General features: G+C 39.5%; 2 protein-coding genes, 1 long non-coding RNA gene and 20 other non-coding genes across 24 annotated transcripts in view; 2 read left to right on the top strand and 21 right to left on the bottom strand.

Annotated features, from left to right (window-relative positions):
* Positions 1 to 3,157, bottom strand: part of LOC112264683 (proline-rich protein PRCC) — a 4,671-nt gene extending 1,514 nt beyond the window's left edge. Inside the window, exons 1-5 of the mRNA XM_024441455.2 lie at positions 1,952 to 3,157; positions 1,778 to 1,825; positions 836 to 1,315; positions 301 to 399; positions 1 to 44 (exon numbers count right to left, since the gene is read on the bottom strand). The exon at positions 1 to 44 is cut by the window's left edge and continues 103 nt beyond it. Of these exons, the coding sequence (XP_024297223.1) occupies positions 1 to 44; positions 301 to 399; positions 836 to 1,315; positions 1,778 to 1,825; positions 1,952 to 2,269 (989 nt within the window). The 5' untranslated portion in view covers positions 2,270 to 3,157. The remainder of the gene's footprint in view (positions 45 to 300; positions 400 to 835; positions 1,316 to 1,777; positions 1,826 to 1,951) is intronic.
* Positions 3,158 to 6,733: 3,576 nt separating this feature from the next.
* LOC112264682 (hepatoma-derived growth factor) lies at positions 6,734 to 22,149 on the top strand. 2 transcript variants are annotated; one of them, XM_024441453.2, is made up of 6 exons: positions 6,734 to 7,527; positions 12,413 to 12,489; positions 12,792 to 12,936; positions 13,219 to 13,374; positions 20,822 to 21,010; positions 21,438 to 22,148. In XM_024441453.2, exons 1-6 carry the CDS (start codon positions 7,441 to 7,443, stop codon positions 21,456 to 21,458), a joined length of 675 nt encoding a protein of 224 aa, XP_024297221.1. In that variant the 5' UTR covers positions 6,734 to 7,440; the 3' UTR covers positions 21,459 to 22,148. The 2 variants fall into 2 exon arrangements, with proteins under 2 accessions (XP_024297221.1, XP_024297222.1); XM_024441454.2 differs by lacking the exon at positions 6,734 to 7,527 and adding an exon at positions 7,690 to 8,162 and having other exon boundaries at positions 21,438 to 22,149.
* Positions 22,150 to 30,879: 8,730 nt separating this feature from the next.
* On the bottom strand, positions 30,880 to 30,962 carry trnal-uaa. The gene has a single exon. It is a non-coding gene; the product is annotated as a tRNA-Leu (tRNA).
* A 743-nt stretch (positions 30,963 to 31,705) lies between these two features.
* Positions 31,706 to 31,788, bottom strand: trnal-uaa. Its single transcript has one exon. It is a non-coding gene; the product is annotated as a tRNA-Leu (tRNA).
* Positions 31,789 to 32,532: 744 nt separating this feature from the next.
* trnal-uaa lies at positions 32,533 to 32,615 on the bottom strand. The gene has a single exon. It is a non-coding gene; the product is annotated as a tRNA-Leu (tRNA).
* A 1,570-nt stretch (positions 32,616 to 34,185) lies between these two features.
* On the bottom strand, positions 34,186 to 34,268 carry trnal-uaa. Its single transcript has one exon. It is a non-coding gene; the product is annotated as a tRNA-Leu (tRNA).
* Positions 34,269 to 36,666: 2,398 nt separating this feature from the next.
* trnal-uaa lies at positions 36,667 to 36,749 on the bottom strand. The gene has a single exon. It is a non-coding gene; the product is annotated as a tRNA-Leu (tRNA).
* A 2,396-nt stretch (positions 36,750 to 39,145) lies between these two features.
* On the bottom strand, positions 39,146 to 39,228 carry trnal-uaa. Its single transcript has one exon. It is a non-coding gene; the product is annotated as a tRNA-Leu (tRNA).
* A 667-nt stretch (positions 39,229 to 39,895) lies between these two features.
* trnal-uaa lies at positions 39,896 to 39,978 on the bottom strand. Its single transcript has one exon. It is a non-coding gene; the product is annotated as a tRNA-Leu (tRNA).
* Positions 39,979 to 41,558: 1,580 nt separating this feature from the next.
* Positions 41,559 to 41,641, bottom strand: trnal-uaa. The gene has a single exon. It is a non-coding gene; the product is annotated as a tRNA-Leu (tRNA).
* A 741-nt stretch (positions 41,642 to 42,382) lies between these two features.
* On the bottom strand, positions 42,383 to 42,465 carry trnal-uaa. Its single transcript has one exon. It is a non-coding gene; the product is annotated as a tRNA-Leu (tRNA).
* Positions 42,466 to 44,033: 1,568 nt separating this feature from the next.
* Positions 44,034 to 44,116, bottom strand: trnal-uaa. Its single transcript has one exon. It is a non-coding gene; the product is annotated as a tRNA-Leu (tRNA).
* A 744-nt stretch (positions 44,117 to 44,860) lies between these two features.
* On the bottom strand, positions 44,861 to 44,943 carry trnal-uaa. The gene has a single exon. It is a non-coding gene; the product is annotated as a tRNA-Leu (tRNA).
* A 1,571-nt stretch (positions 44,944 to 46,514) lies between these two features.
* On the bottom strand, positions 46,515 to 46,597 carry trnal-uaa. The gene has a single exon. It is a non-coding gene; the product is annotated as a tRNA-Leu (tRNA).
* Positions 46,598 to 47,341: 744 nt separating this feature from the next.
* On the bottom strand, positions 47,342 to 47,424 carry trnal-uaa. Its single transcript has one exon. It is a non-coding gene; the product is annotated as a tRNA-Leu (tRNA).
* A 743-nt stretch (positions 47,425 to 48,167) lies between these two features.
* Positions 48,168 to 48,250, bottom strand: trnal-uaa. The gene has a single exon. It is a non-coding gene; the product is annotated as a tRNA-Leu (tRNA).
* Positions 48,251 to 48,995: 745 nt separating this feature from the next.
* On the bottom strand, positions 48,996 to 49,078 carry trnal-uaa. Its single transcript has one exon. It is a non-coding gene; the product is annotated as a tRNA-Leu (tRNA).
* A 744-nt stretch (positions 49,079 to 49,822) lies between these two features.
* trnal-uaa lies at positions 49,823 to 49,905 on the bottom strand. The gene has a single exon. It is a non-coding gene; the product is annotated as a tRNA-Leu (tRNA).
* A 744-nt stretch (positions 49,906 to 50,649) lies between these two features.
* Positions 50,650 to 50,732, bottom strand: trnal-uaa. The gene has a single exon. It is a non-coding gene; the product is annotated as a tRNA-Leu (tRNA).
* A 744-nt stretch (positions 50,733 to 51,476) lies between these two features.
* Positions 51,477 to 51,559, bottom strand: trnal-uaa. The gene has a single exon. It is a non-coding gene; the product is annotated as a tRNA-Leu (tRNA).
* A 744-nt stretch (positions 51,560 to 52,303) lies between these two features.
* trnal-uaa lies at positions 52,304 to 52,386 on the bottom strand. Its single transcript has one exon. It is a non-coding gene; the product is annotated as a tRNA-Leu (tRNA).
* A 745-nt stretch (positions 52,387 to 53,131) lies between these two features.
* On the bottom strand, positions 53,132 to 53,214 carry trnal-uaa. Its single transcript has one exon. It is a non-coding gene; the product is annotated as a tRNA-Leu (tRNA).
* Positions 53,215 to 70,711: 17,497 nt separating this feature from the next.
* The window catches only part of LOC112264681, an 11,828-nt gene continuing 11,670 nt past the window's right edge, over positions 70,712 to 70,869 (top strand). The window contains exon 1 of the long non-coding RNA XR_002955663.1: positions 70,712 to 70,869. This exon is cut by the window's right edge and continues 58 nt beyond it. This is a non-coding gene — a long non-coding RNA (uncharacterized LOC112264681).

Here is a 70,869-nt window from a genome sequence, read left to right as displayed (position 1 = left end):
ACCTCTTCCTTGCCCCTGTTCCTCTTCCCCTGCAGCCTCATGAACTGCAGCCAGAAAACATTATATACTCTTCTATATCTTGAAGCAGTAACCTCTTTATACAATGTATGAACTATGCCGACAATTAAAGATATGATCAGGACAATATAAAACAAATCAATTTCAGTGATATACAGGATGATGTCAGACAAGCGGGACTTCCTGATTAATCGGGGGGGGAGAAGAAGAACATTGCTGATCAATAAACCAATAAACCAAACCAAGCCAATAAACCATTGTCAAGTCAGGAAACCTTCATACCGCTTCATCATCAAACAGGGCGGAGGAACCAGTTTGCTCTGGCTCAGGCAACGCTGGGTCAGACTCAGGATCCTGGTAGTAAGCCTCGTTGTAGTAGCCCTATCCAACAGGAGAATGTTTTTGTTAGCCTGTATCAACGCAACATGACAAAAGCATTACGCTATCCTGATGTGTCTCAATGGATGAAAACAAGAGATTTTACAGCGAACTGTTGTCTGCAAGAGCAACTCGTAGGGGTCAATAAGGATCCATTCTGGGCAGAGTATATCTGATGTTTGAACCTGTATATCAGCTAAGAGACTGATATAGATAATTTGCTCTCTTCTAAAATAAGTTGTAGTTGGAGATTTAAGTAGGTAATGCACAGCAGGTCTATTGTATTTGGTATATTGTGGAAGTTGAGTATTATTGTAGATAATTTTGGTGTATTGGCAACATTTTTTTATATAATGCTTGGCAAAGCAATAAAGTTTGTGTGTCCATCCATATAGAGAGAAAGATAGCTATATCTATTAACACAGCATTTTCTCAGTACCTGAGGCTCTGCCGAGGGCTGTTGGTATGCCCCTAGCTGTTGACCTTCCCAAGCTCCCTCTTGGTTCGCACTAAAGTCCAGAGGAGCGTCTGACTGGAAGGTACCACGCTGTATGCTTGCAGGAGCGGGTAGTAGGCCTGAGGTGGGGACAGGCTCTGGGTTCAGGCTGGGGATCACAGCAGGGAGAGGTTTGGAGCTCTCTCCCAGGGAGAAGTAGTTCTCTGGGGCCAGTTCCTCGTCACTTTCCTCAGCAGCTATCTGCCTCGCTAGCTGCAGGGCAGCCGACTTGGCTGCTGCTTTGATGGCGGAGGGAGATGCGCTAGCACTGGCGTGGCCCTGGGAGGACCCTAAAGAGGGCTTTGTGGTTTTCTTTGGCTCCGGCCGCTTGGTGAGGGTGTGAGGCACTAGGGCCCTCTGCATCTCCTTCACAACCACATTTTTGGGCTGAGGCAGGAGGGAGGAAAGGCCAGTTCCAGGGCCCTAAGAGAGAGATAGGTTGAAAGACAATGAGAAAGCATGTCTTCGAATCAAAGTTTTTCGTACACAGATTTACAGATGTTGTCGCAGGTGCAGCGAAATGCTTATGTTTCCTGTTCCAACAGTGCAGTAATACCTACAGTAGCAATAAAAAAAAATGTTAGTTTATTTTATAGAATACAGTATATACATAAAGTGAGTGAACCAACATGCAAACATAATTAAAGTGACCATTGTTCATGACTATGTACATAGGGCAGTAGTCTCTAGGTTGCAGGGTAGAGTACCGGGTGGTAGCTGGCTAGAACAGTGACTTAGTTTCAGGGTTGTCTAGTGGGCGGAGGCCAGCTAGTGGTGACTTAGATCAGGGGTCAGATCATGATATGTATGGTTGGAAAGGCCTATGTCCACAAACTGAGAATTGACATTGAGAATGATCTAAAATGCAAGTGCAAGTCAGGTTACCTGGGGCAGGGATTTCTTTCTCCTTGGTTCATCTTCATCAGAGTCAGACTGTTGACAAGACATAGAATCATGTTGAAATATCCACTTTGAATCCATTTAAAAACAAGCAAACAAGGTCTGTAATTGAATGTTTAAAATGTAGCCTAGGTATGAACCTGTGGTCCTGTTACTTACATCCCCTCTTTTTATCTCAGGTATAGTGATTTTAACAGGCTCTGTTCGCTTCTTCGGCTTAGGTAAATCGAAAAGCAACCCTCCTTTAAATGCATGAGAACGGGTAACGGAGTCCTCGTCGCCATCGCTTGACACAGTGTTCCGTGATGATGCGTGTGTTGCCCCTTTGCTTGGTCGCACGTTTCCTAGTGCCTCTGAGGCAGATATTTTTGGGGCAGGAAGGCGTGCGAAAAGCCCCCCGGGTTTGCTCCCCGGGATGATGGAACTAGATGTTTCTGAATCACTGTCATCACTGCTAGCATACGCTACCAAAGACATTATCGATGTTTCTGCAGCAGCTTGTTCGCATAAGTAGCGGGTAAATACAGATATGGCTAACTAGCTACAGCTGCACCCACGATAGCTAGCTACAATTGTTTGGCCAGGAAAGTATATGAGACGTATTGCATGAGAGCCATTAAATTGTGGACAACCATTTAAAATTGGACCAACTTCATTGCTAGCTTTAAAATTGAATTTAAAAACAACTGGCTTGTCAAAGGCTAGCGAGGCTCAAGTCAAGTCGAGCCACACTGCAGGGTAATGTTTCAAACAGGCCGAGGATTGATTGACTCGTAGCTAACAAGGCCTCAGCAGGTCGTTTTAACAGAATTTTAATGTAAACGTTAAGCTAATTGTAGTTTACCGTTACATTTAATATCATGCAATCGATTTAGTCAATACCCCATGGTTTCTTTCCTTCACCAAAATAGCTATTTCTATCCAATAACATTAGCAATTGCTAGCATTTCCTTTTTGGGTCTCTAATGCCATTCATGGATAGATGCGTGCAAAACAGAAGTGTTCAAGCTGCTACTTATTGCGCAGCTTCGACGCAAATCTACCTTCTTCTTCTTGTGGTTTTCCGGCAGACGAGACGCTTTGTTACATATTGTCAATCTGTCTCACTCACACAGGACATTTCTGATCCCCAGCAAGACTACTCAGGGTTTTCAGGCACATAACATGCATTTTTTTCTCCTGTACTTGATCCAAAGGAGAAAGTACTCAGGCTTGTATTTCACAGTAGGTTGGGGTTTTCACCTTGCACCCTTCTTTCTGCCTCGCTTCTTCTCGCCATTCCAACCCCAGTCCTTTGACATTGATGACTTTCATCTCCGTGTGGGACTTCAGGAAATTCAGTTTCAAGCTGCCCTCTGCAACTTTTTCTTCAAGTTTTATTGGCGAATCACAACCAACTGACAGGTGCATTCTGGCCCTGTCAAAAAACTTTCCTTTCCACATCATACATTTCATAAAATAATAATACATATTCAACTGTTTCCTCTACCATACAGCCATTATACATTCAAAGATCAATTCAATTCTGTATGCCCTAATCTCATCCCACACAACATAACTTCCTCCCTTTTGTTCCTATTATATGCCACGATGTCCCGTACAGATATCCTTGTACTATAAAACTGTCTGCCATTACTACTTTCATCCCATTGTCTCTGCCAGCAATCAAACCCATTTTTCTGAATCAATGTTTTAATTTCCCCTTTACCGAACTGCACCTGTATATCCACAATATTATTTTTTACTGCTCTTTTTGCTATTATATCTACTAAACTTCTGTATGAGCCAGAATCCAACAGAACTGAATTTCAATACCATTTATTTGTAACCCCAACAACAGCATCATTCTTTCTAACTGTAAATCCTTACGTTCTGACTTTCCAGACCTTAAACTACACAAAACTCCAAACACATTACTACTCTTGGTTGCACCATTTCAATCCAACAATTATCGCAACCATTTTGGTTGCTGCCCGCTGCTGCCATGCGCCCTTTTTCTTTTTCATGGTATTATGGCGGTCCACAAACAAATGTTAGAGGTGTATGCCGCCACCTACTGGGTGGGTGGGGGGGGCGGGGTGAAAACTAGGTCACTTTAATGCAGAAAAAAACACAGGGAATGGGTGAAAAAAACCCATTTCGTCCTCATTTCCACTCGCTCCTTCAGTAATTTCCACTGTCTCTGAATAGGACACTTGCTGGACAGAGCCCTGATTCTTGCTACTTCGACCTCCTTCACTCTTACAGGGCACTCCTGAAACTCAGGAACATGGTTCCCACCACAATTGCACGACCATCTGACCACTGAGTGTAGCTCAGTGTTCATCACCATAATGCCCTCCAAGCTCATCACTAAGGACCCTGGGACTGAACACCTCCCTCTGCAACTGGATCTTGGACATCCTGATGGGCCGCACCCCAGGTGGCGAGTGTAGGCAACAACACATCCGCCACGCTGACCCTCAACACAGAGCCCCTCAGGGGTGCGTGATTAGTTCCCTCCAGTACTCCAAGTGCACCCAAGACTGCATGGTCGCGCACGACTCCAACACCATCTTTCAATTTGCAGACGACACAACAGTGGTAGGCCTGATCACCGACGACAGCCTATAGGGAGGAGGTCAGAGACCTGGCAGTGTGGTGCCAGGACAACAACATCAGCAAGACAAAGAATCTGATTGTGAACTACAGGAAACGGAGGGCCAAGCACACCCCCATTCCCATTGACAGGGCTGTAGTGGAGCGAGTTGAGAGCTTCAAGCTCCTCGGTGTCCACATCACTAAGGATCTATCATGGTCCACACACACCAACACAGTCGTGAAGAGGACACGACAATGACAACTCAGGAGGCTGAAAAGATTTGGTATGCACCCTCAGATCCTTCAAAAGTTCTACAGCTGCACCATTGAGAGCATATTGACTGGCTGGCATCACCGCTTGGTATGGCAACAGCTTGGCAATCCAAAAGCATGGCGCTACAGAGGGTAGTGCATATATCTGCATTGACCCTTTTTGCACTAACTTTTATATCAGACCAAAAAAAAGTACATGTACATAATTGTAGGTTGTAAAAGGATACAAACAATTAGATTGGACTCTGACATTAAGCTAGATTTGCACCTGATGGTCCAAAACAAAAACAAACAAAAATTCTAAATACTAACCCAAAAATCAAATCTACCCATTGAATGAGAACAGCAGCTACCTATTTCATATCAGATCCAGCAGGTCCAAATCTACCATTGCTATGGTGATTTGAAAAAAGGACCCATTAGTTCATGGTATCTTTAAAGTACATGGATATCCTTCAAACATGTCAGGGAAACAAACACCCTAAACATACACATACCAAGAGACGGATATAGATGCCTGGAGGACACTGTGGGAGTTGTTGCTTCACTTCCCAGCTGTTGAGCTTCAACTCCACCAGACACAGCATGCTGTGGCAGTTGTGGAGTGTCACAAGAGGGAGGCGGTTTGATCTGGCGGTGTAGCGACAGTGGCAGTGGCATCATTAGGTCTCACAATGGTGGAAACATTGTCCATCATTTGGAATTGTGGGAGGTATGTAGTGTATCCCATGAACAGTCAATTGACCTTAGAGCACCTGTTTGTTAGCACCTGATCATTCTAGCTTTTCTGCAGTATTCTGCATAATCGGACTAACCATAGTAGTAATATTCTGCATAGAATATCATAGTACTGATAATCCATCTTCTGCTTTTGGCTTGCTCATCTCCTTATGTCTGGGCCCATTTTTATAAAATGGCAATTGCTGGGTTTAAAACAAATATTGTTGAATGAAGTGTAAATGCTATGCTATGTTTCTGTCACAGACTGCCTCGTGGGACTGTTCGAAGGGGGTAGCAGCAGCTTTTCAGCGAGCCAATCACTCAAAGGTTTTATTTTTTACAAATGTAATGTTGCCATCATGTTGACCCAGAGTGTGTTTTAAAAACGTTTACTGTCTTTACTCAGCACACTGTTTTTGGTTTGAAATACTGAAAAACTGATTTCCAAACATCCTAAAATTGACTTTAATACTGCCAACAACAAAACGGTTCTCATTTCCTGTACTTTATTTGGAGCAGCAATATGATCTTAACAAATCTCCACAAATGAGTCATATGAGGAATTCAGACATTGGCAGCATGAACTCAATGCTAGTTGTTGGATTCCACCAGCCTCCTCAGATGGCATCAGAACCCCTCTATGTCCTCAGGTATACAACAAGAAACAACAACATGATGGATTTGACAGGTGGAGAGGTCAGGGGCTTCTTAAACAATATCATAAGGCAAATGGGACTCATTTATTTTAGGCAGATATGAGTCAAATTGTAGCTGCAGATGCCTTATTTGGTATATCAAGGAAGCTATCCTCAGGCACGACTGTGGAGGGACCCAAATCTGCTGAAAGGTTTTTCTGCAAACAGAAGGCTCACACATTTGTCTGTGCGGCTCAGAACCTGTCAAATTAGGTACTTTAGATGCTATACACTGAAGTGTCAAAAGTTTATATGTGAGACTAAGGCAATATAGTAAGTCTGGCATCACAGATCATGATAAAACACCCAACAGGTTTGATTGGAGATACTTTGGTTGGTCTTGGATTTTTACGAATATGTCAAAAGAAGACTGGACTCCTTTATAGCCCATTCATGCTAAAAAAAATAAATGTACTTGATATATCCAGTAATGTCAATCATCTTTACACAGGTTTTTACAGGTACCTTGGACTTCTCAATATTCCCACACGGTGTCTTGATCTGAGAATACCAGGAGCAACTCGGGGACATTTTAGAGTTGGACAATTCAGGATGAATTATCAGTTTGAGATACTTAGTGTACTACTCAACCCTTTTCACACTACTGAGTCCAGTGGGGCTGCGCCAAGCTGAATTTTGGCCTGGCCCGGTTATGCATTCATTCACCATAAGATTTCTGGAACTGTGCTGCAAAGGAAAGTGAGAAAGAAAATAGAGCCAGTACAGTACCCTTTTTTGGATCGGCACAATAGTGGAGAAAATGGTATTGGTTCTCCCTAGATAGGCTACCCAAATACACAAACAATCTTTTATCAGTAGAATATTATAGACAATTGACCTTTTAAAGCAAATCAAATACAAAACAGGCATTTTGTTGGTGTATTGGAAGGTTTCTGTTCCTTAGAATCCATGGAGGATATGTAATCTTGCAGAATTCCAATAGCTTTGTTACCTCGGTTTTGGCCTAGACCATACTAGTCAATCCCAGATAATGAATCTGCTCATGAGAGGGAAGCGGTTCCAAATTTCAAACAAAAACAAGGTCTGTAGATAGACTACAGAGGATTACGACGGCAGGAATAACGGAATGATTATATTTTTAAATAAGAAAATTACATTTAATAGCTGCAGCTTGTAACCACACTCTGCAAAGCTCTGGATCGCGCAAAGTTACCAATTCGATTGCGTCCATGTTCCAAATTTCTACGCATGATTTAATTTTGACGCGAAAACCTGAAGCCAACCAAAGTTGGAGCTCTTAACCTCACAAGTGCAATCCTCTGGGAGGCTATATCTCGTTGTTCTTACTTGCAACAGTAAACTGACATTATACATTTATATATATTTTTAAAATATATCTTATTCATCCGCTGAGAAGCTATGCCGAGGTCGAATAGGCAAAAAGAATACAAGCCTGGGGATCTCGTGTTTGCGAAAATGAAGGGTTATCCACATTGGCCCGCGAGGGTAAGCTCCATACTTTTCTTCTTGCTTAACCAAACGCTAATAGTAGGCTTACCTCTTCTTGTTTCTAGTCCACATGCATGTAGGCCTATCTGCTAGATCAGTTCAACGAGGCCTACCCCCTGGTCTTTGCAAAGTTTATTGGCGTATGACTACGTGGTGTGAAATAGGCTAGTGGCATTTTTTTGTACATTCGGTGTTTGATTTTGAGAAATGCGAAATCATCTATTTGTAGCAGTAAACATACTTTTACAGTAACCTAGCAAATGCCGTCCTTATTACTGTTCAGTTCGCAGAGGCACGGTTTAATTTAACCATTGATACGAGGCCTAGTATAGGCTGTTCGATAGATCCTGGCTTCATGTAAACAAACATGTATAACATCTTCAACTTCGGTAACAAATAGGCTCGAGTAGCCTACGTTTAAGAACAGTTACCACTCGGATATTAGGCTATTCCAAGTCCAACTAGTAGCATTTTACAATGTGAATGTGAGACAGTTGAGGCGAGTCGTGAAATGGATTCTTTGAAACACTGTAACCGAGTTTGCTACAATGTGGTAATTCCCGTATGGTTAATATTTGGCGGCAGCGGCGGCGTTTGATTGTCTGGAAGGAATGCATGAGCCTATTGTAACGGTAATGTAAATGTTGTATTTTAGCCTAGACTCCATTCCAAATTAGGGGAAAGTGGGTGATTTATTGTCATTAATGAGAATTGCCATTGTTTATATATATATATTATATAAACAATAAGTTATATCCTCGGGCAAAGGACAACACACATTGCTTGAATTGGTGCTCTCCCTTCCCGAGGCATTCCAAATCCATTGAAGTGTAATTAACTGTTTCGGCAACGTGTATTAGTTTCAAGTAAATATTCTACCAATTTATGCAACAACAACGTTTGGAAACTTCTAAAAGTTTCATTAATTTATTTTCGTCAAACGTCATGCCAAATGTACCTCTGTAATTTATACTTTTGCACAGTAGCCTCCCCAAAATAACATTGGGAAATGACCAGCTGAAGCAAAAAATAAATCAAATAAAGTAGTCTTCAGGACAATGTATTATTTGTTCATTTGTATTATTTGTGCATTGCTCATGATGGCAGTATACTGTACATGACAGAAATTCACAACCAGATGCCTAGAGGGCACTGTTACAAAAGTAAGATATAGAGCATGATATCAGAAAGCTCAGAATGGCTGTCAGCCTACGATGACCATAGATACAGGACATGGCTGGTCAGATCCCTGGAACAATGCATATACACCCCCCCCTCCCCTGTTTTCTGTCTGTCTCTCCTCCCTCCTTCCCCTTTAACAGACTGTCCACAGTCAATGCCCCTGTCCTAGCCCACCAAACACACACTCTGGTAAGACGCACAACGGGCACGCCTATAGGGCCTCTTTGGCATGACGCCCATCAGGAAGCAAGGTGGCACAGCGAGGCAGGCACGGCGACTCAGTGCCCAACCGTTGTCACAGGGCTTCCTGTACAACACACCATAGCTGTGTCCCACAGAGAAAGATAATGGGTACCTCTCAATTTTATGTAGTCTTAATCTGAAAACAAGGTAGCCTAGGTGTCCCGTATTGTGTCCCAATAATCTCCTTGCTTCCGAAGTGTGCACTTGTTCACTTCCCTTCACGGATTTTAAAGTGGCAATATGTAACTTTTTGGGCCACCCTGACCAAATTCTCATAGAAATGTGAGTTATAGATCTATCATTCTACTTGAAAGCAAGTCTAAGAAGTAGAGGTTGACCGATTAATTAGGGCCGATTTCAAGTTTTCATAACAACCGGTAATCGGCATTTTTGGACACCGATTACATTGCATTCCACGAGGAAATTGCGTGGCAGGCAGACCACCTGTTACGCGAGTGCAGCAAGGAGCCAAGGTAAGTTGCTAGCTAGCATTAAACTTATCTTATAAAAAACAATCAATCTTAACATAATCACTAGTTAACTACACATGGTTGATGATATTACTAGGTTAACTAGCTTGTCCTGCATTGCATATAATCAATGCGGTGCCTGTTCATTTTTCATGAATCACAGCCTACTTCGCCAAACGGGTAATGTTTTAACAAAAACGCATACGCGAAAAAAGCACAATCGTTGCATGAATGTACCTAACCATAAATATCAATGCCTTTCTTAAAATCAATACACAGAAGTATATTTTTTAAAACCTGCATATTTATTTAAAAGAGTCATGTTAGCAGGCAATATTAACTAGGGAAATTGTGTCACTTCTCTTGCGTTCATTGCATGCAGAGTCAGGGTATATGCAACAGTTTGGGCCGCCTGGCTCGTTGCGAACTAATTTGCCAGAATTTTATGTAATTATGACATAACATGGAAGGTTGTGCAATGTCACAGACATATTTAGACTTAGGGTTGCCTCCTGTTCGATAAAATACACAACGGTTCTGTATTTCACTGAAAGAATAAATGATAATTTCCGGATTTGACCATATTACTGACCTAAGGCTCATATTTCTGTGTTTATTATATTATTATTATTATTAAGTCTATGATATGATAGTTGATAGAGCAGTCTGACTGAGCGGTGGGAGACGGCAGCAGGCTCGTAAGCATTCATTCAAACTTTGCTGCGTTTGCCAGCAGCTCTTAGCAATGCTTGCTTCACAGCTCTGTTTATGACTTCAAGCCTATCAACTTCTGAGATTAGGCTGGCAATACTAAAGTGCCTATTAGAACATCCAATAGTCAAAGGTATTTGAAATACAAATGGTATAGAGAGAAATAGTTGACACGTCATAATTCCTATAATAACTACAACCTAAATGTTCTTAACTGGGAATATTGGAGAACTGGGAATATTGAACCACCAGCTTTCATATGTTCTGAACTTAAACTTTAGCTTTTTTACATAACACATATTGCCCTTTTCATTTCTTCTCCAACACTGTGTTTTTGCATGATTTAAATATGTTCTATGTGTGCTTTTTTCTATGCTTCCCGTTCTTAATTTATTTTTGCTACTTTTACTTACGTTTTTTTTTTACACCAGCCTCAAAGAGCTGAAACAATATTTTGGGTTATGGAAAATCTATTTCACAGCGGTTTAGATTGTACACTATCTTATTTTGTCACAAACTGAAATTAGTCCACTATTAGTTTTAGCAATCAGAAAATGGTGGCGCAAAAAAACCCAAAACATAAGCATGGGAAGCATAGAAATGTTCTATGTGCGCTATATCTACCTCTTCTTAGACTTGCTTTCCACGTGAATGACAGATCTATAAGTTTGGTCGGGTCACCCAAAAAGTTACACATTGCATCTGTAAGTAAAAAATACTTTAAAGTACTACTTAAGTAGTTTGTGGGGGTATCTGTACTTTACTATTCATATTATTGAATAAGAGAACATCCCTGACTCTGATCTGGCGGACTCACTAAACGCATGCTTTGTTGGAGTGTGCCCCTACTTAAGTATATTTAAAACCAAATACTTTTAGACTTTTACTCAAGTAGTATTTTAATGAGTGACTTACTTTAGTTATTTTCTATTAAGGTATCTAAAATTCTACTCAAGTTTGACAGTTGGACACTTTTCCCATCACTTCACGAGGATCAAGCTATAATGTGAAATTCATATGGCTCAGTAGGTTGGAGATTGGTGCTTAACTTTTGGGTTCAAGTCCTGCAGAATAACCTTGTCGAACATGCCAATCCAAATTTTCTTACTCTATGGCTAGTCTTGGCAAAGTAGCTATATTTGCTCTTACATGTTTGACATGACATCATTGTATCATCTGCTCATCAGAATTGTAGGTTGAGTTTGTGGATAAATGGAAATAGAAACAATTCTAATCCTTTGATCTTACATAGTTTTGAATAAGAAATGTAATTAGAGTACTAATTTAGGCCTACTGCTGAAATGTTCATTTTTAGAATGAGTCTTTCTATTTCTGTGTGTGTATGTTCATGTCGGACACCTCCAAATGTGCAACTACACCAAAGAATGTGGCAAATGAGCACGCAGAAAAGTATACACTCACATAAGTATTGGGTAATTAATACGTTTGTGCATGATCCCAGATGTGCATGCACATTCATAACACATTCACAGCACGCAAAACAAAAAATCATTACTATTCCATAAACTAGCCCATAATGCCAAACCTACACACACTGTGTTGTTTATTATTGTTCAGCACAAAGTGAGTCAGTGAAGAGACCATTTTCACAAAACTAAATGTCAGTCATTTACGCTGTGTTTGTATTTGAGTAACAAAACAAGTGTTGGTCAGTCATTAAAGAACCTGTCGACAACCAGGCCTGTCGAGTGTGAAGTACATTTTTAATTACCTTAATGGAGCACTGGCGTCTTTGTTTACACTGGTCTGTCTCTTCTCTTTGTTTCAGTAGCCAACATTTTTTTTTTATGTACTTGTTTGTGGTAGCTCCTGCAATTCATAAATCCATATCAGGTACTGGCACAGGTGATATTTAAGAATGGCTGTCCTAGTGCTCCAGTTGCCTTGAGAGATGTGGAGGGTTATCGCCATTAGTTGGTTCTCCCTATTTGATTTCTTAAAAAACAATCCTTTATCTTATATTTGTTTTTGTTTTGCTCCATTTTTTTTTGGTTTGCTTCATGTCTTTAAGTTTGGTGTGGGTTTAAATTGTGTTTGCCTCCTCTTGGGCATATTTAGACATGATTGGGGCCTTTAAGTCCCAGTTGGACACCCCATGATTGTCTTTCTGAAACCCTTTCTGAACCTGTTTAGTTTTGGTTGTTAGTGACTCTTTGTTAGTTCACCTTCTGTTTGAGCTACAGTTTTTGGTTTCTTTCTGGGGGATGTAACGGATGCACTCACTAAAAGATTGCACTCCCCGTTTCCTTCCGCAGATTAATGAGTTACCCGAAGGAGCAGTCAAGTCCCCCTCCAACAAGTACCAAGTGTTCTTCTTTGGGACACATGAGACGTAAGTGAATATGGTTTTTGATGCGACGAATCCTATCACAATTCCAAATGAGCCCCTACCTTCAATACACTTGTGGAGATCTGAGAGAAGTAATATGGTGAAAATACAGACTAGCTTATCAGAGAACAAGTTGGAGCTACCACCATATTGTTTCTTTCGCATATCAAATTCTCTCCAAATCTCCACAAGTGCATCAGGCGGTTCGTTTGGAATTAGAATTAGCTCTATAGAATAGTAATTTGAAGCTCTGTAGGTTGTTGCATGCGTCAACCTTTGAACTTTCTAAAATTTTGCCATCTCAGTGCATTCCTGGGTCCCAAGGACTTGTTCCCCTATGAGGAGGGCAAGGAGAAGTTTGGCAAGCCCACCAAGAGGAAAGGCTTCAGTGAGGGTCTATGGGAAATTGAGAACAATCCTACGGTGATACACGAACCCGCAGGTTATGAGGTGTGTGTGTGCTTAGATTACGACGGAAAGGGTCGTGTCTGTCTACCTGCCGACGTGCATGAGCCTTTGTTCCTGTGTGACACATGACATGATTTTAGCCAATATTAAGAAGCTCACCACACAATGTTTATTTTTCCTTTTCTGGTAACACAAAATCCCTATTACTTTATCATCCATGATGAAAAGTACTCCCAAATACAGATTTACCTATACTCAACCTCAGCAAATACAGGGAGTAATTCACCACATTTTCCTGACAAAATTATGTTATTTTTCCCTCAGCTGGCAAAGGAGACCCCAGCAGAGGGGGCGGTGGAGGCAGGTGTGCCGCGGAAGGGGAATGCAGAAGGAAGCAGTGATGAGGACGAAGGGACCCTCATCATCGATGAGAAGACCGACAGGGGAGGGGCCAAGAGGAAAGCTGGGGATTCCGTCGAGGTAAGTGTCAGTCACAAGCAATGTTCCCAATTTTTTTTTTTTTCGGCACAGAGCAAATTTCATGTCTGCTGAGCACCAACTTGAACGTTTATAGTGAACACTGAGGCTGTAACCCACTTTTTAAGTTAGTTTTAACAGTCTATTTTATCATAATGTAGACCTACCAGAGCTGCCTACCATGAAAAACAATGGCGAAAATGCATCCCATAACATTTTAATATGGAAATAGCTGTTCTATCATTCAGCCTACAGTAGCAGACAATGTGTGGTGTTCAATGAAGGCCTACATTCCATGAGACTTTTAACCTCTTTATCCGCTTGTCCTTCAGACAAGGTGACTGAACTTTACAAAATCAAATGTATTATTATTCCCATAACATTATGGGATGTTAAACCTGTTTCAAAATACAACACTGCCCCTTTAAGACAAAAAAGCCCTTTTACATGACTCGTTTTTTTAAGATGTCTAGAAATGTATACATTTTGTGCTCGTGTAGGAAGCAATCACTCCTGTATTGCTAACTACAAACAATCTATAACTGGGTTAATAACTCACTACCTAGCAAATGATATGAACAAAATGTGCACAAGTGGCTATATGAAGCTCTCGCTTTGATCCTAAACCAAGCTCATCTATTCACGACTGCTCATGTTGTAAACACAGTCCAGTTCAAAGTAAATGGCACAGATCCGTATATGGCAATGGTCTGTTATCATATAGGCCTACTGCAGCTCTGATTGTTTATGCCGCACTGGTCTGTATAGAGTATGGGATGAGACGTGCTCTTGCATAGTTTGTTTTGTTTCAGTATGTTGCATTGGAAGTGGCTAACATTGCATTGATTCGATCACAATTGCCACTGTAAAGGAAAATGCTCTAGAACAGTAGTCACCAACCTTTTCTGAGTCAAAATGCAGGCAGAGATCTACTGCTCAGATAATTTTTTACATTACTTAAAAAACAAGCGTATGCAACATTGACCAATTTAAAAACAGTACTGTAACAATGAGGTTTGCGCAGTAAGCTATAGGCCCGATACTTTATCAGCACATTGGTTTTGCTTGAATTGCCCTGCCAGTGCACTGTTGCTGGGGGCCATTTAAAAAAATTAAAAAAATACTAATAATTTAAAAAATAATTTAAAAAGGAAGTAGACTGTATGATCACACCGGTAATAGATCAGTTGTATTACTTGTGATGTGCAGCCGAGTGAGCATACATTTTAAATGTGCTTTTTATTTTTATTTTACTGGGCTGATGGCACCTGCATCTGATGGTCTTAGCGGAGGGAGAGAGCAGCAGACTGAGGGTGCGCCTCTCAACATCCCTCTGCTCTCCATTTCCTCCACTGACACTGACCAAAAAGGGACACCTTCGCACCGCATAATTTCTGCCTCATGCACAAATTCATGTTACTCTTATGAACAGAGAAAGTGAAATATTACTTGACATTAAATAAGACCCAAGCCGCTAATAATAACAACAATGCAAGCCTATAGATACCTTCCTACTCATTCATTACTGCTGGAGTGTTTGTTGTAGCGCAGAGTGGAAATAGTAGGAACGTGCATTTTATGGCCTTTTAAAAGTGTTGAATACAAAGTGTTGACAGTGCTTGTAAGAACTTAAACATGAACTCGCTCATAAAAACAACAGCTCTTTGCTGTGTTCGTTGACAGGTTCTACCGAGTCATGCTTTTAAAAGTTTTGAAATCTCACAGTATCAACTTTACTGCTGCTTTCTTTTATATGTGCTCCGTTACTGCAGACACTGTAATCTGAGCCATCTGATTGGCCAGCGGTAGGCCTACAGTGCTCTTGATATCAAATTGTACGTGCCCTTTATACAACAGGTGTAGAACATCCCGTGAAACACTTCCTTACAATGCAGTTAAGAAAATTGAGGTTAAAAAAAGATTTATTGAATAAACTAATGTAAAGAAAAGATAAAAGTAACACCCACTCGCCGACAAATTCTCACAAGGAACCCACATCTGCGAACCCTGTATCTCCGTCTCCTCTTCATGCGAATGACTGGCACTGGCCGGTATTGGCGAAGAACTTACTCACAGGCAATGATACCATTTTCTGCTTTAGGCTGCATTATACAGAGTGCATAAAACATTAGGAACACCTGCTCTTTCCATGACAGACTGTCCAGGTGAAAGCTGTGATTCCTTATTGATGTCACTTGTTAAATCCACTTCAGTCAGTGTAGAGGAAGGGGAGGAGACAGGTTAAAGGAGGTGCTTTAAGCCTTGACATGGATTGTGTGTGTGTGTGCCATTCAGAGGGTGAATGGGCAAGACGAAAGAAAGTTCCTTTGAACGGGATATGGTAGTAGGTGCCAGGTTCACCGGTTTGTGCCAAGAACTGCAACGCTGCAGGGTATTTCATGCTCAATAGTTTCCCATGTGTATCAAGAATGGTCTACCACACAATGGACATCCAGCTAACTTGACACAACTGTGGGAAGCATTGGAGTCAACATGGGCCAGCATCTCTGTGGAACGCTTTCCAATCTAATTGTATTTGTCTCATGCTCCGAATACAACAGGTGTAGGTAGACCTTACAGTGAAATGCTTACTTACAAGCCCTTAACCAACAATGCAGTTAAGAAAAATAAGTGTTAAGTAAAAAATAACATGAGTAAAGATCAGCAGTAAAATAACAGTAGTGAGGCTATATACCTAGGGTACCGGTACAGAGCCAATGTGCCGGGGCACAGGATAGTCTATGTAATTTAGGTAATATGTACATGTAGGTAGAAGTAAAGTGACTGCAGGAGCAGATTTCAGGAGGACAAGACACCGTTTTTTTCTTCTGATGACTGATATAAGGGCCTGTACAGTATGTGATAGGCCTATCTGACTTATATGATGGTCATAATGCTTCTTGACTGTGTTATAAAGTGTATTTTCTACAAGGTATTTAAAATATGATGAAAGAATTCATTACAACAAGAAGAACAAAGGATTTAAGAAACAGACTTTCAAACGAAAGGAAACATCTGGGTAGGGTAAAAAACTTATGTAATAATAAGATAATTCTTCAGATGTTTAATAAATCTAATCATAAATATTATACAATTATTTTAAATACCAATCATGAGTCTTTTTGCATAGCCTCATCTCAAGCGAGTGCTATTTATACTTTATAAATACTATATATAATGTTGAGTGACCAGTGTAATTTTGCAAAAAGATGGACATGCCATTGGTAGACATTCCAGCAGTACTCAATTCTCCTTTAAAGATGGTATCTGCAGTAGGGGAAACAGTGCCACTGTTAATATACTGTATATGTTTTTGTTTTTTGGGGAGACTAAGCTGAGGTGAGGAGTGTCGCACAGCACATATTCTGCTGTTTTATCGCGCATGTAGTGATGTCCGAGGGGAATTTCTTATGTTGTTGTTGTTTTGCAGTAACTTCTTTGTTATAATATTGCAAATGAACATGGCAGTTTCACCATTAAGCATTCCAGATTTAAGTTTTCAAAATGTCCTAGGACATATTGATGGTTAAACAATAATCACACTCTACAGAGGATGTTTAAGGAAATATAATAAACATTTTATTCCAGAACAGTGGTAGTACAGTAGGGGCCCGAGGGCAGTGTTGTGAAATCTGTTGATTGTATAGTTATTTTTTTAAATTGAATAACTGCCTTAATTTTACTGGACCCCAGGAAGAGTATCCCTTGGCCACAGCTAATGGGGATCCTTAATAAATACAAATACAAACAGTCACACTGTTGTAATAGTGTGGTGTATACCTTCGTCCGAAAATGCAAACACGACCCTTTTCATGGCAGTGGTTTTTCTACCAAAACCAAGTGTGGATTGCAGTTGCTCCTTAGAGAAGTCCAAAGACCTCTTATGTGGTAAGAAAACAAATACCTGAATACATAATTTCACTGAACTATCCCATTACTTTCAAATTTGATTGTATTACGTTTAAAGAATTAATGCCTTTAAAGGCTAGTCGGAATGCCGCCAAAACAAAGCAAAGTGTGAAAATAGTCTATCACATACAGTGCCTTTGGAAAGTATTCAAAACCCTTGACTTTTTCCACATTTTGTTAGCTTACAGCCTTATTCTAAAATGTATTAATCTACGCACAATACCTCATAATGACAAAGCAAAAACAGGTTTTTAGAAATGGTTGCTAATTTATACATTTAAAAAAAAAACTGAAATATTACATTTACATAAGTATTCAGACCCTTTACTCAGTACTTTGTTGAATCACCTTTTGTAGCGATTACAGCCTAGAGTCTTGGGTATAACACTACAATCTTGGCACACCTGTATTTGGGGAGTTTCTCCCATTCTTCTCTGCAGATCCTCTCAAGCGCCGTCAGGTTGGATGTGAAGTTTTGCTGCACGGCTTTTTCAGGTCTCTCCAGCAATGTTAGATCAGGTTTAAATCCGGGCTCTGGCAAGCCACTCGAGGACATTCAGAGACTTGTCCCAAAGCGCTCCTGGGTTGTCTTGGCTGTGTGCTTAGCGTCGTTGTCTTGTTGGAAGGTGAACCTTCGCCCCCAGTCTGAGGCCCTGAGCACTCTAGAGCAGGTTTTCATCAAGGATCTCTCTGTACTTTACTCCATTCATCTTTCCCTCGTTCCTGACTAGTATCCCAGTCCCTGCAGCTGAAAAACATCCCAACAGCATGATTCGGCCATCACCATGCTTCACCATAGGGAAGGTACCAGGTTTCCTCCAGATGTGACACTTGGCATTCAAGTCAAAGAGTTCAAACTTTGTTTCATTAGACCAGAGAATCTTGTTTTTAGGTGCCTTTTTGGCAAACTCCAAGCGGGCTGTCGTGCCTTTTTACTGAGGAATGATTGGTGGAGTGCTGCAGAGATGGTTGTCCTTCTGGAAGGTTCTCCCATCTCCACAGACAATCTCTAGAGCTCTGTCAGAGTGACCATCGGGTTCTTGGTCATCTCCCTGACCAAGGCCCTTCTCTTGGTGGTTCCAAACTTCTTCCATTTAAGAATGATGGCGGCCACTTCTTGGGGACCTTTAATGCTGCAGAAAGGTGTTGGTACCCTTCCGCAGATCTGTGCCTCGACACAATCCTGTCTCGTAGCTCTACGAACAATTCCCCTCGACCTTATGGCTTGTTTTTTGCTCTGACATGCACTGCCAACTGTGGGACCTTATATAGACACGTGTGCCTTTCTAAATCATGTCCAATCAATTGAATTTACCACAGGTGGACTCCAATCAAGTTGTAGAAACATCTCAAGGATGATCAATGGAAACAGCATGCACATGAGCTCAATTTTGAGTCTCATAGCAAAGGGTCTGAATGCTTATGTAAATAAGGTATTTATATATAACACATTTGCAAATGATTATTTTTCATAACAGGGTATTGTTTGTAGATTGCTGTTTTAATTTTTACATTTTTTAGAATAAGGCTGTAACGTAACAATGTGGATAAAGACAAGGGGTCTGAATACTTTCTGAAGGCACTGTATGTAATGAATGAATAAAAATCCACTGGAGAAAAGCTGGCCGGTTCGGCTACATCTCCCTGTTTTATGATTAGTTCTGGTTTGAGAGGTTGACAACGTTAGAAAAACATTAGCCTTACAATACTTCCTCATGACCTTGAAACAGTTGTTTTACATCAGTTTTTGTGACAAAAACCTTCGCTATATTTCTTTTAACATCCTGTATTGTGTGCTTATTATTTTACCATATGTTCCAGGCTATTTTGAGACCTTAATAAGGAGCATCAGGTACTGCTGGAATGTCTCCCAATTCATGTCCATCTTTTTGTAAGAAATTACTGGTCACTCAAAACATATGAAGTATTTCTAATGTTATACTTTTTAAAATGTATTTAAATTTTATTTCACCTTTTATTTAACCAGGTAGGCAAGTTGAGAACAAGTTCTCATTTACAATTGCGACCTGGCCAAGATAAAGCAAAGCAGTTCGACACACAACGACACAGTTTCACATGGAGTAAAACAAACATACAGTCAATGATACAGTATAAACAAGTCTATATACTATGTGAGCAAATGAGGTGAGATAAGGGAGGTAAAGGCAAAAAAAAAAGGCCATGGTGGCAAAGTAAATACAATATAGCAAGTAAAACACTGGAATGGTAGATTTGCAGTGGAAGAATGTGCAAAGTAGAAATAAAAATAATGGGGTGCAAAGGAGCTAAATAAAATAAATACAGTAGGGAAAGAGGTAGTTGTTTGGGCTAAATTATAGATGGGCTATGTACATGTGCAGTAATCTGTGAGCTGCTCTGACAGTTGGTGCTTAAAGCTAGTGAGGGAGATAAGTGTTTCCAGTTTCAGAGATTTTTTGTAGTTCGTTCCAGTCATTTGCAGCAGAGAACTGGAAGGAGAGGCGGCCAAAGAAATAATTGGTTCTGAGGGTGACCAGAGAGATATACCTGCTGGAGCGAGTGCTACAGGTGGGTGATGCTATGGTGACCAGCGAGCTGAGATAAGGGGGGACTTTAACTAGCAGGGTCTTGTAGATGACATGGAGCCAGTGGGTTTGGCGACGAGTATGAAGCGAGGGCCAGCCAACGAGAGCGTACAGGTCACAATGGTGGGTAGTATATGGGGCTTTGGTGACAAAACGGATTGCACTGTGATAGATAGACTGCATCCAATTTGTTGAGTAGGGTATTGGAGGCTATTTTGTAAATTACATCGCCGAAGTCGAGGATTGGTAGGATGGTCAGTTTTACAAGGGTATGTTTGGCAGCATGAGTGAAGGATGCTTTGTTGCGAAATAGGAAGCCAATTCTAGATTTAACTTTGCATTGGAGATGTTTGATGTGGGTCTGGAAGGAGAGTTTACAGTCTAACCAGACACCTAGGTATTTGTAGTGGTCCACGTATTCTAAGTCAGAGCCGTCCAGAGTAGTGATGTTGGGCAGGTGCAGGCAGCGATCGGTTGAAGAGCATGCATTTAGTTGTACTTGTATTTAAGAGCAATTGGAGGCCACTGAAGGAGTTGTATGGCATTGAAGCTTGCCTCGCAAAAATACATAGCTAATGATTAAATGGCATATAAGGACCTATATTATACATATAAATTATCCTATGGATCATTACTACATACTTTAGACGTTTATAAATATGTGAATAGCTAGCTTACTAACATTAACACATGTTGGAGTACTGATTTTAACGAATAAACAATTTACTAAACCATTATAAATGCTTTACTACAAGGTGTTATTATAAAGTGCTGCCAAATATTAAATAGGAAAGGTGCAGGTGTGGGTCACTTTGCTATTCGTAAAGAAATTGTTATTACATGGTATTTTAAAGGTTTTTAAGAGGTTGTTTATTTGAATCAGTAAAAAAAACATAAGAAAGTAAGCAATCATGTATGTTTGCCGACTTGTGGAAACATGGCACTTGAATAAGGGTCATGTGTCTTTCTCTCTGAAGAGCTCTCCTAAACGACCTAAAGACACAGAGAGCAAAGGTGACTCGAAGGTGGATAGCAAGAAGTCTGACACCGAGCTGAAGCTCAATGACAAGGCAGGGCCTAAGCCCACAGCGCTGTCTTCTGCAGGTGAACCAAAGCCAGAGAGCCAAGCAAAACCACCGACCGAGGCCCAATTAACATCAGAGAAGGTGAGGGAAGCTGTCTTTTACACGTTGAGTTACAGAGACATAAAACAACAACAAAAAATAATAATGAATGTACCCTTCACTATGTTTTACACCAACCTCCTGTTTGGAGAATATCTATTAATTTGGTCATACTTCAGGGCTGACACAGGGTGAGTTTTCCAAACGCCTTGTAGCTAATATGGCCTGTTATTTCTCTTGACAATCTTCTGTGCTTGAATTAACGCAATTCAAATTAAGCACTTTGCTGTCCTACTCGAGCTTGGTCATGAAGAGATGTGTTGTACTGTGCTGGCAATGAGGTTTTTGAGAAACTCACCCCTGATCCTCTTAACTTTGAATAGTTAGTGGTGTTTGGTTCATTTCCAACAAGATTTAAAAACATAAATTACTGATGGAATGTAACATTTTCTCCATGCTTTTCTTTCAGCCTGTGACTGACAGTGCTTAACAGCAACCCTCCGAGGATGACCAAGGACCCGTGGTTCTTTTCCATGGAATTTTGGGCATCAACATAATTAGCTAATCTTTGAATGCTAGGTTTCTGCTGTTATTAAGTAACTGGAAAGTGTTAAGACCTATATAGAAATTGTACAGGCAAAACAAACTTACTTGCCAGTTGGGGGTATTGAATATCCCAGGATTTAAATTGTTGTCAAACCAATAGTGAGGAGAAATGCAATGCTCAAGAGGAAATGGGTTTCGGATGTATAAATTTTTTTTTAAAGTGCAATTATGAAGTCTAGCTGCTAGGTGTCAAAATGCATTACAGTTTAGAGAGTACACACGCCCGCCGGTTTCTTAACAATCTGAACATAAGCAAACAAAAACACAATTTTGGGGAAAATCTTTTGAACATGACATTCATAATGCTTTTCCATTTGACATGAGAATCCTGCTTATCCTGTTTTAAATACGTTTTTAGTTTTGTGGTTCGTTGGTTTGAGAATATTAGATAGCTTTTTATCTATGATGGTGTGCTTTATAAAAAAGAACACATCTTTATGTTCTTGGCTTTAAGGTGTGTACGGTGCATTCAGAAAGTATTCAGACCCCTCCACATTTTGTTACATTATAGCCTTATTCTAAAATGGATTAAATAGTTTTTTTCCCTCTTCAATCTACACACAATACCTCATAATGACAAAGAAAAAACAGGTTGTTTTGAAATTTTTGCAAATGTATTAACAAATAAATACATATCACATTTACATAGGTATTCAGACCCTTTACTCAGTACTTTGTTGAAGCACCTTTGGCAGTGATTACAGCCTTGAGTCATTTTGGGTATGATGCTACAAACTTGGCACACCTGTATTTGGGAAGTTTCTCCCCTTCTTCTCTGCAGATCCTCTCACGTTCTGTCCGGTTGGATGGGGAGCGTCACTGCACAGCTATTTTCAGGTCTCTCCAGAAATGTTCAGTTTAAGTCCAGGCTCTGGCTGGGCCACTCAAGGACATTTGGAGAATTGTCCCGAAGCCATTCCTGCAATATCTTGGTAGGTGAACCTTCACCCCAGTCTGGGGTCCTGTGCTCTCGGGAGCATGTTTTAATCAAGGATCCCCCTGTACTTTGCTCCGTTCATCTTTCTCTCGATCCTGACTAGTCTCCCAGTCCCTGTTGCTCAAAAACATCCTCACAGCATAATGCTGCCACCACCGTGCTTCACCGTAGCGATGGTGCCAGGTTTATTCCAGATGTGACGCTTGGCCTTCAAGCCAAAGAGTTCAAACTTAGTTTCATCAGACCAGAGAATCTTGTTTCTGATGGTCTGAGAGTCATTTAGGTGCCTCCAAGCAGGCTGTCATGTGCCTTTTACTGAGGAGTGGCTTCCGTCTGGCCACTACCATAAAGGTCTGATTTGATGGAGTGCTGCAGAGATGGTTGTCCTTCTGGAAGGTTCTCCCATCTCCACAGAGGAACTCTGGAGCTCTATAAGAGTGACCATTGGATTCTTGGTCACCTCCCTGACCAAGGCCCTTCTCTCCCAATTGCTCAGTTTGGCAGGGCAGCCAGCTCTAGGAAGATTCTTGGTGGTTCCAAACTTTTAAGAAGATGGCCACTGGGTTCTTGGGGACCTTCAATGCTGCAGAAATGTTTTGGTACCCTTCCCCAGACCTGTGCCTCGACAAAACCCTATCTCGGAGCTCTACTGACAATTCCGTCGACCTAATGGCTTGGCTTTTGCTCAGACATGCACTGTCAACTGTGGGGCCTTATATAGACAGGTGTGTGCCTTTCCAAATCATGTCCAATCAATTGCATTTATCACAGGTGGACTCCAATCAAGTTGTAGAAACATCTCAAGGATGACCAATGGAAACAGGATGACCCTGAGCTCAATTTCGAGTGTCGTAGCACATGGTCTGAATACTTATGTAAATAAGGTATTTCTGTTTTTAATATTTTATACATTTGCAAACATTTCTAAAATCCTGTTTCGCTTTGACATTGTGGGGTATTGTATGTAGATTAATGAGACAAAAATAATATTTAATACATTTTAGAATAAGGCTGTAACGTAACAAAATGTGGAAAAAGTCAAGAGGTCTTAATACTCTCCAAATGCACTGTACATAATAGTAATTGTACTTACGTTTTTCCTCGGCCTGACTTTGAAATAGGTGATGCATTTTCTTACTCGTGGTGTGTTTCACTTTTAAGATATTTAACTTTTCTTAGATCACTAGCAAGTTGTCGCTAGCAAAACTATCGCTTTAAAGCTACATAACATGTTGCATGCTGCCTGTACATGGGAGGTGACCAAATGTCTTCATTGACACTTAGATCCCATATAATTAAGTTTTTATTGAATGTCACAAATCTATTCACATAAACACAAGAGAACAAAACCACTTTGCAAAGCCCTGTCTTAACCTGTTACACTCATACCTGTATATTGGTTGAAAAATGCCTGATAAGCAACTAAATTGGAATGCAGTGGCTATAGAGTAACATGCTATAAATGACGTCAGAGCTCAGGTTCTGTGCTTCACAGTACTGTATGGGTTTTGACTGACAGCCGTTCTAAACTTGAGTACTGCACACGAGAGAGAAGTTGCCCCCATCCCTCCCGCTAATTGGATAACTTTGGCAAATTTGTCTGAGTGAGGGAAATGCTTTACATTTTAAGAGGACTCAATGTATTTTGAAAGATGAAATTTTGAAAGATGAAATGTTGACGATAATAAATACTGTTTTGATGTCCATCAAGCAAGCCAAACACCCGTGAGTCCAAATGTGCACCTCACATTTCCATATCGTAAAACTCATGTCATATACAGGGTCAACGTTTATGATCACTATGTTTGATGTACAGTTACAAGATGACATGGCGTCATACCCTGGGTGGTTCTGAACAGAATGAGCCTGTGTTTGTCTATTGTGAAGAAAATTTGCTGCAGTTCACGCAACTGAATGCACTTGACTCCTTTTCTATGCACACCAAAATTACTATCTGTTTCTCTGAATTGCCTTGTGAAAGCCTAACATTGTAAGATTGTACTTTATAACTTAGCTAGTGATGTTGGCAATGGAACAAGCTTTCAAATTATGCCCACCTGACCCAGATTTCAAATTATAATGGTCTGTTTTTGGATTGCATAAACAGTAATTGTGTGATGGCGTGGATGCAGGGTTGTGTTCCAAACAAAACGACTACAAGTGTGCTTGCTCTAGTTCCTCAATGGCACAGCTATGAGAGCTTAAAAAAAAGCACCCTATAGTTGACGACTCTTCTTTGAGTCATACAAGTGCATTGGAATTACTTAGTAACTGTGCACACTTTGGAGAGGTGTTTGGCCACATGGAGGCACCAGATAGTCCTCTCACTCAAACCCTTATGTTGCATCTACCCCACATTTTCCAGGAATATTCTTATGTTACTGGATGTATCCAGAGTATTTTCAGATTTGATCAACAAATGTGGCAAAGTACAGTAGATGTAAAATGCACATAAAATCAAGTGTAATGTTTGGATTCAGTCTTGTCAGGTAAACTTGTCCTCAACTTTTGGTCAAATTTTTTCCATCTTCTATCTGTTCACTTTCAATTGCTACCATGCTTATGCATTTGCTTGTCATGTTTCTTCTGTAAGAAACATTCCAATTCAGCCCTATCAAATTCCCACATGTAAAGAGTTCAGGGAAAACTATTTCAGAAAGTACCCCAAAATGAAATGTGCATTCTTAAAAAGCAAGAAAAACATTCCTGAATGTCTTGTAAAACTGTTGGTATTAACCAGTGACATGTTTTGAAGGAGCACAATACTTTCAGGTGTGTAATATGATTAGGAAGGACATTGTTCTATGGCAGGGGCATTCAATCCTACCCAGGAGGTCTGGAGTACTGCTGGTTTTCAGTTCCACCTGATAATAAATTGCACCTACCTGGTGTCCCAGGTTTTAATCAGTCCCTGATTAGAGGGAAGGAATAATACGTGTTTTTTTTAAAGCAGTGGAAGTGGCTTCAAGGTTCAGATTTGAATATGAGGGTTTTATGGTAAGGTATCGCTCATGTCTTAAATATATTTCTTGATAGTTCATGTTAATATCCACTGCACTGTTCATTTGTCCATACATGTACAATGTCATCCATCTTTTATGGTGCTTTAATGGTGACAATGTAATGAGAAGGACATCAGCCAATGTCCAACAAGATGGTGTCCTGGTTATTGTAATATTGGGCCACTTGTGAAAACATAACACTTCAACACTGTGTAGACGACCTGTCTGGGTACATGGTTGTTACGATTCTGATTTGGTAGTTGCTCTGCTTTTTTATTATACTATTCACTGTGGGACATGCTTTGAGTGTGTACTGTGTGTACCTTGATATTTCGGTGTGAGTGACTTGTCCTTCAAACCTTTTGAACTGGAGCAAAGATACCTTTTTGATTGAGTATTGTCCTATGATTTTGGATGCTAAACCAAATTTTGAACGATTTATTTTACTTTTAGCTTGTAAGAATAACCCTTTTGTTGATGTTTGAAATACAATATGGTTTTTATTTCGGGGAGCCCTTTCTCACATTTTATTGGTCCCTCCCTTATTTGTATGTTATTTGTAATTGTCATTGTGGGGGGTCCCTGTGTATTCTGGTTTGTATGATTGGATGTCATTCATTTGTTGTGGCCCATGTTTGGTGAAATCCATATCTGCATTCAATCAGGTCTTTCGAACTCCATAAGTCATTAATTGACTCATTTTGAAAACCACGACTCACAGGGGCGCTGCAGGACCAGGCCTTAGAACTGCTGTAAGTTTGTACTGAATATGGCCCAGCCCTTTCTTTTCAACTGCTACTGTCACTCATTCATAGATAACATTGTATGCTGACTGACCTACTACATGATTCTGGAGCTTTCATTATTTTTCCCTTCTACATTTCAACTTTTAAAACCTAATGCTGTCAGAACGATTCCAAATGTTTTTTGGGTCATTGCCACATCCTCACCACCTTTGCAATTCACAGTGGACGTAAAGAGAAAAAAATGGCCTGATTGTCAGTTCGCCACGCTTCTTGCTTGGTTCTTCCATTGTAGCTAGCCACCAGTCCATTTGGTTAAACTCAATAAACATGTTGATGACAAAATGAGGCCACCTACCTGTCATGTTTGTAACTTTTTCTATGTGCCTGTGATTGTGAACTTATGTCAGGACACCACCCAGCAGTGCCTTTCTTAACAATGTGCCCATTCCTCTCTAATCATTCAACCTGGACATTAACGTTCATCCCACCCAATTTAGTGGCCTTGTGGTTAGTGTCCGCCCTGAGATTGGAAGGTTGAGAGTTCAATCCCTGCATCTCTGCTTGGCACTCAGCATAAAGGAGCTGGATCTGGGTGAGGCCCTGTGATAGACTAGCATCCTTTCCAGGGGTGTACTTGTACATTAAGCTGCCTCACGCTACAGAAACAGGAGATTGGCTCCTGACCTATGAGCTGTTCCGGCTCACACAAGCAAAGGCTTGTGCCAGCTACTTCCTTACCACCGCTGCCACCAAATATATTAGATGGTGGATACAAGAAGGCAGGCATATCTTTTACTGAAAAGTCCACTATCTGACAGTGCCATTAACTTCCTGTCAAAGCATTTTCCTATTTATCCTGTGAAATGGGTAAACCTAAATTTATGAACCCATTGAAATCACTTACGACTAAAGTGTATTTATGAGAGTCTTTGTAGAGCCCCACAGTGGAGGTGTCGTAATACCAATAAAACCTAGCGGTCAAACAAATGCTTCCAATCGTTTATCCGCTGTTCATTTTGACTTGGTTGTTATGTTTTGATAACCAGCAATCTCTCTTGGACAAGGCAACTTTTTGTTAATATATTCAGCTCTATTTACTCTGAATCGAAAATGCTTATTAGCGTCGAAGTAGACATGCAAAACTACAAATCCCTGCAAGCTCTTGCACGTCATCTCTAGCAGACAACTTTGCTAACAGGTATTGTGTCAGTTTAAAACTTGCACAGAATTGTCCATTTTAAATACATTTTGCGAAGTTATTTATGACTACATTTAGCTAACATTGGATAGTTCATCCAGAGATTCTTACCTTTGCCTCGATTCGGCAGTCTCGTCCAGATCATCATCATCGCATTTGTAGTTCTTTATGATAGCCTAATTAGCATTTAATTTTTCTGGGTAAATGCACACAAATATATTGATAAAAGTCACCTAGTCCTAGAGAGGTTTACACAGTTATCAAAACTTCACTGCAGGGTAAGCCTAGATGAAACACCGCCCTATGTGAAGAATGAGTGGTGGGAAAACAATTGAACAGTTTCCCTGCCATTTATTATGACTCATTCTGTTGTACATTATAAGGTTCTCACAGTCACCTTTTGTTTTGACCCGACAATACCAAAGGAATTAAATGAGACTGGGTTACATTCAAATCAAAGGTAAACATTTATAGCAATAGTTGGGTTTGTACCCATGTGTACCCATGTCCATTGGAGTTTATGTCCAATGCCTTAACCACTCGGTCATCCTGCTGTTACCAAAAGACTAAAAAGTGCTGAGTCAAAGTGGACATAGTAATTTATTTTGGATTTGATTCACACAAACTTCAAATCAGAGTTTATTACATCCAAATCAAAGCTAAACTTGTTACCAGGAATCCACATGTCCACTGGAGCTTAAGTCCAACGCCTTAACCTCTCATTATCCTGATGTAGCTAAAATATACTCTAGAGCCCAGCCAAAGTGGAAAAAGGGGTCATAGACATTTCTTTCAGCCTTTATCCACATAAAATACAAATGAGCAAAAGGAGGGTTGATTACATCCAAATCAAACTTCTACCAGGAGTGTGGTTCGAATGCACGAGGACATTTATCCATTGGATCTTAATCCAACGTCTTAACCTCCCGGCCATCCTAGTTTTAATAAAGTACAATCAAGACCCTAGTCAAAATGGAATAAGAGGCACACAATATCTAAATGAGACTTGATTATATCTAAATCAAAGGTACATTTCTACCAGGAGTGGGGTTCAAACCCACATGTCCATTGGATCTTAAATCCAACGCCTTAACTATTCAGCCATTCTGGTGTTAATAAAGTACAATCAAGAGCCCAGTGAAAGGGAAATAAGAGGACACCGATTTTTGGCTTTGAGCCAGGCGATATCTAAATTATTACATCCAAATAAAAGTTAAACTTTATACCAGAATGGGGTTTTAAACAACCAAGAACATTCTTCAGTTCGATCATGAGTCTAAGGCCTTAACCACACTGCCATCCAGGTGTTTATAAAGGATAAACACCTAAAGTGCTGAGTCAAAATGGAGTAACTTGTCATAGTTGTTTCTTTCAGCTTTAATCCACACTAAATGCAAATGAATAAAGTTAGGGTTGATTACATCCCTATAAACGTTTTACCAGAGTGGGGATTGAACACACGTAGGCCATTGGATTTTAATTCCAACACCTTCACCTCTCGGCCATCCATTGTCAATACTTTCAGCCTTAACCCATACTAATTGTAAATGAGGGTTGATTACATCCATATTAAAATTCTTCCAAGAGTGGGGTTTGAACGCACATGTTGTCCATTGGATTTTAATTCCAATTCTAAACCTCTCAGCCATCCTGGTATAAATAAAGTACTTTCAAGAGCCCATTCAAAGTGGAATAAGGAGCACATAGTCAGCTATTTTGGCTTTGAGCTAGACAATATCTAAATGAGACTTGTTTACATCCAAATAAAACTCCATCAGAAGGGGGTTTGGAACCAACAAGAGGAATCAATAATTTCATCTCAATTCTAACACCTTAACCACTCAGCCATCTAGGTGTTTCTAAATGATAAACAAGTGCTGAGTCAAAGTGGAATACTTGGGACACAGTCATTTTATTCAGTTTTGATTCACACAAAATCCAAACAAGTGAAATTACATTTGATAACATCCAAATCAAAGGTAAACTTGAACAAGAAATGGGGTTCGAACCCACAAGGATATATGTCCAACGGCTTAACCTCTCGGCCTTCCTGGTGCAAATAAGTAACTGTCTGAAGCTCAGTGAAAGTGGAATAAAGAGCACGGAGGCCGATATTTTGGCTTTGATCCAGACAATATCTAAAAGTGACTTGATTACATTCAAAGTAAGCTTTTAGCCAGGAATTGGGTTGGGACCCACGAGAACAACCTGTTCCTTGGAGTTTTATTCCAACATCTAAACCACTCAGCCATCCTGGTGTAGATAAAGCACGATAAAGAGCCCAATGAAATTGGAATGAGGAGCACACAGTCAGTTATTTTTGCTTTGAGCCAGACAATATCTAAATGAGACTTGTTAACATCAAAATCAAACGTAATACAAGAATGGGGTTTCGAAGCAAGAAGAATAATAATTAAGTTGATAATGACTCTAACAACATAACCACTGAACCATCTTTTGTGTTTTTAAAGGGTAAACATTTGCTGAGTCAAGGCGGAATAAGGGGAACAAAGTCAATTCTTTCAGCTTTCATCCAATCAAATGTTGAATGAGTGAAAGAACAATTGATAACATCCCAATCAAAGATATTCTTCTACCAGGAGTGGGGATTGACCCAACGAGGACATATGTCCAACTGGATCTTTATCCCAACTCCTTAACCTCTCAGCAATCCTGGTGTAACTAACACAAAATCAAGGGCCCAGTCAAAATGGAATAAGGAGCACACATTCAGATCTTATGGCTTTGATCCAGACAATATGTAGATGAAACTTGAATACATCCAAATCAAACTTTCTACCAGATGTAGGTTTGGAACAAACAAGAACATTTTAATTTCGATCATGAGTCTAACGCCTTAAACACACTGACATCCAGGTGTTTCTAAAAGATTAACAAGAGCTGAGTCAAATTAGAAGAACTTGTCATAGTCATTCCTTTCAGATTTGAGCAACGCTAATTGGAAATGAATGAAAGGTGGGTTGATTACATCCAAAGTAAGTTTTTTCCAGGAATGCAGTTGGTACCCACAAGAACATAGCATTCATTGGATTTTTATTCCAACAGTCTAAACCACCCAGCATTCCTGGTGTTAAGTACAATCAAGAGCCCAGTGAAATTGGAATGAGGAGCACACAGTCAGTTATTTTGGCTTTGAGCCAGACAATATCTAAATGAGACTTGTTGACATGCAAATCAATCTTAATACAAGAATGGGGTTTCGAAGCAAGAAGAATAATAATTAAGTTGATAATGACTCTAACACCATAACTACTTAGTCATCTGTTATGTTTTTAAATGATAAACACTTGCTGAGTCAAGGCGGAATAAGGGGAACAAAGTCAATTCTTTCAGCTTTCATCCAAAGAAATTTCAAATGAGTGAAAGGACAATTGATTACATCCAAATGATAGATGAACTTATACCAGGAGTGGGGTTCGAACCCACGAGGACATATGTCCATTGGATCTTAAGTCCAACGCCTTAACCTCTCGGCCATCCTGGTATTAATAAACATAAATTCAAGGGCGCAGTCAAAATGGAATATGGAGCACACAGTTAGATCTTTTGGCTTTGATCCAGACAATATGTATATGAAACTTGAATACATCCAAATCAAACTTTCTACCAGATGTAGGTTTGGAACAAACAAGAACATTTTAATTTCGATCATGAGTCTAACGCCTTAAACACACTGACATCCAGGTGTTTCTAAAAGACTAACAAGAGCTGAGTCAAAGTAGAAGATCTTGTCATAGTCATTCCTTTCAGATTTGAGCAACGCTAATTGGAAATGAATGAAAGGTGGGTTGATTACATCCAAAGTAAGTTTTTTCCAGGAATGATGTTGGTACCCACAAGAACATAGCATTCATTGGATTTTTATTCCAACAGTCTAAACCACCCAGCATTCCTGGTGTTAAGTACAATCAAGAGCCCAGTGAAATTGGAATGAGGAGCACAGTCAGTTATTTTGGCTTTGAGCCAGACAATATCTAAATGAGACTTGTTGACATCCAAATCAAACTTAATACAAGAATGGGGTTTCGAGGCAAGAAGAATAATAATTAAGTTGATAATGACTCTAACACCATAACTACTAAGTCATCTTTTGTGTTTTTAAATGATAAACACTTGCTGAGTCAAGGCGGAATAAGGGGAACAAAGTCAATTCTTTCAGCTTTCATCCAATCAAATGTTGAATGAGTGAAAGGACAATTGATTACATCCAAATGATAGATTAACTTATACCAGGAGTGGGGTTCGAACCCACGAGGACATATGTCCATTGGATCTTAAGTCCAACGCCTTAACCTCTCGGCCATCCTGGTGTTATAAACATAAATTCAAGGGCGCAGGCAAAATGGAATATGGAGCACACGGTTAGATCTTTTGGCTTTGATCCAGACAATATATAAATGAAACTTTATTACATCCAAATCAAACTTTCTACCAGATGTAGGTTTCGAACCAACAAGAACATTTTAATTTCGATCATGAGTCTAACGCCTTAAACACACTGACATCCAGGTGTTTCTAAAAGATTAACAAGAGCTGAGTCAAAGTAGAAGATCTTGTCATAGTCATTCCTTTCAGATTTGAGCAACGCTAATTGGAAATGAATGAAAGGTGGGTTGATTACATCCAAAGTAAGTTTTTTCCAGGAATGCAGTTGGTACCCACAAGAACATAGCATTCATTGGATTTTTATTCCAACAGTCTAAACCACCCAGCATTCCTGGTGTTAAGTACAATCAAGAGCCCAGTGAAATTGGAATGAGGAGCACACAGTCAGTTATTTTTGCTTTGAGCCAGACAATATCTAAATGAGACTTGTTGACATCCAAATCAAACTTAATACAAGAATGGGGTTTCGAGGCAAGAAGAATAATAATTAAGTTGATAATGACTCTAACAACATAACCACTGAACCATCTTTTGTGTTTTTAAAGGGTAAACATTTGCTGAGTCAAGGCGGAATAAGGGGAACAAAGTCAATTCTTTCAGCTTTCATCCAATCAAATGTTGAATGAGTGAAAGGACAATTGATTACATCCAAATGATAGATTAACTTATACCAGGAGTGGGGTTCGAACCCACGAGGACATATGTCCATTGGATCTTAAGTCCAACGCCTTAACCTCTCGGCCATCCTGGTGTTATAAACATAAATTCAAGGGCGCAGGCAAAATGGAATATGGAGCACACGGTTAGATCTTTTGGCTTTGATCCAGACAATATGTAGATGAAACTTGAATACATCCAAATCAAACTTTCTACCAGATGTAGGTTTGGAACAAACAAGAACATTTTAATTTCGATCATGAGTCTAACGCCTTAAACACACTGACATCCAGGTGTTTCTAAAAGACTAACAAGAGCTGAGTCAAAGTAGAAGATCTTGTCATAGTCATTCCTTTCAGATTTGAGCAACGCTAATTGGAAATGAATGAAAGGTGGGTTGATTACATCCAAAGTAAGTTTTTTCCAGGAATGATGTTGGTACCCACAAGAACATAGCATTCATTGGATTTTTATTCCAACAGTCTAAACCACCCAGCATTCCTGGTGTTAAGTACAATCAAGAGCCCAGTGAAATTGGAATGAGGAGCACACAGTCAGTTATTTTTGCTTTGAGCCAGACAATATCTAAATGAGACTTGTTGACATCCAAATCAAACTTAATACAAGAATGGGGTTTCGAGGCAAGAAGAATAATAATTAAGTTGATAATGACTCTAACAACATAACCACTGAACCATCTTTTGTGTTTTTAAAGGGTAAACATTTGCTGAGTCAAGGCGGAATAAGGGGAACAAAGTCAATTCTTTCAGCTTTCATCCAATCAAATGTTGAATGAGTGAAAGAACAATTGATAACATCCCAATCAAAGATATTCTTCTACCAGGAGTGGGGATTGACCCAACGAGGACATATGTCCAACTGGATCTTTATCCCAACTCCTTAACCTCTCAGCAATCCTGGTGTAACTAAACAAAATCAAGGGCCAGTCAAAATGGAATAAGGAGCACACATTCAGATCTTATGGCTTTGATCCAGACAATATATAAATGAAACTTTATTACATCCAAATCAAACTTTCTACCAGATGTAGGTTTGGAACCAACAAGAACATTTTAATTTCGATCATGAGTCTAACGCCTTAAACACACTGACATCCAGGTGTTTCTAAAAGATTAACAAGAGCTGAGTCAAATTAGAAGAACTTGTCATAGTCATTCCTTTCAGATTTGAGCAACGCTAATTGGAAATGAATGAAAGGTGGGTTGATTACATCCAAAGTAAGTTTTTTCCAGGAATGCAGTTGGTACCCACAAGAACATAGCATTCATTGGATTTTTATTCCAACAGTCTAAACCACCCAGCATTCCTGGTGTTAAGTACAATCAAGAGCCCAGTGAAATTGGAATGAGGAGCACACAGTCAGTTATTTTGGCTTTGAGCCAGACAATATCTAAATGAGACTTGTTGACATGCAAATCAATCTTAATACAAGAATGGGGTTTCGAAGCAAGAAGAATAATAATTAAGTTGATAATGACTCTAACACCATAACTACTTAGTCATCTGTTATGTTTTTAAATGATAAACACTTGCTGAGTCAAGGCGGAATAAGGGGAACAAAGTCAATTCTTTCAGCTTTCATCCAAAGAAATTTCAAATGAGTGAAAGGACAATTGATTACATCCAAATGATAGATGAACTTATACCAGGAGTGGGGTTCGAACCCACGAGGACATATGTCCATTGGATCTTAAGTCCAACGCCTTAACCTCTCGGCCATCCTGGTATTAATAAACATAAATTCAAGGGCGCAGTCAAAATGGAATATGGAGCACACAGTTAGATCTTTTGGCTTTGATCCAGACAATATGTATATGAAACTTGAATACATCCAAATCAAACTTTCTACCAGATGTAGGTTTGGAACAAACAAGAACATTTTAATTTCGATCATGAGTCTAACGCCTTAAACACACTGACATCCAGGTGTTTCTAAAAGACTAACAAGAGCTGAGTCAAAGTAGAAGATCTTGTCATAGTCATTCCTTTCAGATTTGAGCAACGCTAATTGGAAATGAATGAAAGGTGGGTTGATTACATCCAAAGTAAGTTTTTTCCAGGAATGCAGTTGGTACCCACAAGAACATAGCATTCATTGGATTTTTATTCCAACAGTCTAAACCACCCAGCATTCCTGGTGTTAAGTACAATCAAGAGCCCAGTGAAATTGGAATGAGGAGCACACAGTCAGTTATTTTGGCTTTGAGCCAGACAATATCTAAATGAGACTTGTTGACATCCAAATCAAACTTAATACAAGAATGGGGTTTCGAGGCAAGAAGAATAATAATTAAGTTGATAATGACTCTAACACCATAACTACTGAGTCATCTTTTGTGTTTTTAAATGATAAACATTTGCTGAGTCAAGGCGGAATAAGGGGAACAAAGTCAATTCTTTCAGCTTTCATCCAATCAAATGTTGAATGAGTGAAAGAACAATTGATAACATCCCAATCAAAGATATTCTTCTACCAGGAGTGGGGTTCGAACCCACGAGGACATATGTCCATTGGATCTTAAGTCCAACGCCTTAACCTCTCGGATCCTGGTGTTATAAACATAAATTCAAGGGCGCAGGCAAAATGGAATATGGAGCACACAGTTAGATCTTTTGGCTTTGATCCAGACAATATGTAGATGAAACTTGAATACGTCCAAATCAAACTTTCTACCAGATGTAGGTTTGGAACAAACAAGAACATTTTAATTTCGATCATGAGTCTAACGCCTTAAACACACTGACATCCAGGTGTTTCTAAAAGACTAACAAGAGCTGAGTCAAAGTAGAAGATCTTGTCATAGTCATTCCTTTCAGATTTGAGCAACGCTAATTGGAAATGAATGAAAGGTGGGTTGATTACATCCAAAGTAAGTTTTTTCCAGGAATGCAGTTGGTACCCACAAGAACATAGCATTCATTGGATTTTTATTCCAACAGTCTAAACCACCCAGCATTCCTGGTGTTAAGTACAATCAAGAGCCCAGTGAAATTGGAATGAGGAGCACACAGTCAGTTATTTTTGCTTTGAGCCAGACAATATCTAAATGAGACTTGTTAACATCAAAATCAAACTTAATACAAGAATGGGGTTTCGAAGCAAGAAGAATAATAATTAAGTTGATAATGACTCTAACAACATAACCACTGAACCATCTTTTGTGTTTTTAAAGGGTAAACATTTGCTGAGTCAAGGCGGAATAAGGGGAACAAAGTCAATTCTTTCAGCTTTCATCCAATCAAATGTTGAATGAGTGAAAGAACAATTGATAACATCCCAATCAAAGATATTCTTCTACCAGGAGTGGGGATTGACCCAACGAGGACATATGTCCAACTGGATCTTTATCCCAACTCCTTAACCTCTCAGCAATCCTGGTGTAACTAACACAAAATCAAGGGCCCAGTCAAAATGGAATAAGGAGCACACATTCAGATCTTATGGCTTTGATCCAGACAATATATAAATGAAACTTTATTACATCCAAATCAAACTTTCTACCAGATGTAGGTTTCGAACCAACAAGAACATTTTAATTTCGATCATGAGTCTAACGCCTTAAACACACTGACATCCAGGTGTTTCTAAAAGATTAACAAGAGCTGAGTCAAATTAGAAGAACTTGTCATAGTCATTCCTTTCAGATTTGAGCAACGCTAATTGGAAATGAATGAAAGGTGGGTTGATTACATCCAAAGTAAGTTTTTTCCAGGAATGCAGTTGGTACCCACAAGAACATAGCATTCATTGGATTTTTATTCCAACAGTCTAAACCACCCAGCATTCCTGGTGTTAAGTACAATCAAGAGCCCAGTGAAATTGGAATGAGGAGCACACAGTCAGTTATTTTGGCTTTGAGCCAGACAATATCTAAATGAGACTTGTTGACATGCAAATCAATCTTAATACAAGAATGGGGTTTCGAAGCAAGAAGAATAATAATTAAGTTGATAATGACTCTAACACCATAACTACTTAGTCATCTGTTATGTTTTTAAATGATAAACACTTGCTGAGTCAAGGCGGAATAAGGGGAACAAAGTCAATTCTTTCAGCTTTCATCCAAAGAAATTTCAAATGAGTGAAAGGACAATTGATTACATCCAAATGATAGATGAACTTATACCAGGAGTGGGGTTCGAACCCACGAGGACATATGTCCATTGGATCTTAAGTCCAACGCCTTAACCTCTCGGCCATCCTGGTATTAATAAACATAAATTCAAGGGCGCAGTCAAAATGGAATATGGAGCACACAGTTAGATCTTTTGGCTTTGATCCAGACAATATGTATATGAAACTTGAATACATCCAAATCAAACTTTCTACCAGATGTAGGTTTGGAACAAACAAGAACATTTTAATTTCGATCATGAGTCTAACGCCTTAAACACACTGACATCCAGGTGTTTCTAAAAGACTAACAAGAGCTGAGTCAAAGTAGAAGATCTTGTCATAGTCATTCCTTTCAGATTTGAGCAACGCTAATTGGAAATGAATGAAAGGTGGGTTGATTACATCCAAAGTAAGTTTTTTCCAGGAATGCAGTTGGTACCCACAAGAACATAGCATTCATTGGATTTTTATTCCAACAGTCTAAACCACTCAGCCATCCTGGTGTAAAGTACAATCAGGAGCCCAGTGAAATTGGAATGAGGAGCACACAGTTAGTTATTTTGGCTTTGAGCCAGACAATATCTAAATGAGACTTGTTGACATCCAAATCAAACTTAATACAAGAATGGGGTTTCGAAGCAAGAAGAATAATAATTAAGTTGATAATGACCCTAACACCATAACTACTAAGTCATCTTTTGTGTTTTTAAACGATAAACACTTGCTGAGTCAAGGCGGAATAAGGGGAACAAAGTCAATTCTTTCAGCTTTCATCCAATCAAATGTTGAATGAGTGAAAGAACAATTGATAACATCCCAATCAAAGATATTCTTCTACCAGGTGTGGGGTTCGAACCCACGAGGACATATGTCCATTGGATCTTAAGTCCAACGCCTTAACCTCTCGGATCCTGGTGTTATAAACATAAATTCAAGGGCGCAGGCAAAATGGAATATGGAGCACACAGTTAGATCTTTTGGCTTTGATCCAGACAATATGTAGATGAAACTTGAATACATCCAAATCAAACTTTCTACCAGATGTAGGTTTGGAACAAACAAGAACATTTTAATTTCGATCATGAGTCTAACGCCTTAAACACACTGACATCCAGGTGTTTCTAAAAGACTAACAAGAGCTGAGTCAAAGTAGAAGATCTTGTCATAGTCATTCCATTTAGATTTGAGCAACGCTAATTGGAAATGAATGAAAGGTGGGTTGATTACATCCAAAGTAAGTTTTTTCCAGGAACAGTTGGTACCCACAAGAACATAGCATTCATTGGATTTTTATTCCAACAGTCTAAACCACCCAGCATTCCTGGTGTTAAGTACAATCAAGAGCCCAGTGAAATTGGAATGAGGAGCACACAGTCAGTTATTTTTGCTTTGAGCCAGACAATATCTAAATGAGACTTGTTAACATCAAAATCAAACTTAATACAAGAATGGGGTTTCGAAGCAAGAAGAATAATAATTAAGTTGATAATGACTCTAACAACATAACCACTGAACCATCTTTTGTGTTTTTAAAGGGTAAACATTTGCTGAGTCAAGGCGGAATAAGGGGAACAAAGTCAATTCTTTCAGCTTTCATCCAATCAAATGTTGAATGAGTGAAAGAACAATTGATAACATCCCAATCAAAGATATTCTTCTACCAGGAGTGGGGATTGACCCAACGAGGACATATGTCCAACTGGATCTTTATCCCAACTCCTTAACCTCTCAGCAATCCTGGTGTAACTAACACAAAATCAAGGGCCAAGTCAAAATGGAATAAGGAGCACACATTCAGATCTTTTGGCTTTGATCCAGACAATATATAAATGAAACTTTATTACATCCAAATCAAACTTTCTACCAGATGTAGGTTTGGAACAAACAAGAACATTTTAATTTCGATCATGAGTCTAACGCCTTAAACACACTGACATCCAGGTGTTTCTAAAAGATTAACAAGAGCTGAGTCAAATTAGAAGAACTTGTCATAGTCATTCCTTTCAGATTTGAGCAACGCTAATTGGAAATGAATGAAAGGTGGGTTGATTACATCCAAAGTAAGTTTTTTCCAGGAATGCAGTTGGTACCCACAAGAACATAGCATTCATTGGATTTTTATTCCAACAGTCTAAACCACCCAGCATTCCTGGTGTTAAGTACAATCAAGAGCCCAGTGAAATTGGAATGAGGAGCACACAGTCAGTTATTTTGGCTTTGAGCCAGACAATATCTAAATGAGACTTGTTGACATGCAAATCAATCTTAATACAAGAATGGGGTTTCGAAGCAAGAAGAATAATAATTAAGTTGATAATGACTCTAACACCATAACTACTAAGTCATCTTTTGTGTTTTTAAATGATAAACACTTGCTGAGTCAAGGCGGAATAAGGGGAACAAAGTCAATTCTTTCAGCTTTCATCCAAAGAAATTTCAAATGAGTGAAAGGACAATTGATTACATCCAAATGATAGATGAACTTATACCAGGAGTGGGGTTCGAACCCACGAGGACATATGTCCATTGGATCTTAAGTCCAACGCCTTAACCTCTCGGCCATCCTGGTATTAATAAACATAAATTCAAGGGCGCAGTCAAAATGGAATATGGAGCACACAGTTAGATCTTTTGGCTTTGATCCAGACAATATGTATATGAAACTTGAATACATCCAAATCAAACTTTCTACCAGATGTAGGTTTGGAACAAACAAGAACATTTTAATTTCGATCATGAGTCTAACGCCTTAAACACACTGACATCCAGGTGTTTCTAAAAGACTAACAAGAGCTGAGTCAAAGTAGAAGATCTTGTCATAGTCATTCCTTTCAGATTTGAGCAACGCTAATTGGAAATGAATGAAAGGTGGGTTGATTACATCCAAAGTAAGTTTTTTCCAGGAATGTAGTTGGTACCCACAAGAACATAGCATTCATTGGATTTTTATTCCAACAGTCTAAACCACCCAGCATTCCTGGTGTTAAGTACAATCAAGAGCCCAGTGAAATTGGAATGAGGAGCACACAGTCAGTTATTTTGGCTTTGAGCCAGACAATATCTAAATGAGACTTGTTGACATGCAAATCAAACTTAATACAAGAATGGGGTTTCGAAAACACTTGCTGAGTCAAGGCGGAATAAGGGGAACAAAGTCAATTCTTTCAGCTTTCATCCAAAGAAATTTCAAATGAGTGAAAGGACAATTGATTACATCCAAATGATAGATGAACTTATACCAGGAGTGGGGTTCGAACCCACGAGGACATATGTCCATTGGATCTTAAGTCCAACGCCTTAACCTCTCGGCCATCCTGGTGTTATAAACATAAATTCAAGGGCGCAGGCAAAATGGAATATGGAGCACACGGTTAGATCTTTTGGCTTTGATCCAGACAATATGTAGATGAAACTTGAATACATCCAAATCAAACTTTCTACCAGATGTAGGTTTGGAACAAACAAGAACATTTTAATTTCGATCATGAGTCTAACGCCTTAAACACACTGACATCCAGGTGTTTCTAAAAGACTAACAAGAGCTGAGTCAAAGTAGAAGATCTTGTCATAGTCATTCCTTTCAGATTTGAGCAACGCTAATTGGAAATGAATGAAAGGTGGGTTGATTACATCCAAAGTAAGTTTTTTCCAGGAATGCAGTTGGTACCCACAAGAACATAGCATTCATTGGATTTTTATTCCAACAGTCTAAACCACCCAGCATTCCTGGTGTTAAGTACAATCAAGAGCCCAGTGAAATTGGAATGAGGAGCACACAGTCAGTTATTTTTGCTTTGAGCCAGACAATATCTAAATGAGACTTGTTAACATCAAAATCAAACTTAATACAAGAATGGGGTTTCGAAGCAAGAAGAATAATAATTAAGTTGATAATGACTCTAACAACATAACCACTGAACCATCTTTTGTGTTTTTAAAGGGTAAACATTTGCTGAGTCAAGGCGGAATAAGGGGAACAAAGTCAATTCTTTCAGCTTTCATCCAATCAAATGTTGAATGAGTGAAAGAACAATTGATAACATCCCAATCAAAGATATTCTTCTACCAGGAGTGGGGATTGACCCAACGAGGACATATGTCCAACTGGATCTTTATCCCAACTCCTTAACCTCTCAGCAATCCTGGTGTAACTAACACAAAATCAAGGGCCAGTCAAAATGGAATAAGGAGCACACATTCAGATCTTATGGCTTTGATCCAGACAATATATAAATGAAACTTTATTACATCCAAATCAAACTTTCTACCAGATGTAGGTTTCGAACCAACAAGAACATTTTAATTTCGATCATGAGTCTAACGCCTTAAACACACTGACATCCAGGTGTTTCTAAAAGATTAACAAGAGCTGAGTCAAATTAGAAGAACTTGTCATAGTCATTCCTTTCAGATTTGAGCAACGCTAATTGGAAATGAATGAAAGGTGGGTTGATTACATCCAAAGTAAGTTTTTTCCAGGAATGCAGTTGGTACCCACAAGAACATAGCATTCATTGGATTTTTATTCCAACAGTCTAAACCACCCAGCATTCCTGGTGTTAAGTACAATCAAGAGCCCAGTGAAATTGGAATGAGGAGCACACAGTCAGTTATTTTGGCTTTGAGCCAGACAATATCTAAATGAGACTTGTTGACATGCAAATCAATCTTAATACAAGAATGGGGTTTCGAAGCAAGAAGAATAATAATTAAGTTGATAATGACTCTAACACCATAACTACTTAGTCATCTGTTATGTGTTTTTAAATGATAAACACTTGCTGAGTCAAGGCGGAATAAGGGGAACAAAGTCAATTCTTTCAGCTTTCAGCTTTCATCCAAAGAAATTTCAAATGAGTGAAAGGACAATTGATTACATCCAAATGATAGATGAACTTATACCAGGAGTGGGGTTCGAACCCACGAGGACATATGTCCATTGGATCTTAAGTCCAACGCCTTAACCTCTCGGCCATCCTGGTATTAATAAACATAAATTCAAGGGCGCAGTCAAAATGGAATATGGAGCACACAGATCTTTTGGCTTTGATCCAGACAATATGTATATGAAACTTGAATACATCCAAATCAAACTTTCTACCAGATGTAGGTTTGGAACAAACAAGAACATTTTAATTTCGATCATGAGTCTAACGCCTTAAACACACTGACATCCAGGTGTTTCTAAAAGACTAACAAGAGCTGAGTCAAATTAGAAGAACTTGTCATAGTCATTCCTTTCAGATTTGAGCAACGCTAATTGGAAATGAATGAAAGGTGGGTTGATTACATCCAAAGTAAGTTTTTTCCAGGAATGCAGTTGGTACCCACAAGAACATAGCATTCATTGGATTTTTATTCCAACAGTCTAAACCACCCAGCATTCCTGGTGTTAAGTACAATCAAGAGCCCAGTGAAATTGGAATGAGGAGCACACAGTCAGTTATTTTGGCTTTGAGCCAGACAATATCTAAATGAGACTTGTTGACATCCAAATCAAACTTAATACAAGAATGGGGTTTCGAAGCAAGAAGAATAATAATTAAGTTGATAATGACTCTAACACCATAACTACTAAGTCATCTTTTGTGTTTTTAAATGATAAACACTTGCTGAGTCAAGGCGGAATAAGGGGAACAAAGTCAATTCTTTCAGCTTTCATCCAAAGAAATTTCAAATGAGTGAAAGTACCATTGATAGCATCCAAATGATAGATGAACTTATACCAGGAGTGGGGTTCGAACCCACGAGGACATATGTCCATTGGATCTTAAGTCCAACGCCTTAACCTCTCGGCCATCCTGGTGTTATAAACTGAAATTCAAGGGCGCAAGTCAAAATGGAATATGGAGCACACAGTTAGATCTTTTGGCTTTGATCCAGAGAATATGTAGATGAAACTTGAATACATCCAAATCAAACTTTCTACCAGATGTAGGTTTGGAACAAACAAGAACATTTTAATTTCGATCATGAGTCTAACGCCTTAAACACACTGACATCCAGGTGTTTCTAAAAGACTAACAAGAGCTGAGTCAAAGTAGAAGATCTTGTCATAGTCATTCCTTTCAGATTTGAGCAACGCTAATTGGAAATGAATGAAAGGTGGGTTGATTACATCCAAAGTAAGTTTTTTCCAGGAATGCAGTTGGTACCCACAAGAACATAGCATTCATTGGATTTTTATTCCAACAGTCTAAACCACCCAGCATTCCTGGTGTTAAGTACAATCAAGAGCCCAGTGAAATTGGAATGAGGAGCACACAGTCAGTTATTTTTGCTTTGAGCCAGACAATATCTAAATGAGACTTGTTGACATCAAAATCAAACTATACAAGAATGGGGTTTCGAAGCAAGAAGAATAATAATTAAGTTGATAATGACTCTAACAACATAACCACTGAACCATCTTTTGTGTTTTTAAAGGGTAAACATTTGCTGAGTCAAGGCGGAATAAGGGGAACAAAGTCAATTCTTTCAGCTTTCATCCAATCAAATGTTGAATGAGTGAAAGAACAATTGATAACATCCCAATCAAAGATATTCTTCTACCAGGAGTGGGGATTGACCCAACGAGGACATATGTCCATTGGATCTTAAGTCCAACGCCTTAACCTCTCGGATCCTGGTGTTATAAACATAAATTCAAGGGCTCAGGCAAAATGGAATATGGAGCACACATTCAGATCTTTTGGCTTTGATCCAGACAATATATAAATGAAACTTTATTACATCCAAATCAAACTTTCTACCAGATGTAGGTTTGGAACAAACAAGAACATTTTAATTTCGATCATGAGTCTAACGCCTTAAACACACTGACATCCAGGTGTTTCTAAAAGACTAACAAGAGCTGAGTCAAAGTAGAAGATCTTGTCATAGTCATTCCTTTCAGATTTGAGCAACGCTAATTGGAAATGAATGAAAGGTGGGTTGATTACATCCAAAGTAAGTTTTTTCCAGGAATGCAGTTGGTACCCACAAGAACATAGCATTCATTGGATTTTTATTCCAACAGTCTAAACCACCCAGCATTCCTGGTGTTAAGTACAATCAAGAGCCCAGTGAAATTGGAATGAGGAGCACACAGTCAGTTATTTTGGCTTTGAGCCAGACAATATCTAAATGAGACTTGTTGACATGCAAATCAATCTTAATACAAGAATGGGGTTTCGAAGCAAGAAGAATAATAATTAAGTTGATAATGACCCTAACACCATAACTACTAAGTCATCTTTTGTGTTTTTAAACGATAAACACTTGCTGAGTCAAGGCGGAATAAGGGGAACAAAGTCAATTCTTTCAGCTTTCATCCAAAGAAATTTCAAATGAGTGAAAGGACAATTGATTACATGCAAATGATAGATGAACTTATACCAGGAGTGGGGTTCGAACCCACGAGGACATATGTCCATTGGATCTTAAGTCCAACGCCTTAACCTCTCGGCCATCCTGGTGTAATAAACATAAATTCAAGGGCGCAGTCAAAATGGAATATGGAGCACACAGTTAGATCTTTTGGCTTTGATCCAGACAATATGTAGATGAAACTTGAATACATCCAAATCAAACTTTCTACCAGATGTAGGTTTGGAACAAACAAGAACATTTTAATTTCGATCATGAGTCTAACGCCTTAAACACACTGACATCCAGGTGTTTCTAAAAGACTAACAAGAGCTGAGTCAAAGTAGAAGATCTTGTCATAGTCATTCCTTTCAGATTTGAGCAACGCTAATTGGAAATGAATGAAAGGTGGGTTGATTACATCCAAAGTAAGTTTTTTCCAGGAATGCAGTTGGTACCCACAAGAACATAGCATTCATTGGATTTTTATTCCAACAGTCTAAACCACCCAGCATTCCTGGTGTTAAGTACAATCAAGAGCCCAGTGAAATTGGAATGAGGAGCACACAGTCAGTTATTTTGGCTTTGAGCCAGACAATATCTAAATGAGACTTGTTGACATCCAAATCAAACTTAATACAAGAATGGGGTTTCGAAGCAAGAAGAATAATAATTAAGTTGATAATGACCCTAACACCATAACTACTAAGTCATCTTTTGTGTTTTTAAACGATAAACACTTGCTGAGTCAAGGCGGAATAAGGGGAACAAAGTCAATTCTTTCAGCTTTCATCCAAAGAAATTTCAAATGAGTGAAAGGACAATTGATTACATCCAAATGATAGATGAACTTATACCAGGAGTGGGGTTCGAACCCACGAGGACATATGTCCATTGGATCTTAAGTCCAACGCCTTAACCTCTCGGCCATCCTGGTGTTATAAACATAAATTCAAGGGCGCAGGCAAAATGGAATATGGAGCACACAGTTAGATCTTTTGGCTTTGATCCAGACAATATGTAGATGAAACTTGAATACGTCCAAATCAAACTTTCTACCAGATGTAGGTTTGGAACAAACAAGAACATTTTAATTTCGATCATGAGTCTAACGCCTTAAACACACTGACATCCAGGTGTTTCTAAAAGACTAACAAGAGCTGAGTCAAAGTAGAAGATCTTGTCATAGTCATTCCTTTCAGATTTGAGCAACGCTAATTGGAAATGAATGAAAGGTGGGTTGATTACATCCAAAGTAAGTTTTTTCCAGGAATGCAGTTGGTACCCACAAGAACATAGCATTCATTGGATTTTTATTCCAACAGTCTAAACCACCCAGCATTCCTGGTGTTAAGTACAATCAAGAGCCCAGTGAAATTGGAATGAGGAGCACACAGTCAGTTATTTTTGCTTTGAGCCAGACAATATCTAAATGAGACTTGTTAACATCAAAATCAAACTTAATACAAGAATGGGGTTTCGAAGCAAGAAGAAGAATAATTAAGTTGATAATGACTCTAACAACATAACCACTGAACCATCTTTTGTGTTTTTAAAGGGTAAACATTTGCTGAGTCAAGGCGGAATAAGGGGAACAAAGTCAATTCTTTCAGCTTTCATCCAATCAAATGTTGAATGAGTGAAAGAACAATTGATAACATCCCAATCAAAGATATTCTTCTACCAGGAGTGGGGATTGACCCAACGAGGACATATGTCCAACTGGATCTTTATCCCAACTCCTTAACCTCTCAGCAATCCTGGTGTAACTAACACAAAATCAAGGGCCAGTCAAAATGGAATAAGGAGCACACATTCAGATCTTATGGCTTTGATCCAGACAATATATAAATGAAACTTTATTACATCCAAATCAAACTTTCTACCAGATGTAGGTTTGGAACCAACAAGAACATTTTAATTTCGATCATGAGTCTAACGCCTTAAACACACTGACATCCAGGTGTTTCTAAAAGATTAACAAGAGCTGAGTCAAATTAGAAGAACTTGTCATAGTCATTCCTTTCAGATTTGAGCAACGCTAATTGGAAATGAATGAAAGGTGGGTTGATTACATCCAAAGTAAGTTTTTTCCAGGAATGCAGTTGGTACCCACAAGAACATAGCATTCATTGGATTTTTATTCCAACAGTCTAAACCACCCAGCATTCCTGGTGTTAAGTACAATCAAGAGCCCAGTGAAATTGGAATGAGGAGCACACAGTCAGTTATTTTGGCTTTGAGCCAGACAATATCTAAATGAGACTTGTTGACATCCAAATCAAACTTAATACAAGAATGGGGTTTCGAGGCAAGAAGAATAATAATTAAGTTGATAATGACTCTAACACCATAACTACTAAGTCATCTTTTGTGTTTTTAAATGATAAACACTTGCTGAGTCAAGGCGGAATAAGGGGAACAAAGTCAATTCTTTCAGCTTTCATCCAAAGAAATTTCAAATGAGTGAAAGGACAATTGATTACATCCAAATGATAGATGAACTTATACCAGGAGTGGGGTTCGAACCCACGAGGACATATGTCCATTGGATCTTAAGTCCAACGCCTTAACCTCTCGGCCATCCTGGTGTTATAAACATAAATTCAAGGGCGCAGGCAAAATGGAATATGGAGCACACAGTTAGATCTTTTGGCTTTGATCCAGACAATATGTAGATGAAACTTGAATACGTCCAAATCAAACTTTCTACCAGATGTAGGTTTGGAACAAACAAGAACATTTTAATTTCGATCATGAGTCTAACGCCTTAAACACACTGACATCCAGGTGTTTCTAAAAGACTAACAAGAGCTGAGTCAAAGTAGAAGATCTTGTCATAGTCATTCCTTTCAGATTTGAGCAACGCTAATTGGAAATGAATGAAAGGTGGGTTGATTACATCCAAAGTAAGTTTTTTCCAGGAATGATGTTGGTACCCACAAGAACATAGCATTCATTGGATTTTTATTCCAACAGTCTAAACCACCCAGCATTCCTGGTGTTAAGTACAATCAAGAGCCCAGTGAAATTGGAATGAGGAGCACACAGTCAGTTATTTTTGCTTTGAGCCAGACAATATCTAAATGAGACTTGTTGACATCCAAATCAAACTTAATACAAGAATGGGGTTTCGAAGCAAGAAGAATAATAATTAAGTTGATAATGACTCTAACAACATAACCACTGAACCATCTTTTGTGTTTTTAAAGGGTAAACATTTGCTGAGTCAAGGCGGAATAAGGGGAACAAAGTCAATTCTTTCAGCTTTCATCCAAAGAAATTTCAAATGAGTGAAAGGACAATTGATTACATCCAAATGATAGATGAACTTATACCAGGAGTGGGGTTCGAACCCACGAGGACATATGTCCATTGGATCTTAAGTCCAACGCCTTAACCTCTCGGCCATCCTGGTGTTATAAACATAAATTCAAGGGCGCAGTCAAAATGGAATATGGAGCACAGTTAGATCTTTTGGCTTTGATCCAGACAATATGTAGATGAAACTTGAATACATCCAAATCAAACTTTCTACCAGATGTAGGTTTGGAACAAACAAGAACATTTTAATTTCGATCATGAGTCTAACGCCTTAAACACACTGACATCCAGGTGTTTCTAAAAGACTAACAAGAGCTGAGTCAAAGTAGAAGATCTTGTCATAGTCATTCCTTTCAGATTTGAGCAACGCTAATTGGAAATGAATGAAAGGTGGGTTGATTACATCCAAAGTAAGTTTTTTCCAGGAATGCAGTTGGTACCCACAAGAACATAGCATTCATTGGATTTTTATTCCAACAGTCTAAACCACCCAGCATTCCTGGTGTTAAGTACAATCAAGAGCCCAGTGAAATTGGAATGAGGAGCACACAGTCAGTTATTTTGGCTTTGAGCCAGACAATATCTAAATGAGACTTGTTGACATCCAAATCAAACTTAATACAAGAATGGGGTTTCGAGGCAAGAAGAATAATAATTAAGTTGATAATGACTCTAACACCATAACTACTGAAGTCATCTTTTGTGTTTTTAAAGGGTAAACATTTGCTGAGTCAAGGCGGAATAAGGGGAACAAAGTCAATTCTTTCAGCTTTCATCCAATCAAATGTTGAATGAGTGAAAGGACAATTGATTACATCCAAATGATAGATTAACTTATACCAGGAGTGGGGTACGAACCCACGAGGACATATGTCCATTGGATCTTAAGTCCAACACCTTAACCTCTCGGCCATCCTGGTATTAATAAATATAAATTCAAGGGCGCAGTCAAAATGGAATATGGAGCACACAGTTAGATCTTTTGGCTTTGATCCAGACAATATGTATATGAAACTTGAATACATCCAAATCAAACTTTCTACCAGATGTAGGTTTGGAACAAACAAGAACATTTTAATTTCGATCATGAGTCTAACGCCTTAAACACACTGACATCCAGGTGTTTCTAAAAGACTAACAAGAGCTGAGTCAAAGTAGAAGATCTTGTCATAGTCATTCCTTTCAGATTTGAGCAACGCTAATTGGAAATGAATGAAAGGTGGGTTGATTACATCCAAAGTAAGTTTTTTCCAGGAATGCAGTTGGTACCCACAAGAACATAGCATTCATTGGATTTTTATTCCAACAGTCTAAACCACCCAGCATTCCTGGTGTTAAGTACAATCAAGAGCCCAGTGAAATTGGAATGAGGAGCACACAGTCAGTTATTTTGGCTTTGAGCCAGACAATATCTAAATGAGACTTGTTGACATCCAAATCAAACTTAATACAAGAATGGGGTTTCGAGGCAAGAAGAATAATAATTAAGTTGATAATGACTCTAACACCATAACTACTAAGTCATCTTTTGTGTTTTTAAATGATAAACACTTGCTGAGTCAAGGCGGAATAAGGGGAACAAAGTCAATTCTTTCAGCTTTCATCCAATCAAATGTTGAATGAGTGAAAGGACAATTGATTACATCCAAATGATAGATTAACTTATACCAGGAGTGGGGTTCGAACCCACAAGGACATATGTCCATTGGATCTTAAGTCCAACGCCTTAACCTCTCGGCCATCCTGGTGTTATAAACATAAATTCAAGGGCGCAGGCAAAATGGAATATGGAGCACACAGTTAGATCTTTTGGCTTTGATCCAGACAATATGTAGATGAAACTTGAATACGTCCAAATCAAACTTTCTACCAGATGTAGGTTTGGAACAAACAAGAACATTTTAATTTCGATCATGAGTCTAACGCCTTAAACACACTGACATCCAGGTGTTTCTAAAAGACTAACAAGAGCTGAGTCAAAGTAGAAGATCTTGTCATAGTCATTCCTTTCAGATTTGAGCAACGCTAATTGGAAATGAATGAAAGGTGGGTTGATTACATCCAAAGTAAGTTTTTTCCAGGAATGCAGTTGGTACCCACAAGAACATAGCATTCATTGGATTTTTATTCCAACAGTCTAAACCACCCAGCATTCCTGGTGTTAAGTACAATCAAGAGCCCAGTGAAATTGGAATGAGGAGCACACAGTCAGTTATTTTGGCTTTGAGCCAGACAATATCTAAATGAGACTTGTTGACATCCAAATCAAACTTAATACAAGAATGGGGTTTCGAAGCAAGAAGAATAATAATTAAGTTGATAATGACTCTAACAACATAACCACTGAACCATCTTTTGTGTTTTTAAAGGGTAAACATTTGCTGAGTCAAGGCGGAATAAGGGGAACAAAGTCAATTCTTTCAGCTTTCATCCAAAGAAATTTCAAATGAGTGAAAGGACAATTGATTACATCCAAATGATAGATTAACTTATACCAGGAGTGGGGTTCGAACCCACGAGGACATATGTCCATTGGATCTTAAGTCCAACGCCTTAACCTCTCGGCCATCCTGGTGTTATAAACATAAATTCAAGGGCGCAGGCAAAATGGAATATGGAGCACACGGTTAGATCTTTTGGCTTTGATCCAGACAATATGTAGATGAAACTTGAATACATCCAAATCAAACTTTCTACCAGATGTAGGTTTGGAACAAACAAGAACATTTTAATTTCGATCATGAGTCTAACGCCTTAAACACACTGACATCCAGGTGTTTCTAAAAGACTAACAAGAGCTGAGTCAAAGTAGAAGATCTTGTCATAGTCATTCCTTTCAGATTTGAGCAACGCTAATTGGAAATGAATGAAAGGTGGGTTGATTACATCCAAAGTAAGTTTTTTCCAGGAATGCAGTTGGTACCCACAAGAACATAGCATTCATTGGATTTTTATTCCAACAGTCTAAACCACCCAGCATTCCTGGTGTTAAGTACAATCAAGAGCCCAGTGAAATTGGAATGAGGAGCACACAGTCAGTTATTTTGGCTTTGAGCCAGACAATATCTCAATGAGACTTGTTGACATCCAAATCAAACTTAATACAAGATTGAGGTTTAGAGGCAAGAAGAATAATAATTAAGTTGATAATGACTCTAACACCATAACTACTAAGTCATCTTTTGTGTTTTTAAATGATAAACACTTGCTGAGTCAAGGCGGAATAAGGGGAACAAAGTCAATTCTTTCAGCTTTCATCCAAAGAAATTTCAAATGAGTGAAAGGACAATTGATTACATCCAAATGATAGATTAACTTATACCAGGAGTGGGGTTCGAACCCACGAGGACATATGTCCATTGGATCTTAAGTCCAACGCCTTAACCTCTCGGCCATCCTGGTGTTATAAACAGAAATTCAAGGGCGCAGTCAAAATGGAATATGGAGCACACAGTTAGATCTTTTGGCTTTGATCCAGACAATATGTAGATGAAACTTGAATACATCCAAATCAAACTTTCTACCAGATGTAGGTTTGGAACAAACAAGAACATTTTAATTTCGATCATGAGTCTAACGCCTTAAACACACTGACATCCAGGTGTTTCTAAAAGACTAACAAGAGCTGAGTCAAAGTAGAAGATCTTGTCATAGTCATTCCTTTCAGATTTGAGCAACGCTAATTGGAAATGAATGAAAGGTGGGTTGATTACATCCAAAGTAAGTTTTTTCCAGGAATGCAGTTGGTACCCACAAGAACATAGCATTCATTGGATTTTTATTCCAACAGTCTAAACCACCCAGCATTCCTGGTGTTAAGTACAATCAAGAGCCCAGTGAAATTGGAATGAGGAGCACACAGTCAGTTATTTTGGCTTTGAGCCAGACAATATCTAAATGAGACTTGTTGACATCCAAATCAAACTTAATACAAGAATGGGGTTTCGAGGCAAGAAGAATAATAATTAAGTTGATAATGACTCTAACACCATAACTACTAAGTCATCTTTTGTGTTTTTAAATGATAAACACTTGCTGAGTCAAGGCGGAATAAGGGGAACAAAGTCAATTCTTTCAGCTTTCATCCAAAGAAATTTCAAATGAGTGAAAGGACAATTGATTACATCCAAATGATAGATTAACTTATACCAGGAGTGGGGTTCGAACCCACGAGGACATATGTCCATTGGATCTTAAGTCCAACGCCTTAACCTCTCGGCCATCCTGGTGTTATAAACATAAATTCAAGGGCGCAGGCAAAATGGAATATGGAGCACACGGTTAGATCTTTTGGCTTTGATCCAGACAATATGTAGATGAAACTTGAATACATCCAAATCAAACTTTCTACCAGATGTAGGTTTGGAACAAACAAGAACATTTTAATTTCGATCATGAGTCTAACGCCTTAAACACACTGACATCCAGGTGTTTCTAAAAGACTAACAAGAGCTGAGTCAAAGTAGAAGATCTTGTCATAGTCATTCCTTTCAGATTTGAGCAACGCTAATTGGAAATGAATGAAAGGTGGGTTGATTACATCCAAAGTAAGTTTTTTCCAGGAATGCAGTTGGTACCCACAAGAACATAGCATTCATTGGATTTTTATTCCAACAGTCTAAACCACCCAGCATTCCTGGTGTTAAGTACAATCAAGAGCCCAGTGAAATTGGAATGAGGAGCACACAGTCAGTTATTTTGGCTTTGAGCCAGACAATATCTAAATGAGACTTGTTGACATCCAAATCAAACTTAATACAAGAATGGGGTTTCGAGGCAAGAAGAATAATAATTAAGTTGATAATGACTCTAACACCATAACTACTAAGTCATCTTTTGTGTTTTTAAATGATAAACACTTGCTGAGTCAAGGCGGAATAAGGGGAACAAAGTCAATTCTTTCAGCTTTCATCCAAAGAAATTTCAAATGAGTGAAAGGACAATTGATTACATCCAAATGATAGATGAACTTATACCAGGAGTGGGGTTCGAACCCACGAGGACATATGTCCATTGGATCTTAAGTCCAACGCCTTAACCTCTCGGCCATCCTGGTGTTATAAACATAAATTCAAGGGCGCAAGTCAAAATGGAATATGGAGCACACAGTTAGATCTTTTGGCTTTGATCCAGACAATATGTAGATGAAACTTGAATACATCCAAATCAAACTTTCTACCAGATGTAGGTTTGGAACAAACAAGAACATTTTAATTTCGATCATGAGTCTAACGCCTTAAACACACTGACATCCAGGTGTTTCTAAAAGACTAACAAGAGCTGAGTCAAAGTAGAAGATCTTGTCATAGTCATTCCTTTCAGATTTGAGCAACGCTAATTGGAAATGAATGAAAGGTGGGTTGATTACATCCAAAGTAAGTTTTTTCCAGGAATGCAGTTGGTACCCACAAGAACATAGCATTCATTGGATTTTTATTCCAACAGTCTAAACCACCCAGCATTCCTGGTGTTAAGTACAATCAAGAGCCCAGTGAAATTGGAATGAGGAGCACACAGTCAGTTATTTTGGCTTTGAGCCAGACAATATCTAAATGAGACTTGTTGACATCCAAATCAAACTTAATACAAGAATGGGGTTTCGAGGCAAGAAGAATAATAATTAAGTTGATAATGACTCTAACAACATAACCACTGAACCATCTTTTGTGTTTTTAAACGATAAACACTTGCTGAGTCAAGGCGGAATAAGGGGAACAAAGTCAATTCTTTCAGCTTTCATCCAAAGAAATTCCAAATGAGTGAAAGTACCGTTGATAGCATCCAAATGATAGATGAACTTATACCAGGAGTGGGGTTTGAACCCACGAGGACATATGTCCATTGGATCTTAAGTCCAACGCCTTAACCTCTCGGCCATCCTGGTGTTATAAACAGAAATTCAAGGGCGCAGTCAAAATGGAATATGGAGCACACAGTTAGATCTTTTGGCTTTGATCCAGACAATATGTAGATGAAACTTGAATACATCCAAATCAAACTTTCTACTAGATGTAGGTTTGGAACAAACAAGAACATTTTAATTTCGATCATGAGTCTAACGCCTTAAACACACTGACATCCAGGTGTTTCTAAAAGACTAACAAGAGCTGAGTCAAAGTAGAAGATCTTGTCATAGTCATTCCTTTCAGATTTGAGCAACGCTAATTGGAAATGAATGAAAGGTGGGTTGATTACATCCAAAGTAAGTTTTTTCCAGGAATGCAGTTGGTACCCACAAGAACATAGCATTCATTGGATTTTTATTCCAACAGTCTAAACCACTCAGCCAATCATGTGTAAAGTAAAATCAGGAGCCCAGTGAAATTGGAATGAGGAGCACACAGTCAGTTATTTTGGCTTTGAGCCAGACAATATCTAAATGAGACTTGTTGACATCCAAATCAAACTTAATACAAGAATGGGGTTTCGAAGCAAGAAGAATAATAATTAAGTTGATAATGACTCTAACACCATAACCACTTAGCCATATTTTGTGTTTTTAAAGGATAAATACTTGAAGGCGGAATAAGTGGAACAAAGTCAATTCTTTCAGCTTTCATCCAAAGAAATTTGAAACGAGTGAAAGGACAATTGATTACATCCAAATGATAGATGAACTCATACCAGGAGTGGGGTTTGAACCCACGAGGACATATGTCCATTGGATCTTAAGTCCAACGCCTTAATAAACATAAATTCAAGGGCGCAGTCAAAATGGAATATGGAGCACAGGGGTTAGATCTTTTGGCTTTGATCCAGACAATATGAAGATGAAACTTGAATACATCCAAATCAAACTTTCTACCAGATGTAGGTTTGGAACAAACAAGAACATTTTAATTTCGATCATGAGTCTAACGCCTTAAACACACTGACATCCAGGTGTTTGAAAAAGACTAACAAGAGCTGAGTCAAAGTAGAAGATCTTGTCATAGTCATTCCTTTCAGATTTGAGCAACGCTAATTGGAAATGAATGAAAGGTGGGTTGATTACATCCAAAGTAAACTTTTTTCCAGGAATGCAGGTTGGTACCCAACAAGAACATAGCATTCATTGTACATTTTTATTCCAACAGTCTAAACCACCCAGCATTCCTGGTGTTAAGTACAATCAAGAGCCCAGTGAAATTGGAATGAGGACACACAGTCAGTTATTTTGGCTTTGAGCCAGACAATATCTAAATGAGACTTGTTAACATCAAAATCAAACTTAATACAAGAATGGGGTTTCGAAGCAAGAAGAATAATAATTAAGTTGATAATGACTCTAACAACATAACCACTGAACCATCTTTTGTGTTTTTAAAGGGTAAACATTTGCTGAGTCAAGAAAGAATAAGGGGAAACAAAGTCAATTCTTTCAGCTTTCATCCAATCAAATGTTGAATGAGTGAAATAACAATTGATAACATCCCAATAAACAAAGATAAATACTGGAGGCTGAGACCAGGAGACACTGTGGGATTGACAGGGCCAAACAGGAAGGATATAACAAGAGCATTTTAATTTCGATCATGAGTCTAACGCCTTAAACACTCTGCCATCCAAGTGTTTCTACAAGATTAAAACGAGCTGAGTCAAAATGGAAGAATTTGTCAAAGTAATTTCTTTCAGATTTCATCCACGCTGAATGTAGATGAGTGGAAGGAGGGTTGATTACATCCAAGGCAGCTTCTTCCAGGAATGGGGTTGGTACCCAAGCGAGCACAGTTCATTGGCTCTTAAGTCCAACGCCTTCAACTCTCAGCCATCCTGATGTGAAGAACACAAAATCAAGTACCCAGTCAAAATGGAATAAGGAGCACACAGTCAGTTATTTTAGCTTTGAACCAGACAATATCTAAATGAGACTTGTTGACATTCAAATCATACTTAATAGAAGAACGGGGTTTCGAAGCAAGAAGAAAAATAAACAAGTTGATAATGACTCAAAGACCTTAACCAGATCTGACTATTTTAACCCTTCGAAACAGCCCCTATAACACCAATTATGGCACTTCCGGTTGGCACAGGAAGCTAAAAGTAAACACATATCCTCATTGGGGTATGCTTTTACAGAATCGTGAGTTTTAAGTCTTTACGTTAAGAACTGACTTATTTACAGCAATCAGGTTTAGTGAGTGTGTGATATTCCAGAAAATCACAGAAAATCACAGAAATCTCGCAGAGCTCCGAAGCACACTTTAAAAATATTTGAATGGACACACTACAACTGGATCTATAACTTAAAATAAAACAACACCTATTTTTGAACATCACCAATTTGACACTGTACGATTTCTCTTAAATTATGATAGATAAATGGCTGGTTCTTTTTTTATTGACACCGTAGGTTCCTTTACTTTGACGTGAAGTGCAAAAATGATTGCTCTATATTAATCTTTAACATTTAATCCCAGAAAAATGGCCATAACTCAAAAACCGTTGAGGCCTAGACGCCATTTTGTTCAGGGCCAACTGCCCATTGTGCCAAACCTATGCTCACCAAGATTTGTCTTTGAAATCTTTTCCATTTAGGAGATAAGGCCACATCGTGATTGGTGATGTTTTGTACATTTGCAATATGATTTCATTCGCCCTCTTGTGGGATTTACCGGGAGAGTGGAAAAATGACCAAAATGTGAACATTTTATAAAACGGAAACAGAAAGTCCGAGAGACTTCGTTAGATGACTTCATGGAAGATCCGGCCCTGCCGCACGGCCCGACGCCATCCGCAAATTTTAGAAAAGTTGTCGGACACCTTAAGGGACCATACATTTGCAATGTGGACTTTCTCACTAACCATATGGCAAATGTCAAAATGTTCCCTTAAGGTATGAACGGGGTTTCGAAGCAAGAAGAAAAAATGAATAAGTTGATAATGACTCTAAGACCTTAACCACTACACCATATTTTGTGTTTCTAAAAGATAAACACTTGCTGAGTAAAGGGTACAAAGTCAATTCTTTCAGCTTTGATCCCCAAATAATTCAAATGTGTCAAAGGACAATTGATTAAGGTCCAACTCAAGCAATTTTCTACCAGGAGTGGGGTTTGAACCCACAAGGACATATGTCCATTCGATCTAAAGTCCAACACCTTAACCTCTCAGGCCATCCTGATGTTAAGAACACAAACTCAAGTGCCCAGTCAAAAGGGAATAAGCACCACAAGGTCAGTTATTTTGGCTTTGAGCCAGACAATATCTAAATTAAACTGGTTCACATCCAAATCGAAATTAATACAAGAACGGGGTTTCGAAGCAAAATAATAATAAAAAAGTTGATAATGACTAAGACCTTAACCACTCAGGCATCTTTTGTGTTTTTAAAGGATAAACACTTGCTGAGTCAAGGCGGAACAAGGGAAACAAAGTCAATTCTTTCAGCTTTGATCCAAACCAATTTCAAATGAGTGACTTGACAATTGATAACATCCACCTCACCGAAACTTCTACCAGGAGTGGGGTTCGAACACATATGTCCATTGGATCTTAAGTCCAACGCATTAACTTCTCGGCCATCCTGATGTAAAGAACACAAACTCAAGTGCCCAGTCAAAAAGGAATAAGGAGCACACAGTCAGTTATTTTGGCTTTCAGCCAGACAATATCTAAATGAGACTGTTTTACATCCAAATCAAACTTAATACAAGAACGGGGTTTCGAAGCAAGAATAATAATGAATAAGTTGATAATGACTAAGACCTTAACCACTCAGGCATCTTTTGTGTTTTTAAAGGATCAACACTTGCTGAGTCAAGGCGGAATAAGGGGAACAAAGTCAATTCTTTAAGCTTTGATCCAAACCAATTTCAAATGAGTGAAAGGACAATTGATAACATCCACCTCATAGAAACCTCTACCAGGAGTGGGGATCAAACACACGAGGACATATGTCCATTAGATCTTAAGTCCAACTCCTTAATGCCCATGATTTTGGAATGAGATGTTAGACAAGTAGGTGTCCACATACCTTTAGTCATAGTTCAAACAAAAGATTTCTTCATAAGCTATAGTATTTGACTGGACTGATTTTATGCTGACGATGTCAGTCATTTATTGCCCATTGTTTCTATGAGCATACAGCATTACAATAGTAGCCGGTGGCAACTTGTGGAACAGACACTGGCTAGAATGCGGTTTTAACGAATCAGTATTCAGGATTAGACCCACACGTTGTATAAAAACAGAGTTAATTGACAGGAAAACAAAAAAAGCTGAAACATTCAAAAGTTTTTAAAACCAGGCTTCCATTCTGTTAAAAATTCAATTAGCTTTTGGTTCGGGGAAGCTAGTTTCTATCTAATCATGAATTGTTAACATGGTACAGTAAATAATGTAATTATTTCAATTTCCTCATCCTGTAATTAAACCCCTTTGTATTACACAGTTGTAAGACACTCAAAACCCTACGACACTCAAAACCCTAGAATGTGATGCAAAGCTGAGCCCATGATGTGTGGATTTGTTTTTGTATATTAAAACAAGGATTTTACAGACAAGTGCAGGTGTGCATGTTTCTCATTTTCTAAGTGTGGGCACATTCTTATGGCCACATTGTCATTGTACTTGGTTACAGCCTGCATTGTGTACGTGGCCTTTTCAATCCCATTATCTCCCATTCAACTTTCGACTCTATGTTATCAATGGAGTGCCAATTAATCATCATGCTAATGGACCTGAAGTACTGCCTTCAAACACTCTATTATCGTCAGGCTGTCATCAGTAAGAATAACTCTGTGTTAAACCGTTTGCCGTAGCTGATAAGTATCTTTTGTGTCTTTTGACCAGTGACGTGACAATGAGATACTTAAGACCAATAGCTACAGTGTCCATTGAAATAATGGAATGTAAAGTTTTAAATAGAACTTAGTGCCCACTATTGTAATGCTGTATGCTCATAGAAACAATGGGCAATAAATGACTCACATCGTCAGCATAAAATCAGTCTAGTCAAATACTGTAGCCTACGAAGAAATCCTTTGTTTTAACTATGACTAAAAGTATGTGGACACCTGCGTGTCTAACACCTCATTCCGAAATCATGGGCATTAACATGGATTTTGTCCCCCCTTTGCCGCTATAACAGCCTATATTCTTCTGGGAAGGCTTTCCACTAGATGCTGGAACTTTGTTGTGGGGACTGATGTTAGACTATTAGGCCTGGCTCACAGTCGGTGTTCCAATTCATCCCAAACACGTTTGATGGGGTTGAGTTTAGGGCTCTGTGCAGGCCAGTCAAGTTCATCCACACCGATCTCAAACAATTTCTGTATTTGTGCATGGGGTAGTTGTCATGCTGAAACAGGAAAGGGCCTTCCCCAAACTGTTGCCACTGTTGCACAGAATCGTCTAGAATGTCATTCTATACTGTAGCATTCTATACTGTACCTTTACTGGAACTAAGGGGCCTAGCCCGAACAATGAAAAACAGCCCCAGACCCTTATTCCTCCTCCACCAAACTTTATAGTTGGCACTATACATTCGTGCAGGTAGCGTTATCCTTTCATCTGCCAAATCCAGATTCGTCCATCGGACTACCAGATGGTGAAGCGTGATTCATCACTCTAGAGAATGCAATTCCACTGCTCCAGAGTCCAATGGAAAAGAGCTTTACACCACCCCAGCCAACACTTGGCATTGCTCATCCTGATCTTAGGCTTGTGTGTGGATGCTCAGCCATGTAAACCCATTTCATGATGCTCCCGACAAAAGGTTGCAACCAAGAATAGATGATTTTCACGCGCTACACGATTCAGCACTCTATTGTGCCATTCTGGGAGCTTGTGTAGCCTTCCACTTCGCGGCTAAGCTGTTGCTGCTCCTAGACGTTTCCACTTCACAATAATAGCACTTACAGTTGACCAGGGCAGCTCTAGCAGTGTGGAAATTTGACAAACTGACTTGTCGGAAAGGTGCCATCCTATGACGGTGGCAAGTTGAAAGTCACTGAGCTCATAAGTTATGCCATTCTACTGCCAATGTTTGTCTATGGAGATTGCATGGCGGTGTGCTCGATTTTATACACCTGTCAGCAACGGGCGTTGCTGAAAAGCTGAATCCACTCATTTGAAGGGGTGACCAAATACATTTGTATATATGAACGAAACAATGTCAAATAAACAGGGGTGGCAGGGTAGCCTAGTGGTTAGAGCGTTAGACTAGTAACCAAAAGGTTACAAGATTGATTCCCCGAGCTGACAAGGTAATATTCTGTCATTCTGCCCCTGAAAGAAACAGTTATTAATGCACTCTTCCTAGGCCATCATTGAAAATATGAATTTGTTCTTAACTGACTTACCTAGCTAAATTAAATAACCAAAAGTGTGCAGGAATACAATAGTACTCAATGTCAGTCAATGAAAAATATATAAGATGTATTGTAATAAGATGCCTTGTCAGTTTGCTGTCTTTGTTAGCTGTCTAACTAACAGTGGGGTACAGCAGGTCAGACACCAAGGGGAGACTTGTCGAGGCCTGGTGACAGATGGAGTTTACATCGTGAGGCAATGGCTCCCTCTGCTGGACGTGTCATGTCTCAATGGGCTCTCCGGTCAGGACTAATTGGGGCTTGTTGAGTAATCAAGGGTCTGATTGCTCACCAGCTGCACGAGTCCCATAAAGCTGCCAGATGGGCAGCACCCGAGGGAGGGGACTGGGGGAAGAGAGGTTACTCCTGTATAGTCATGCTCCGTAACGGATGGAACTCAGTTTTGTTCCCCCCAGGACACAGAAAGACCCAGGATCCCAGAAGACGGTATACCGGCTAGTGTTTCCTTTTCGTTTGTTATTTAAATAAACACCCTTGAAACTGAGTTAATCCAACTCTGTCTTTATCTGATCTATGTAAATGTCTTGACCAAACCCCCTGGTCTGCCACAAGTGCTGTAGAATGAGGGCATTCTGATTACCTGGTCAGATCAGGGTTGACGTTCACATAGCATCAGCATGAACGAGTTGATAGCTCAGTTCGTCCGGGTCCAACAAGCACAACAGATGGTTCAGGAACGAACTCTGGAGGAACAGCGGCTACAAAATGCCCACCTCGTTGAGTAAGCTACAAGGAGGAGTGCCTCCTGAATCGCATCCAAACCAGTTTTTAATTAAGCTAACGAAGATGAAGAAATCAAAACATACCTCTGCGTGTTTGAACGGACAGTGCTACGGCAAAGATGGCCAAGGCTGAAGTGGGCAAGTCTGCAGGCCCTGTTCCTCTCTGGGAACACCCAACAGGCGTATTGGGACCATAACAACAAAGAGGTGTCTAACTACGACTGTCTCAAACGGGAGATACTCAGCCGCTATGGGTACAGCCTGGCCCATCGGGCCCAACTGTTCCCCAGCTGGAGGTTCGTGGTCAACGCCTCTCCCCAAGCCCAGATGAGCGACCTACTGCGCATCACCAGGGCATGACGCATAACTGACATAGCCACCCTCTCCATTCTAGCCAAAGTGGGCCTGGATACCCCATGACGTTATGAAGGCAGAGTGTCTATGCATTCCCCAGATCTTGGAGGGCCTCCTGGAAGCAGTGGAGACACATCAGGACACTGAGGCTCTGCTGAGGGGGAGCCAAGCCGAGGACCCGTCCGAGCTGACGGAAGGACAACCTCACTGCTGCCGGAATCAACAGTCGGCAGGGCCAAAGGTCCGCAGACCCATGGAGAGACGACTGGGGGAGAGCAGACCCGCTGCCGACGACCCCAGGTAAATGGAGACCAAAGTATGTGTTTTGAGTTTGGTGCCCAGGGGCACCTTGCCTGGAATTACCTGTCTAGAGAGAAGTCGATGCCATCAGCCAGCCCTTGAGGTGAGGTGGGCCGCGCAGTGCACTACGTCACCTCCTGTTGTGCGCACCTGGAACTAATTGGCCCGGTGAAGGTTGACGGACATGACACAGAACCTCTATTAGACTCCGGGAGTGTGGTTATGCTCGTAGCAATGAGCCTGCTGGGCCAAGGGACCGAACGTGGTAGGGAGATGTCCGTTTCCTGTGTCCACAGTGACACAAAGCGGTATCCAACCATACAGGCCAGTATCGTGACGTCACAAGGGAGCTGCCGGATGATGGTAGGTGCCATACCGGAGTTGCCGGTACCCCTCCTCATGGGATGAGATTGACCGCTGTTCAACCCCCTGGTGAACAACTGGAGGAGGAGCCTTTCCTCCCCTTCATCGATTTCGATGGACCAGCCGAGACACTCGCTGGGGGCACACTGAGGGGACAAGTCGGGACAGTTCAGTGGAAGGATCTGAACTTGAAAGCCGCCGCAGCCCAATAGATAGCGGTGGTTGGACAGCTACTTCCGGGGGTGAGTGCCTGGCGATACCCCAATTTCCAAGTCTAAAATAACCTTTTATATAAGGTATTGCACAAACAGGGGGAACTTCGAGAGGTACTGTGGGAACCATTCTTCAGTTGGCCCACACCCACCTGTTGGAGAAGACCCTGGAACGGATCTCCGCCCGGTTCCACTGGCCCGGGATGAGGAGGGCTGTGGAAGACTATTGTCACAGCTGCCCGTAGTGTCAAATCACTGCCCCAAAAGCACACTTCCGAAACCCGCTGGTCCCCCTACCAATGACCGGGGTACCCTTTGAACCCATCACCAAGGACATAGTGGGACCCCTGGTAAAAAAAAAGCATGAGGACACCGGTACGTCCTGTTAAAACTTCTTAGGGATAGGGAGCAGTATTCGGAAGTTCGAATGACTGACGTGCCCAAAGTAAACTGCCTGTTTCTCAGGCCCAGAAGCTAGGATATGCATATAATATGTAGTATTGGATAGAAAACACTCTCTGAAGTTTCTGAAACTGTTAAAATAATGTCTATGAGTATAACAGAACTGATATGGCAGGTGAAAACCCAAGGAGAATCCATCCGTAATTTTTGTTGTTGTTGAGGTGACCACCCATTGAAATGCTTGCCTATGGGAAATTGAAAGGAAATCCTCCCAGAATGCAATTCCGGTATTGAACACACTATTCTCCGTCTTAAATTATATAGTTTATTTACATATTAGGGTACCTGAGGATTGATTAGAAAAATTGTTTGACTTGTTTGGACGAAGTTTATTGGTAACTTTTGGGATTCCTTTGTATGCATTTTGAACGAGTGGAACAGGTGGATTACTGAATCAAGAATGCCAACTAAACTGACTTTTTTGGGATATAAAAAGGACTTTATTGAACAAAACAACCATTTGTTGTGTAGCTGGGACCCTTGGGATTGTAATCTGAGGAGGATCTTCAAAGGTAAGTGATTTATTTTATTGCTATTTCTGACTTTTGTGACGCCTCTGCTGGTTTGGAAAATAATTTTAATGCTTTTGTATGCTGGGCGCTGTCCTCAGATCCTCGCATGGTATGCTTTCGTAGTAAAGCCTTTTTGAAATCTGACAAAGCGGCTGTCACGCCCTGACCTTAGAGAGCCTTTTTACTTCTCTATTTGGTTAGGTCAGGGTGTGATTTGGGTGGGCATTCTAGTTTTTCTATTTCTTTGTTGGCCGTGTATGGTTCCCAATCAGAGGCAGCTGTCTATCGTTGTCTCTGATTGGGGAACATACTTAGGCAGCCTTTTTTCCACCTTTAGTTTGTGGGATCTTGTTTGTGTGTAGTTGCTTTCTGCACTGCATGTAGCTTCACGGTCGGCTGTAGTTTGTTTTTTCGTGTTCATCAAAATAAAATGATGTACGCTTACCATGCTGCACCTTGGTCTCATTCTTCCATCAACGAACGTGACAGCAGCTGGATTAACAGGAAGTTAAGCTTTTAAATGATGTATGACAGTTGTATTTTCATGAATGTTTAATATTACGATTTTTGTATTTTTAATTTCGTGCTCTGCAATTTCACCGGATGTTGTCGAGATGGGGAGCTAGCGTCCCACCTTTCCCAAATAAGTTAATAATAGATTATGCCACCCGGTATCACAAGGCCATTCCCCTATGGACGGCTGTATCCAAGGGAATTGCCCGGGAGATGTTCTACCTCTTTTGCCGTGTGGGCATCCCGAACGAGATCCTAACAGACCAAGGTACTGAGTTTAAGTCCTGCCTAATGAAATATTTGTGTGCTCTCCTGCAGATCAAAGAGATCCAGACCTCCATCTTTCACCCGTAGATGGATCGGCTCGTCGAGTGGTTCAATAAAACGCTCAAACAAATGCTGTGGAAGGTCATCGAGCAGGACGGGAAGAACTGGGACCAGCTACCACCCCACCTAATGTTCTCGATCCGAGAAGTACCCCAGTCATCCACCGGGGTTTCCCCCTGTAGAATTTCTCTACGGGAGGAGTCCACGCGGCCTACTGGACCTCGCCAAGGAGGTATGGGAAGCCCAACCAACCCCCTTACACATCGTGGTAGAACATGTGGAGAGGATGAGGGAGCGGATGACAGCCATATGGCCATTGGTAAGGGAACATATGGAGAAGGCACAACGCGCCCAAGCCCAGGTCTACAATCTGGGAACCCAGCCCCGAGAATTCCCGGTGGCAGACAAGGTGTTGGTCTTAATCCCCACGGCTGAAAGTAAGTTCCTTGCAACATGGCATTGTGCATGGTACAGCGCCATTGTATTGGTGCCCAAACCAGACGGTAGCCTGCGCTTCTGTAATGATTTCCGGGGTGTGAATGACATCAGCTTGTTAGACACCTACCCCATGCTGAGGGTGGACAAGCTTATCGACCGATTGGGAAAGGCCCGGCACATCAGCACCCTCGACCTGACCAAAAGATATTGGCAGGTACAGTTGGCAGCGGTGTGGGTGAATGGATAATCTCCGCATGTGTATTTCCCTCCGTAAAGAATGGAGGGGGAGGTGTTATGGTGTGGGGGTGATTTGCTGGTGACACCAGCATGGCTACCACAGCATTCTGCTACGATACGCCATCCCATCTGGTTTGGGCTTAGTGGGACTATCATTTGTTTTACAACAAATTTGATTGATTGATTTTTACATGCTTATATAGTTTAAACAAGGCAAGTCAACTAGAAATGGAATGGAAATACTGTATAGTCAATGGATTACACGGTTCTGGGTGAAGGTGTTTTGCACCAAATGGTTTTCTCAAAGCCCTCTCATAACAATCACACTGGTCGCACGTATGGCAGGAAGAGCTCAAGTGAACATAACTGAGTGTTTGTGTAAAGCTTAGTGGGATTACGGCCTGAAAGACTATTTTATTCTGTAGACTGTTGACTTTCCTGATTGTGTATTGCCCCTGTACTTTTGAACTCATAATGTACAAACACAATGTGGATTTTCTGGTCATGGTTGTAAAATAGGATTTTCACAGGCATCTGTATATTTATCCTTCTTATTCCAACTGGGTTTGAACCTGGTTTTGAACGAATGAATACACATTTGGTTTTTATATATTTATTTGAGTTTTTTCCTTTTTTTATTGCAAGATAAAACAAAACATGCCACATTATTTAATAAGGCATTTAAATTACTTAATATATAAAAATGTAAAAAGAATAAATGATCAGGTATGAAGTTAAGACCCAGATGCAGACCATGTCGAATAAACAATTGTTTCTCGTTCCAACAGGGGCAGGGAATAGACAGGTCAAGGCAGGCAGGGGTCAGAAAACCAGAGGTGGGCCAATGGTACCGAATGATAGGCGGACTCAGGGTCAGGGTAAGTCGGAGGTCGGTAATCCAGAGGGGGAAAAGGTACAGGTCGGCAGGCAGGCACAGGTTCAGGCAGAGTGGTCAGGCAGGCTAGCCCGGAGTCAGGAGAGGCAAGGGTCAAAACCGGGAGGGTGAGAAAAGAGACTGGAAAAAGCAGGAGCTGAGACACAAAACGTTGGTTGACTTGAACAAACAAGACGATAACAAAACTTACAGGTGACCGGGGCAGCTCTAGCAGGGAAGAAATTTGACAAACTGACTTGCCATGTTGAAAGGCATTGAGCTCTTCAGTAAGGACATTCTATTGCCAATGTTTGACTATGGAGATTGTGTGGATGTGAGGTTGATTTTACACACCAATCAGTAATGGGTGAGGCTGAAATAGCAGAATCCACTCATTTAAAGAGGTGTCCAAAAACTTTTGTATATATAGTATATTTCTTCATTAAACTACTTTTAATGTCTGAAAATACCAACTTTGATGTTGGAGTGAACTGTCAGTTTAATGAGGATACTTCCATGAAGAAGAGGTTCTTGATTCTCAACATTTATTTACAAGTCTTCCATTAAATTATATGATGTGATACAAACTCAAAACTCAGAAATATACTCCTATTTACGTGTGTAATGCTCAAGTCCCAAATCCTAACTTGAGATCTGTGCGTGTAACTGGAGTTATTTTTTAAATCTTCCATTGACATCAATGTGCACTCAAGTCAAGTTAGGATTCAGACCTCCATCTATTTCCATTTCACAAGATGTCACATTATCACTGCACATGTTGTTAGCCAATGATTTATATATAAACTAGATTACTATTTGGGAGGCTCTATTGAAGCCACCATGCCTCCATCTTGGCACTCCCTCACCATTATTTTATTTTATTTTGGAAGCTATAGAAATTATCATTTTTATTTCTACATTTGTTTTAGCCACATTTATTCTATTATATTGCACACTTTTACATTGTACTATGTGAGCTAAACATACAAATAAAAATAATATAAAAATGTTTCCTTACAGGATAGTTTTTTTGAGATTACTTTTACTGTCCCAACAATAAACAAATATTTAAATACATGTAATTTTGTCCTTGAAACATTTAATTGAAATACTGTAGAATTCAATGTACTCTTGTGAAGGACTGCTCCTACTGGGGAGTGCCAAAATGGCCAACCGGTGTCTTCAAAGCCTGTCAATGGCCAATACATACCATTAGCAATCCAGGGCTTGTATACATCATTACTGTAAACTCCAAATTTAAATATCTGCCCAATTAAGGAACTCTTTGATTTTCATATTTGATTTAACATTCATCTTTAGCATTATACAATTGAGCAGTTGAACATGATGCAACGCAAAACATCTGAGATATTTGTGCCAATGAAAAATCAGAATATAACAGACTGAAAAAATATATCAGCTTAACGCTGGTTGTGTTCATAACAGGGTCAAATATGATGACATCAGATACAATACAAAAATACCAGCAAGGTTGCCCAATATTTATGCACAAAATTTGTGGAATAAATACAAACGTATGAAATCACTCATTCCAATCATTTTCATCCAATATAACATGGTAAATTCCTGACAAACTATACAGTATCTACAGAGGCTGTGACTTGGTTTTGCTTGTAGCTCATCTTTGTCAGATCTTGTTCTGCAGACAAGAGTTTGCCTGGAAAAATAAATAAAGATGATCAGTTAATTAAACATCAATTTACCAAAGATGTTCATTAATATCTATCATATCAGAGATTCTTATTTTCTTAATCAAGCATGTTAATGTTTCATGTGGGTTTGTCTTGCATTAGGACCTGTGGGCTTTACCAGCCCTAACCATAAAGATCCTCACCCATAGTATGGAACTACTGTTGATTTTCCCAATAGTGAAATTGCTTCTTCATTCCAATATTACATATTCTGAAAATTACAAGTGATTCAAACCACACACACACACAGGGTGGACAAGCCTGTTTCTTTGCCATTTGTCAAAAAGAATGACTCATTGGGAAAAGATCGCTCAATGAATTACCCACAATGGGAAGTGGGGAAAGGCAGGATTGTATAGGCCTCTTCCCATACAATATTGAGCAATGACATTTGAGGCTACTATCAATATGATTTAATTGCACTGGGCAGGGCCACTAGAATGCAGGTGTGAGTATATCTGCCACCTTTACTACCAAAGTAAATACAGTGGTATCAGTCACCATAAAAACAATGTGCCGGGTATCATTCCCAGGAAGTATCCCATATACGCCTTTGTAAGAGTGACATACAGTGGTATTAAGAATCAATGAAAGATTGTAGAGCTTTGATGTGAATGGGCATGCTGGGTATTGATCCAATATAATCTGATATTAAATAGCTAAGACAAACTGTTTTCAATGTTTTTAACTGTGAGAATCCTCTCTGCCCACAGCAGGCCGTTTGGTTGTCAAGAAATCTAAACTACAGGTTGCGAATTAGATTGAATGTGTTCCATCATTCCATCACTGTGCACATTGACACTAAACACAATGAAGCCATATCTATTTAATTCTTAACCTCAAATATATCTTAGCCATGATTGTGCTGCAAATGATTTGCGTAAATTCCTGCAATGTGATTACCTGACTGTTTCCTTTAACTCATTCCACTGTGTTGTGTATTTTGACAAGTTTGACGTATGTTTCTGTTCTGCTTGTATGTAATCTGCTGCAAACTAATTAAACCTCTGTACAGTACCAGGACTGTCACAGGTCAATGATATTTTAAGCCTTATTATAGAGTGACATAACATTCACAACCAATCCAGAATGGTCTTACATTGAGGGTCTGTTAAAACCACCAATCAGGAGCTGTGTTTAGGTACCTGTTAGTTTGTAACCTCCACATCTTCCTGCTTAGGGGTTCACTATGTACATACCTGTTTTTTCTTCTTCCGTGGGTCATCCTGTTGAGAGATATAACTCAGTATCAGACAGAGGCATTAATTTCAGAGATTCCCATTTAAGCACCCTTTCCTATAATGTCTACTGCCAGGTTATTTAACGTAGGTTAAACAAAATCTGACTAATGAATCAATATTACATGATGGAAAAATGCAATTAGTATATATGTATGTCTTACACTCAATATAATTTGTATCTATCTGGAGAGAGGCAGAAGGATTGGCATCGATATGATTCAGGAATTCAAACTTGACCACAAATCCATTGATAAAATGTGTGTTGAAAACTATGTCAGCGTTTGCGATCACTGATCCATTTCTGTAAAAGATAAGATTCAGAAAATTAAGAATGTTAGATGATACAGTATAATAAAATATTCCCACCCAACCTTTACCAGGTGGAGGTGGGCATTAAACACGTCTTGTAAACCAGAAGATCACAGCCATTTTTATCTAAAGGATCCAGGTGACTTAGTCAAGCTTACTGTACCTGAAAGTCATTGTTGCAACGCCCTCATAAGTGGATGCTGTTCCGGATGTAGGAGACTTGTAGGCATCAGCAAGCTGAAAAATACTCAATTATGTCACAATTTTCATCATTGACACGAGACCATCACTTTTAGAGATAATTCCTGCTGTGATAATATTGTAAGTAAGTGAGTAAGCCTTTTCCGAGCCAGAACGGCACATAGGCCCGTGCTGTGGTATAGTTTATATCGTGGTGTTGTTTAATTCAAGGCATGGTTCTCAATCTTACCAATTGGCTGACCTCGCCATACAATTTCTTGTAGTCCTCAGAATTGGGATTCAATAGGGAGTCATTGAAGACCCGGTTGGTGATCTTCATGCCCAACTGGAAGACCGCTTTTTTTGTGGGGGTGGTGCTCATACCTGCTGGAGTGACTGAGTAGGGCACTGACAGGGAACCTGTGGCAAGCAAAAATATACACCTTAATTCAAGTGGATCATTTAAGGCTATGAGTACAACATGGACTTCTATAGCCTTCATCTTGGGAATTTGAGGATTTTTGAGGTAGCCTAAAGTACTAACAGATGTAGGATCTTCATTTGAGCCAGTTTGCTATGGCAGGAAAGTCATCTTCATCAACAGGAAATAAGAATTATGTGGATTATAATAAATGGACCATTTTTGTGGAGGTTGTGGAGGCATGTTAAAGGGAAATTACTAACTTTAGAAGCCTTTTTAAACCTGGAAAATATACTACAAGTGTGCATTTTCTGGTGTGCAGGAATTCTCAGTTACAAAAGAGTGATCAAAAGAAGATCCTACATCTGTAGCACACACATAGAACTGTTGGCTGTATAGTTTGAGATTCCAACGTTGGGTATAAATTAGTGTTAAGATCAGGAAAATTTCCTCTCACGACCTTTACAAGCCAGAATGTTGAGTATAATTATACTTGAAATTACTTTACCTGTTGTCCGTGTAAAGAAAATTCAAATCTCATTTTATTTAACATTCTGGCTTGTAGAAGTTGTCAGTGGAAACTTTCCTTATCCATTTATGCCCGACGTAGAATTCAATGTAATTCAATATCGGGTCTTCAGGCTAGGGTTGAGAGTGTATTTAAAAGTAATGCAGTGAGCAAATCTGGTGGCCCATCAGGAAACATAACATCCATAATGGAGTATCAGCTACTCATAAAGGTGTGGTATTAATTTGGATTACTCTTTAGCTTTAGATTACTCTATCCACTTCAGAAATCAATTGAAGTACAATACCCCTCTCAAATGTGTTAACACTTAGATTGACTTTGCTAATTAGTTGTTGCAGGACACTCATGGAGTTCTGACTGTAGAGAATACTCTTCAGTGATTCCATAACTGTCATTATTATGCAAGCCATTTAGGGATGGGACTTTAGTATACAAGGACCATTGTCCTTTTAGCTCAAATGAGACAAACCAATGTAGATTGAGTTAAATTATGGATATATTTCAGGCATCTTTTCCCACTCAAAATCAGCCAAGTACACCTGAATCAACGCAAAGACAATCGCAGTTGGGCCAAATAATAGCCAGTCTACTTTGATATCCAATAGCCATTTCATAGTCATCACAATATATATTTGTGCTTTGAGTTGGCGCTAGGGACACAATCATTTGATCTGCTGGTCTTTTTGAGTGCCAGTAAGTGCCATTGAATACAGTCTTTGAAAATAGACAGTGAAGGTAGATGGGTTACTGAATCAAACATATGATATTAATAATGTTTTTTTCATACTATACAAAATGTGTACAGATAGATATACTTTTATATATAATATCCTAATATATATTAGGGTACAGTATATTGAAATTGATATCAGACAAACATCTTAATTAACCATAATTATAGGTATTGATTACTTCAAAATCAGTCTGCAAGACACTTAAACATCTCACACAATCCAACTTCAAGCCTCAGAAAAATGTGTCCTTCCTTTTTCAATAAAGCAACAATAATGTTGTACCTATCTAACTGGATGCATTTTCTTACCTGAGATGGCAAATATGAAGATGCATTGTGTAATCCTCAACAGGCTAGTTGAAGGTAGTACCATCTTGATGGGTAAAATCTGGCTATTTAAACAAATTCAACCAAATGTATGATACAAACGATTTAACTTCTCAAGTATGGAGTTTAATGGTGAGATGTAGTTTGTCATCTGCAGGGTGAGGTACCAGTCTTTTATCTGGGACCACCTACGTCAGGTGTGACTCGACAGGAGCCACGTGGGTCCTGGGCTGGGCGGTGCTAAAAAAAATGGTGAGACATGTATCACACCTCAACTCTGATTACTTCGGTGATTCCTGAGCTGAACCCATGTGGATCTGAAAAAACTGAATATCTTTATTTGGGCAAGGGTTCATGTCCTGACATGTGTAAACCCTTGGCTGGGCTGCATTAACTTAATAATACAATGGGAAATGGCTTAATAGTTGTATTAGCTCCTGGATAACACTATTAAATACA

This window comes from Oncorhynchus tshawytscha, linkage group LG13 (assembly GCF_018296145.1).
Source record: "Oncorhynchus tshawytscha isolate Ot180627B linkage group LG13, Otsh_v2.0, whole genome shotgun sequence".
In the NCBI taxonomy this organism is placed as follows: Eukaryota; Metazoa; Chordata; class Actinopteri; order Salmoniformes; family Salmonidae; genus Oncorhynchus; species Oncorhynchus tshawytscha.
Note: the sequence above shows the minus strand (reverse complement) of the source record. Positions and strands in the feature narration are given on the sequence as shown.

Excerpts from the sequence above, each read along its gene's own strand:
- LOC112264682 (XM_024441453.2), top strand. The coding sequence starts at position 7,441 with ATGCCGAGGTCGAATAGGCAAAAAGAATACAAGCCTGGGGATCTCGTG. Across the intron at positions 12,937-13,218 it reads ACGAACCCGCAGGTTATGAG|CTGGCAAAGGAGACCCCAGC; the intron begins GTGTGTGTGTGC and ends TTTTTCCCTCAG. Across the intron at positions 21,011-21,437 it reads CCCAATTAACATCAGAGAAG|CCTGTGACTGACAGTGCTTA; the intron begins GTGAGGGAAGCT and ends CTTTTCTTTCAG.